Raw genomic sequence first — 52,116 nt, 5'->3', positions numbered from 1 at the left:
CCCACTTCTACTCTTTGACACACACAGACACACATACACACAACACACACACACACACACACACACACACACACACACACACACACACACACACACACACACACACACACACACACACACACACACACACACACACACACACAGACACACACACACACACACACACACACACACACACACACACACACACACACACACACACACACACACACACACACACACACACACACACACACACACACACACACACACACACAGTGGCTGGCTTGCACTGAGGTGGGTTTCAAGTTTACAATGCACTCCTGTTGATGTCTGTCCAGTTACTTTCTCCTTGTGAGGGATAAAAAGGTCACAAAGCAGCCGTCTGACTCAGCTTTATAACATATGCTGCTCTGTCCTCCACAATAACTCCTAGCCTCTCTGGTGTATGCTAAAGACTGGTCTCTACAGCTATGTAGCATATATCAGTGCTCTATGGTCATCTCTGTCTTCACAATAGGACTGTTAAATCACCTGGCAAGAAGAGCTGAAGCAGCTCAGCTGAGAAAATGGCCCCGTTTGCTACAGAAATTCCTTTGATATGTTTATACTTTGAAGGGGATATAATGAACGAAAATGTCCCTTGTGTCACTTGAGCCCAATACACAGATTTTGAGCCATAGTCGAAAATCTGCTAAAATATAATTGGCAACATTCTCCTGAAATACATGTAGGCCTATTTCACAAAACACTTGTGGTTCGGTGCATCAGTGTATTAAATTACTGTAACAATCATATACATTATTGTTATTTCAAAATAGATTATAGATGTAGGCTATATGCAAGTGTAAATAAATGTAGACTGTATTTATAGGCTAACCATTACCATTGTCATTGATGTTTTGGTAATAAATACATGTTTGTATTTTTAATTAAGCAGCAGTCAATCAAATCTAAAATAAATTTTGCTGACAATTATTCCTATGTTGATGTTTTCGTTATTTGATCATCGACATCATGCATTTTTGCATTAGCTTTTACGAGTGAGGAACGAGAGCGCAGCGCATCACCTGTCACACGCAGTGTGACTATTATCGAACCTGTAAACTACAGTATTACGCAACAATACGCACAATCCATAACAGTATGTTCACAATCCATTTCTATGGAGATGGAATGTTTGATTTCTCCAGAATGTCAGAATGTTAGCTAAAAACATTAGTTTGCGCCAACCCAAGCACGAACACATTTGCGAATTAGCTACGATTACTCATCTTTATTTTGAGTTATTGTCAAAAGTCCATCTATCATTTCCTCAAATAATTCATGGATTTTAGCAATAAAATCCCGCGTGCCCTTTCTACATCTGCACAGGTAAATCCTATGACATATCTTATTTGAGTTTTAATAGTTCAATTATGTCCTTGTGGAAAGTCCTGGTATGTTTTTCTGTTCTCAAGATGTTCAGTCTGAGTGCTGAATACCGGCAGACTGTAGAGCGGTGCTGGGACAAGAACTACTACAATGAGCAGGTAAAATTAAATCATCTTTATTTCAGAAAACACACCATATCGAAAGTGTATGTTACAGTGGAGTAAATGTGAATGTTGTAGGGAGTGAACGTTATTTATGATAAGACTTTACATGGAGGAAATCGAACCTTTCTGAAATGAAAATAGATGGCCCTCCCTTCAGCAAAATATATTTAACCTAAAACCCTACTTTAAAAAAAAAGTGGCCCTCCCATATACCCAAAATATTAACTAAGACAAAGTGGATAACAGATAACATGTCTACCTTTTACCCTAACTTCTTGGACAGACAAGAGCCTTAGATATTCAGTTTTATAAATTGTTAATCATCCTGTAAGCATTACATGGCAACATGGGAATGTTGATAGCAAACAGGGCTGTGGGCCAGAAGGTTGTGGGTTTGCAGACCACCGTGGCAACCTGGTCTCAGAGTGTTTATCATGTACCTAAATCCGAGACATTCGATTTACACTTTGTATGGTACGTATTCATTTGTGGATGTCCATCACCCATTTCGTATGATATGATACAAATTACAATTTGTATTATTTGTTACGATTTTGAAAAATGTACAATATGTTACACATTTGCAAAATAACAATTTGTTAGGAATTTGAAAAATGTGTGATATGTTACGAATTCTAGCCAAGTGTCTAACGTTAGCTAAGCTAGGGGTTTGGGTCAAGTTTAATAGTTAGGTAAGGTGTTAGGATTAGGGGAAGGTTTAGATAACATGCTAAGTAGTTGCAAAGGAGCAAAACATTTGTAATTAGTTAAAAAGTTGCTAATTACCTAAAATGTGTGTTGCTAACCTATGGGTTGCTAGATGTTCGCATTATATACTCACTAGGGTTGAATAGCATGAACTCAGTTACAGAGATTTAATGAGATCTAGCACCCAAAATCACTCCCTTTATATCAACAGCATGACGTGAAATGGAACTGTTAAATTACTGTATATGCAATGTCTAAATCTGGCCTATCACTCTAATATAGCTGCTTTAAATCAGAGCACGCACAAGCAGTCTATCTCCATCCATTCCATTCAAATTGCATCCTGTTTCAGATATATACAGTATATACTGTATATATAGCCTGTATATACAGTACCAGTCAAATGTTTGGACACACCTACTCATTCCAGGTTTTTTCTTTATTTTTTACTATTTTCTACATTGTATAATAACAGTGAAGACATCAAAACTATGAAATAACACATATGGAATCATGAAGTAACCAAAATAATTATTAAACAAATCAAAATATATTTTACATTTGAGATTCTTCAAAGTAGTTACTCTTTGCCTTGATGACAGCTGTGCACACTCTTGGCATTCTCTCAACCAGATTTTCCAACAGTCTTGTAAGTGTTCCCACATATGCTGAGCAATTGTTGGCTGCTTTTCCTTCACTCTGCGGTCCAACTCATCCCAAACCATCTCAATTAGGTTGAAGTTGGGTGATTGTGAAGGCCAGGTTATCTGATGCAGCACTCCATCACTCTCCTTGGTCAAATTGCCCTTACACAGCCTGGAGGTGTGTTTTGGGTCATTGTCCTGTTAAAAATGATAGTCTCACTCAGCGCAAACCAGATGGTATTGCTGTAAAATTCTGTGGTAGCCATGCTGGTTAAGTGTGCCTTGAATTCTAAATAAATCGCAGACAATGTCACCTGATTGGCTCAAACACATTAAGAAGGAAAGAAATACCACAAATGCACTTTTAACAAGGCACACCTGTTAATTGAAATGCATTCCAGGTGACTACCTCAGAGAGAATGCCAAGAGTATGCCAAGCTGTCATCAAGGCAAAAAGGGTGGCTACTTTAAATAATATTTTTTGTTTACCACATGATTCCATACAGAGGTGGAAAAAGTATTCAATTGTCATACTTGAGTACAAATAAAGATACCTTAATATAAAATGACCCAAGTAAAAGTGAAAGTAACCCAGTAAAATACTACTTGAATAGAAGTTGAAAAGTATCTAAATTGAAATGTACTTAAGTACAGTGGTGGAAAAATTATTCAATTGTCATACTTGAGTAAGAGTACAAAGTAAAAGTAAATGCTATACATCAAATTCCTTATATTTAGCAAACCAGACTCTTTTATTAATTTGTTTAACAGCCATGGGCACACTCCAACACTCAGACATAATTTAGAAAGGAAGCATTTATGTTCAGTGAGTCCACCAGATCAGAGGCGGTAGGAATGACCAGTGACATTATCTTGATAAGTGTGTGAATTGGACATATTTCCTGTACTGGTAAGCATTCAAAATGTAGCTAGAACTTTTGGGTGTCAGGGAAAATGGATGGACCCAGTTTTACACTGCTGCTACTCTCACTGCTGCTACTCGTTTATTATCCATGCATAGTCACTTTACCTCTACCTACACGTACATATTACCTCAATTACCTCAACTAACACACATTGACTCTGTAGCCCCGCACATAGACTCTGTACCGGTACCCCCTGTATATAGCCTCCACATAGACTCTGTACCGGTACCCCCTGTATATAGCCTCCACATAGACTCTGTACCGGTACCCCCTGTATATAGCCTCCACATAGACTCTGTACCGGTACCCCCTGTATATAGCCTCCACATAGACTCTGTACCGGTACCCCCTGTATATAGCCTCCACATAGACTCTGTACCGGTACATATGCCCCACATAGACTCTGTATATAGCCTCCACATAGACTCTGTACCGGTACCCCTGTATATAGCCTCCACATAGACTCTGTACCGGTACCCCCTGTATATAGCCTCCACATATAGACTCTGTACCGGTACCCCCTGTATATAGCCTCCACATAGACTCTGTACCGGTACCCCCTGTATATAGCCTCCACATAGACTCTGTACCGGTACCCCTGTATATAGCCTCCACATAGACTCTGTACCGGTACCCCTGTATATAGCCTCCACATAGACTCTGTACCGGTACCCCTGTATATAGCCTCCACATAGACTCTGTACCTCTGGTACCCCTGTATATAGCCTCCACATAGACTCTGTACCCCTGTATAGCCTCCACATAGACTCTGTACCGGTACCCCTGTATATAGCCTCCACATAGACTCTGTACCGGTACCCCTGTATATAGCCTCCACATAGACTCTGTACCGGTACCCCTGTATATAGCCTCCACATAGACTCTGTACCGGTACCCCCTGTATATAGCCTCCACATAGACTCTGTACCGGTACCCCTGTATATAGCCTCCACATAGACTCTGTACCGGTACCCCTGTATATAGCCTCCACATAGACTCTGTACCGGTACCCCTGTATATAGCCTCCACATAGACTCTGTACCGGTACCCCCTGTATATAGCCTCCACATAGACTCTGTACCGGTACCCCCTGTATATAGCCTCCACATAGACTCTGTATATAGCCTCCACATAGACTCTGTACCGGTACCCCTGTACCCCCCTGTATATAGCCTCCACATTGACTCTGTACCGGTACCCCTGTATATAGCCTCCACATAGACTCTGTACCGGTACCCCCTGTATATAGTCTCCACATTGACTCTGTACCGGTACCCCTGTATATAGCCTCCACATAGACTCTGTACCGGTACCCCCTGTATATAGTCTCCACATTGACTCTGTACCGGTACCCCTGTATATAGCCTCCACATAGACTCTGTACCGGTACCCCCTGTATATAGTCTCCACATTGACTCTGTACCGGTACCCCTGTATATAGCCTCCACATAGACTCTGTACCGGTACCCCCTGTATATAGCCTCCACATAGACTCTGTACCGGTACCCCTGTATATAGCCTCCACATATATAGCCTCCACATAGACTCTGTACCGGTACCCCCTGTATATAGCCTCCACATAGCCTCCACATAGACTCTGTACCTCCACATAGTCTGTACCCCCCTGTATATAGCCTCCACATAGACTCTGTACCGGTACCCCTGTATATCCACATAGCCTCCACATAGACTCTGTACCGGTACCCCTGTATATAGCCTCCACATAGACTCTGTACCGGTACCCCTGTATATAGCCTCCACATAGACTCTGTACCGGTACCCCCTCCACATAGACTCTGTACCGGTGTATATAGCCATCCATATAGCCTCCACATAGACTCTGTACCGGTACCCCTGTATATAGCCTCCACATAGACTCTGTACCGGTACCCCCTGTATATTTTAGCAAATAGACTCTGTACTACCCCCTGTATATAGCCTCCACATAGACTCTGTACCGGTACCCTCCACATAGACTCTGTACCGGTACCCCTGTATATAGCCTCCACATAGACTCTGTACCGGTACCCCTGTATATAGACATAGACTCTGTACCGGTACCCCTGTATATAGCCTCCACATAGACTCTGTACCGGTACCCCTGTATATAGCCTCCACATAGACTCTGTACCGGTACCCCTGTATATAGCCTCCACATAGACTCTGTACCGGTACCCCCTGTATATAGCCTCCACATAGACTCTGTACCGGTACCCCTGTATATAGCCTCCACATAGACTCTGTACCGGTACCCCCTGTATAGACTCTGTACCGGTACCCCTGTATATAGCCTCCACATAGACTCTGTACCGGAGACCCATCTGTATATAGCCACATAGACTCTGTACCCCCCCTGTATATAGCCTCCACATAGACTCTGTACCGGTACCCCTGTATATAGCCTCCACATAGACTCTGTACCGGTACCCCTGTATATAGCCTCCACATAGACTCTGTACCGGTACCCCTGTATATAGCCTCCCAAACTCTGTACCGTAGCCCTGTATATAGCCTCACATAGACTCTGTATATATAGCCTCCACATAGACTCTGTACCGGTACCCCTGTATATAGCCTCCACATAGACTCTGTACCGGTACCCCCTGTATATAGCCTCCACATAGACTCTGTAAACGGTACCCCTGTATATAGCCTCCACATAGACTCTGTACCGGTACCCCTGTATATAGCCTCCACATAGACTCTGTACCACCCCCTGTATATAGCCTCCACTCTCTGTACCCCTGTATATAGCCTACCCCCCCTGTATATAGCCTCCACATAGACTCTGTACCGGTACCCCTGTATATAGCCTCCACATAGACTCTGTACCGGTACCCCTGTATATAGCCTCCACATAGACTCTGTACCAAATACCCCTGTATATAGCCTCCACATAGACTCTGTACCGGTATATATAGCCTCCACATAGACTCTGTACCGGTACCCCTGTATATAGCCTCCACATAGACTCTGTACCAGGTACCCCTGTATATAGCCTCCACATCTGTACCGGTACCCCTGTATATAGCCTCCACATAGACTCTGTACCCCCTGTATATAGCCTCCACATAGACTACCCCTGTATATAGCCTCCACATAGACTCTGTACCGGTACCCCTGTATATAGCCTCCACATAGACTCTGTACCCCCCCTGTATATAGCCTCCACATAGACTCTGTACCGGTATATATAGCCTCCACATCTCTGTACCGGTACCCCCTGTATATAGCCTCCACCTCTGTACCGGTGTATATAGCCTCCACATATAGCCTCTGACTCTGTACCTCCACATAGACTCTGTACCCCCCTGTATATATATAGCCTCCACATAGACTCTGTACCGGTACCCCCTGTATATAGCCTCCACATAGACTCTGTATAGACTCTGACTCTGTACCGGTACCCCTGTATATAGCCTCCACATAGACTCTGTACCAGTATGTATATAGCCTCCACATAGACTCTGTACCGGTACCCCTGTATATAGCCTCCACATAGACTCTGTACCGGTACCCCCTTATATAGCCTCCACATAGACTCTGTACCGGTACCCCTGTATATAGCCTCCACATATGTAGCCTCCCACATAGACTCTGTACCGGTACCCCTGTATATAGCCTCCACATAGACTCTGTACCGGTACCCCCTGTATATAGCCTCCACATAGACTCTGTACCGGTACCCCCTGTATATAGCCTCCACATAGACTCTGTACCGGTACCCCCTGTATATAGCCTCCACATAGACTCTGTACCGGTACCCCTGTATATAGCCTCCACATAGACTCTGTACCGGTACCCTCCACATAGACTCTGTATATAGCCTCCACATAGACTCTGTACCGGTACCCCCTGTATATAGCCTCCACATAGACTCTGTACCGGTTTATTGTACCCCCATGTATATAGGTACCCCTGTATATAGCTCCACATAGACTCTGTACCACCCCCTGTATATAGCCTCCACATAGACTCTGTACCGGTACCCCCTGTATATAGCCTCCACATAGACTCTGTACCGGTACCCCCTGTATATAGCCTCCACATAGACTCTGTACCCCCCTGTATATAGCCTCCACATAGACTCTGTACCGGTACCCCCTGTATATAGCCTCCACATAGACTCTGTACCGGTACCCCCTGTATATAGCCTCCACATAGACTCTGTACCGGTACCCCCATGTATATAGCCTCCACATAGACTCTGTACCGGTACCCCCTGTATATAGCCTCCACATAGACTCTGTACCGGTACCCCTGTATATAACCTTCAACATGAATCTTTACCGGGTACCCCTGTATTTAAGCCCCCCCATAGCTCTGTACCGGTACCCCTGTATATAGCCTCCACATAGACTCTGTACCGGTACCCCTGTATAAAGCCTGATACTGTTATTTTTTTATTGTTGCTCCTTAGTTATTTGATATTTTTCTATTTATGTTTTACTTTAGATTATCTTAGTAAATACTTTTTTCACACTTTTTTTTCATAAAACTGCATTTTTGGTTAAGGGCTTGAAAGTAAGCATTTCACTGTAAGGTCTACTACACCTGTTGTATTCGGCGCATGTGACAAATAACATTTAATTTGATTTTTGATTTGAAGAGCTTTGCAAGCCTGGACTGTGCAATATTTGCCCATTATTATTTCTGTTTAAATTCTTTAAGGTCTGTCTAGGAGGTGATGGGGATCATGGCTAGACAGCCATTTTCAAGTCTTGCCATTGATTTTCAAACAGATTTAAGTCAAAACTGTAACTTTGCCACTCGGGAACATTCACTGTCTTCTTGGAAAGCAACTCCAGTGTAGATTTGGCCTTGTGTTTTAGGTTATTGTCCTGCTGAAAGGTGAATTCATCTCTCAGTGTCTGGTGCAAAGCAGGTTTTCCTCTAGTATTTTTCCTGTGCTTAAATCCATCACATTTCTTTTTATCCTGATAAACTCCCCAGTCTTTGTCGATGTCAAGCCTACCCATATCATGATGCAGCCACCTCGATGCTGGAAAATAAGGAGGCAGTTACTTTGTGATGTGAAGTGTGGGATTTGCACCAAATATGGGCTGCATTTAGGTCAAATAGGACGACATAATTATTAACTTGACCATGCTTAAAGAGATATTCAATATCTAATTGTTTTTGTTAACCATCTACCAAGCACTGCCCTTCTTTATGAGGCTTTTCAAAACCTCCCTTGTCTTTGTAGTTGAATCTGTGCTTGAAATTCTATACTTGACTGAGGGACCTTACAGATGTTGTATGTACAGGGGACAGAAGAAAGGGTAGTCATTAAAAAATCATGTCATCCCCTTCAGACCTAAGTTTCTATATGTACAAATCATAGATCTGAGATATTGAGCATCAGTGTTCACATCGCAGATCTCAGAACTGTTTTGTAGTTCATTCTTCTTTCATAACCCAGTAAGGTCCTCACCTTAAAGGTACCTAAAAGTGCTGAGTATCAAAATCTTAAGCCATTTGTAAATCTGTTGTTTTAGAGGTGGGAGGGTGGCTACGTTATGGCCATTCTTCTGAAAAAGTAAATGCAAAATGTAAGGTTTTGAGATAATGGGTATTATTCAAGTCCCAGATCTCAGAATTGTTTATTGATGTCTTCCTCTTCATGACTCAATAAATACAGTGCATTTGGAAAGTATTCAGACCCGTTGACTTATTCCACATTTTGTTACGTTCCAGCCTTATTCAAAAATGGATGTAAAAAAAAAAATCCCCTCTTCAATCTACACACAATACCCCAAAATGACAAATTAAAAACAGGTTTTAGACATTTTTGCAAATGTATAAAAATATAAAACAGAAAGATCACATTTACGTATGTATTCAGATGCTTTACTCGGTGCTTTGTTGAAGCACCTTTGGCAGAGATTACAGCCTTGAGACTTCTTGGCTTTTACGCAACAAGCTTGGCACACTTGTATCTGGGGAGTTTCTCCCATTCTTCTCTGCAGATCCTCTCAAGCTCTGACAGGTTGGATGGGGAGTGTCGCTGCACAGCTTTTTTCAGGTCTCTCTAGAGATGTTCGGTCAGGTTCAAGTCCGGGCTTTGGCTGGGCCACTCAAGAACATTCAGAGACTTGTCCCAAAGCCACTCCTGTGTGTTGTCTTGGCTGTGTGCTTCGGGTGATTGTCCTGTTTGAAGGTGAATCTACGCCCCAGTCAGGTCCTGAGCGCTCTGGAGCAGGTTTTCATCAAGGATCTCTCTGTACTTTGCTCCATTCATCTTTCCCTCAATCCTGACTAGTCTCCCAGCCCCTGACACTGAAAAACATCCCCACAGCGTGATGCTGCCACCACCATGCATCAGGAATGGTGACAGGTTTCCTCCACATGTGACGCTTGGCATTCAGGCCGAAGAGTTCTTTCTTGGTTTCATCAGACCAGAGAATCTTGTTTCTCATGATCAGAGAAACCTTTTGGTGCCTTTTGGAAAAATCCAAGCGGGCTGTCATGTGCCTTTTACTGAGGAGTGGCTTCCATCTAGCCACTACCATAAAGGCCTGATTGGTGGAGTGCTGCAGAGATGGTTGTCCTTCTGGAAGGTTCTCTGGAACTCTGGAGTTCCTTCATATTGACCATCGGGTTCTTGGTCACCTCCCTGACCAAGGCCCTTCTCCCCGATTGCTCAGTTTGGTTGGGTGGCCAGCTCTAGAAATAGTCTTGGTAGTTCCACAATTCTTCCATTTAAGAATGATGGAGGCCACTGTCTTCTTGGAGACCTTCAATGCTCAACACAATCCTGTTTCAGAGCTCTATGGACAATTCCTTCCACCTCATGGCTTGGTTTTTGCTCTGACATGAACTGTCAACTGTGGGACCTTTCTAAATCATTTACAATAATTTAAAATTATAACAGATGGACTCATCTCAAGGATGATCAATGGAAACAGGATGCACCTGAGCTCAATTTTGAGTCTCATAGCAAAGGGTCTGAATACTTATGGAAATAAGGTATTAATGTTTTTTACCTTTAATACATTTGCAAACTTGTCTGAAAAACTGTTTTTGCTTTGTCATTATGGGGTATCGTGTGTAGATTTATGAGGAAAATATGTAATTTAATCCATTTTAGAATAAGGCTGTAATGTAACAACATGTGAAAAAAGTCAAGGGGTCTAAATACTTTCCATGCGCTGTATATCACCTTACAGACAATTATTTTCTACTGACAACCCAGTATTGTATAATTGGATTGCAGACAGAACCTAATAGCACCAAGTTAAAAGATGTTTGCTCAGACAGAACTTTCAGATTATACATGTTTCTTTCAATGTAAATGGAGTTCAAGAAAAATCGGACATATCTCACATGAAAAGGACCACCTAAAGGGAATCTCTATGTCAATAACTCATTTTTGACCAAAATGTCAGATAAAACTTTAGTTCCAAGGTCTTGCCCTATTTTTTCACAATTCACAATTTATGTGATTTGTTAAGCCACATTTTACTCCTGAACTAATTTAGTCTTGCCTAAACAAGGGGGTGAATACTTATGTAACGACTATATTTTAGTTATTTCATTTTTATTCATTTGTAAATGTTTCTTCTCACTTTTACATGGAGTATTTTGTGTAGATCATTGACAAAAAAGAACATTTGAAAACATCCACAAGGGGGATGAATACTTATGATTCTCACTGTACATAATTTACACGCACACACACACACACACACACACACACACACACACACACACACACACACACACACACACACACACACACACACACACACACACACACACACACACACACACACACACACACACACACACACACACATAGAAGTCAGCTCAGACAGATCCAGCTCAGTGAGGTCCAGCTCATGAGCTCCATCAACAACAGCACAATTTTATTTTGAAAGGAAAATGTTTTTTTTTCAACAAATGTCAGTGCATCGATTTGTTTTTCTTATCAAATCGCTTATAACTAAAACTTACTGATTCCTGCATCAAGACACACTACATATCAAATCACCATGAAAGGGAAAGATGCACATGTATTTTACTAGGCAAGTTGACTGAGAACACATTCTCATTTACAGCAATGACCTGGGGAATAGTTACAGGGGAGAGGAAGGGGATGAATGTGCCAATTGGAAGCTGGGGATGATTAGGTGGCCATGATGGTATGAGGGCCAGTCATGACACTGGAGTTCATACCCCTACTCTTACAATAAGTGCCATGGGATTTTTAGTGACCAGAAATCCGGCACCCTACACAGGGTAATGTCCCCAATCACTACACTGGGGAATTGGGATATTGTTTTTTAGACCAGAGGAAAACGTCCCTTCTACTGGCCCTCAAACACCACTTCCAGCAGAATCTGGTCTCCCATCCAGGACCAACCCTGCTTAGCTTCAGATGCAAGCCAGCAGTGGGATGCATGGTGGTATGCTGCTGGCAGATCCCTAGTACAAACCCCGCCCACCTGTCAATTCAGACCGGCTAAAGCAAACCCTAGGTTGTCTTTTTGACAACATGATTTGTCTTGCAGAAGAAGCTGATGAAGCAGTTTTTGGTGCTCCAGAGACAAGGCCTCCAGAGTCATGTCCCTCACCACACCACCGTGGAGGACATGAGCAACTGGCTTATTAAGAACAAGTCCCTGGAGCGGTGAGTACAGCTACTTGTACTATGTACCATATAATTAGGAATAAGAATACTAGAATTGACATGAACCTTCATATGACAGTATAAAAGGTCAGCCATTTTGGTAAGGGAGTTGGTAAGCCTGTGGTCAGCCAGTGCTATGATAAAATATTGTGTAAAACAATGAATTTGAACATTATCTGCACAGTATGTTTGTTAGCTACAGTGGCGACCGGTCATTCAAGGCAGGTGGGTTAGAATTGTATCATTCTGAACTTTATCCACAACGTTATATTACATTTTGTTGCTAGTCGAGGGATACCTCTCCGTCCATTCTAGCAGCAGGCTACACAGAGAATGGAACAGCTGTATAGGGGAAACAGATTCGCACAAAATTGAATAAAACGATGTGGATACATTTGGAATGACGCAATTTCATGTGTACAACATCTAAAGACCAGCATCACTATATTGAGAGCATTTGTTCATGTTTTTTCAGAGCCCCAGTACTGCAAAACGATGATGAGGAAGTGAATCGCTGGTTGGGGTAAGTTTTTCAAAAACAAGTAAAATTGCCCAAAAATGTCAGGACCCTTCTGTAACATGCCATTTACATCAAAAATAGAGATGTTTTTTTTTAAAGCAGTCCGTATAATATGTTATGAATTTGCAATAGATATGATATGTTTCCGAAAGAAATATGTATATATCTTTTGAATTGCTTGTGTTCTGAATGGGACATGATTTTCTTTTTACCAAAACACCATCATCATTCATAGCAATCAGTGCACAAATTTGATGAAATATAACAGAACAGACGTTCTGGAATGACATTCACTCTCCCGGGATGGTTTGCCAAAAATAACTAACTGAAAGCCACACTCCCAATAAGCCACAAATATGACTGCATTGAGGCATATTTCACTGTGCTTCTATGGCTATATGCACCATGCCACAGCCTATTTCATTGTTCATTTAGCAAACAATTCAGCTCATAATTCAGTGCCTTTATCAGTCAACATATCTATATTGTAACTTTTGTCAGTTTGCTTTAAAAATGCATGTTCTCTTAGCCTCATGGCAAAATGTGTACAATAGCAGGAAGTTTCTGGCCCACCCAAATGTCTGCAGGCCCACCCATCAACAAATGTCTGGCTTCGCCACTGAATCACTGTCATAGGCTCAATGGGAAATCAATGTGAAAGTAGAGGAAGGATAAAAAAGGCAGGAATGTTCAGTTGCTCTGTATTTGATTTTAAGGTTCAGAAAGGAAGCAGAGGAAGGGAATGACATTAGTCACCTGGTAAGAGATTAGAAAGATGTCTACAGTATAAGTTAAGTGGAGATAATATACATTTAGTGAGTTATCCTATCTAATAAACAATGTCCTTATTTAGCATTGGCTCATGGTATATGGTTTATCTATATTTTACCTTCTATGGGCATTAATGGCACCCCCTGTTTCCTGTGACAGACCTGGGAGGTGAACACTCAACTCAGAATGAGGGACGTTGAACATGAGGCTTTTACTGAGTTGGCCACCGACCTTAGTCAGGCCATTAACTCACTTGACTTTACTGCTGATCTCTCCTACCTGTGAGTCACATTCACTCTTTATGTTACAATTATTTGGTCTATGTATTATTCTATCCATCTACTGATGCTAAATGAAATGACGAGTGCAGGGGCCGATATCAATCAAACTTCATTTACTGTATGTAGCACATTTCTTACAGAGGATGCGTTTCAAAGTGCATAAAAGTGTTTCCTCTTCTCTCTATCTGGCTTGTATATTTTAGAAACCCTGAGGTCTGCGATGAAGTTGTAAGAGCTCGAAAGACCATTTCCCAGAGCCTGGCCTTCCAGCCGTACTCCGAGCTGTGCTGTCCCTCTAAGGTGGTGGTGGACATCGTGTCCAGGCTGCTCCAGGCCCTCTGGTCCTGCCAGATGGAAAGCCCCTGTGACCGGTCCTCCATGGCCCTGAGTGACATGAGTGTCACCATAGTGCTGGCAGTAGTGGAGAACCTCTCTAGAGTTCTGAAGGCTCCTCCTGTCGCTCAAGTCTACTACTCCCGTTCCACTGGTGTCAGGATGGTCCACTCACTCAACCGTAAGATCCAGTGCCTAAACAGCCCTGAGGACCTTAGGAGAGCTCTTTTCACCCAAAGTTCCACCTTGATCAGCACCATCATTGAAGCTGTGAGCACCAAAGTCCAGAGGCTGTTTGAAGCTCCTGCTGACTACATTCCATTAAGCTCTATCCGCAGCTGGCTATCAGAGCCCAAGGCAAGCGAGGTTCGTCCAAAGTGCCCTGACCAGCTGGTAATCTCCTCGGAGCTCCTGAGGAACATCATTGGTATGATAGTTTATGTAGTCTTCGAAGGCCACCTAGAGGAAGACATCAACCTTCATTACTGGCCCCTCATAAACGACATAATCCACCAGCTGTCACTGTGTGGGGTCAAAGTCACAAAGAAAGGGGGCAAGGCCAACTGGCACATTGGCTGGTACCAGATCCTTGAGATGGTGACAAATATCCATACTCATCTTCATTACTATACTGGCACAGAGATGGTACTAAAGTTGGCAACATCTGCCAGGGCCACCATGCTAACGAGGCACATGGTTCACCATGTGGTCGAGGAGCTGGTAAAGCTGAAGGACGTGGATGAAGGGACATTAGCTTCAGGGAGCAGTGAGGTGAGCAATGATTACAAGTGTTTATCTTTATGAAAGTCCACTCATACAAAGCATTTTTGTTGTTGTTGTTGTTGATAGAAAGAAGATTTGCAATGTCGCAAATATTACCTTAAGTATGATGTCCTTGTTGCTTTCAGTCTGTCACAGCACCCCTAATCACTAACCCCGTCAAAGTGGACAACATCACAACAAACATGACCACGACTCCAGTTGACCTCCAGTCAGGTGAGTTAAATTGACACGGATCAATTTGACAGGTGTCCATGTCTTACTGTAATATAACTTATTAGCTAATGTTTTGAAACTAGGCAGTTTCGCAATAAGTTGTGTTTGTATGAGATAGATTTTCTCCTTCTAATTTCAAGGGAATGTTGTGGTAAAACACTCAGCACCCTGTATTCCACCTGCAGGCTTTGCCCCGGCACCATGCATATTACCCCCAGGCTTTGCCACTGCATCCTGCATCCCACCACCGGGCTTTGCCCCAGCATCCTGCACCCTACCACCAGTCTTTGCCCTGGCATCACGCCCACTCCCAGCAGGATTTTCCCCGGCATCATGTCCCCCACCACCAGGCTTTGCCCCTCTATCCTTCCCCCCACCACCAGGCTTTGCCCCTCTACCACCAGGCTTTGCCCACTTCCCCCCCACCACCAGGCTTTGCCCCTCTATCCTGCCCCCCACCACCAGGATTTTCCCAGGCATCATGCCCCCCACCACCAGGCCTTGCCCCCAACACCAGGCCTTGCCCCTCTATCATGCCCCCCACCACCAGGCTTTGCCCATCTATCCTGCCCCCCACCACCAGGCTTTGCCCAGGCATCCTGCCAGCCACCACCAGGCTTTGCCCTTGCATCCTGCACCCTACCACCAGTCTTTGCCCCGGCATCATGCCCACTCCCAGCAGGCTTTTCCCCGGCATCATGTCCCCCACCACCAGGCTTTGCCCCTCTATCATGCCCCCCACCACGAGGCTTTGCCTCTCTATCATGCCCCCCACCACCATTCTTTTCCCCTCTATCATGCCCCCCACCACCAGGCTTTGCCCTTCTATCCTTCCCCCCACCACCAGGCTTTGCCCCTCTTTCATGCCCCCCACCACCAGGCTTTGCCCCGGGAAAGTGCCCCCCACCACCAGGCTTTGCCCAGGCATTGCTCCCCCCACCACCAGGCTTTGCCCAGGCATCCTGCCCCCCACGATCAGGCTTTATCCCGGCGTCATGCCCCCCACCACCAGGCTTTCCCCCGGCATCTTGCCACCCACCACTCACTATCGCAGATCATATCTGCACTCTAATTCAGAGCATCACTGCCAGATCCAACAACATCGTCAACAAGGAGCTGGAGAAGTGTATCGACTCTTATAGTAAGAGCATCTGGGCTGACACTTTCTACTGCGAGTACATGAAGATGTACCCATCACCCCAGGGGATTGAAGCCTTCTCATTTGATGAGGAGAGATTTTTAGTGGTGGCCAACATAATCGGCAGAATATTGCTGAACAATCTCCAGCTGGAGATGCTCCTCTCAGTGGAAGACTTTAATGTGGATGAAGTAGGGAGCAGTGGGGTAAGCAACGATCACAAGTGTTTATCCTTATGAAAGTCCACTCATTCAATTTTCTCTGATAAAAATAAAGAGGTAAAGAGGAGATATGAAATGTAACAAATGTTCTGTTAAATATTGTGTCCTTGTTGCTTTCAGTCTGTGGACTTGAACCTGGCGATCCCAGAGACCCCTAACCCTGTCAAAGTGGTAGACATCACAACACCCCTGACCACTAATCCAGTCAACCTTGAGGTTTTGGATGAAACACTTGTCCTTCAGTCAGGTGAGTTACACTGTCACAATCACTTTGACAGGTGATCATTTTTCACTGTAATGTAACTTACTGGCTCAAGTTTTATAACTAGACAGTTTGGTAATTAAGTTAAAGACGTCCTCCAGAGATTGTTGAACTTTTCCTGTTGAAAAGCGATATCCCAAGTATAAATACAGTAAAGTACACACACTAAAGCAGTGGTCACCATCTGGCCATTCGCAGTCGACTGGTCGATCTCCAAGGCATTTCTAGTCAATCACCAAACATGTATGTAAAAAACCCAACAATAAAGCCTTAAAGTTTTTATGTAAGACTGATCTTCACTTTGTCCGGCACCACCAGGCTTTTCCCCGGCACCCTGCACCCCACCACCTGAATTTGCCCCAACACCCTGCATTCCACCCCCAGGCTTTGCCCTGGCAACCTACACCTCGACGCCAAGCTTTGTCGCAAATGCCATGCAGGGCTTTGGCACCAAAGTCATCCTGAAACAAATGGTCCTGCTATATTCTTGGAGAGGCTCCCTCCTTCGTCAGAGGACCTTGAGTCAGAGTTCCTGACTATCACCGATCGTATCTGCACGCTGTTTCAAAGCATCACTGCCAGATTCCGCAACATCGTTAATGAGGAGCTGGAGAAGTGTACCGACTCTGACAGTAAGAAGTATTGGGCTTACACCTTCTACTGGGAGTATATGAAGAGGTACCCATCATCCCAGTGCCTGGGGATTGAAGCCTTCACATGTGATGAGGAGAGATGTTTAGTGGTGGCCAAAATGTTTGCAAAGAAGATGTGCCCCAAGATGCTCCCCTCAGCAGCAGACTTCGACGAGGCTGAAGATTCAGGCAGCAATGGAGTAAGCGATAATTTCAAGTGTTTATCTTTATGAAAGTCCATTCATTAAATGATCTCTGATAAAAAATACAAATAAATGTCAATGTTGTGAAAAAGGAGATATGAAATGTCGCAAATGTTCTGTTAAATATTGTGTCCTTGTTGCTTTCAGTCTGTGGACTTGAACCTGGCGATCCCGGAGACCCCTAACCCTGACAAAGTGGTAGACATCACAACACCCCTGACCACTAATCCAGTCAACCTTGAGGTTTTGGATGAAACACTTGTCCTTCAGTCAGGTGAGTTACACTGTCACAATCACTTTGACAGGTGATCATTTTTCACTGTCATGTAACTTACTGGCTCAAGGTTTATAACTAGACAGTTTGGTAATTAAGTTAAAAACGTCCTCCATAGATTGTTGAACTTTTCCTGTTGAAAAGAGATATCCCAAGTATAAATCCAGTAAAGTACACACACTAAAGCAGTGGTCACCAACCGGCCAATCGCAATCGACTGGTCGATCTCCAAGGCATTCCTAGTCAATCACTAAACATGTTTGTAAAAAAAAACAACAATAGACTGATCTTCACTTTGTCCGCCACCAACAGGCTTTTCCACGGCACACTGCACCCCACCACCAGGCTTTTCCCCGGCACCCTGCACCCCACCAGAATTTTCCCCAGCACCCTTCATTCCACCCCCAGGCTTTGCCCTGGCAGCCTGCACCTCGTCGCCAAGCTTTGCCGCTAATGCCACGCAGGGCTTTGGCACGAAAGTCATCCTGAAACAAATTGTCCTGCTATTCTTGGAGAGGCTCCCTCCTGCGTCAGAGGACCTTGAGTCAGAGTTCCTGACTATCACCGATCGTATCTGCACTCTGTTTCAAAGCATCACTGCCAGATTCTGCAACATCGTTAATGAGGAGCTGGAGAAGTGTACCGACTCTGACAGTATGCAGTACTGGGCTTACACCTTCTACTGGGAGTATATGAAGAGGTACCCATCATCCCAGTGCCTGGGGATTGAAGCCTTCACATGTGATGAGGAGAGATGTTTAGTGGTGGCCAAATTGTTTGCAATGAAGATGTGCCCCAAGATGCTCCCCTCAGCAGCAGACTTCGACAAGGCTGAAGATTCAGGCAGCAATGGAGTAAGCGATCATTTCAAGTGTTTATCTTTATGAAAGTCCACTCATTAAATGATCTCTGATAAAAATACAAATAAATGTCAATGTTGAGAAAAAGGAGATATGAAATGTAACAAATGTTCTGTTAAATATTGTGTCCTTGTTGCTTTCAGTCTGTGGACTTGAACCTGGCGATCCCAGAGACCCCTAACCCTGTCAAAGTGGTAGACATCACAACACCCCTGACCACTAATCCAGTCAACCTTGAGGTTTTGGATGAAACACTTGTCCTTCAGTCAGGTGAGTTACACTGTCACAATCACTTTGACAGGTGATCATTTTTCACTGTCATGTAACTTACTGGCTCAAGGTTTATAACTAGACAGTTTGGTAATTAAGTTAAAAACGTCCTCCATAGATTGTTGAACTTTTCCTGTTGAAAAGAGATATCCCAAGTATAAATCCAGTAAAGTACACACACTAAAGCAGTGGTCACCAACCAGCCAATCGCAAACGACTAGTCGATCACCAAGGCATTTCTAGTCAATCACCAAAAATGTTTAAAAAAACAACAATAAAGCCTTACGTTCCTATTTTTTGTATTACTTTCATGCTGTTGGTGGTAGGTGCACTTGATTCAGCAGCCCTAGTGTTGTTGGTGGTAGGTGCACTTGATTCAGCAGCCCTAGTGTTGTTGGTGGTAGGTGCACTTGATTCAGCAGCCCTAGTGTTGTTGGTGGTAGGTGCACTTGATTCAGCAGCCCTAGTGCCGGGAAGGCATAGTGTTCACATTTTGAACCATTTCATGTGTCTGAAGGTAGAACGCGTACCCGGCAGGCGCAGAGAGCAAATCAAATGAATTGGTGCATGAGGTGGAAATAATGCAGTGGGCCTTGAGTTTCACCCTCAGCTGGAGTGCAGAGGAGTCAGTTGAGAGGCAGCCTCACTGCTTCTCCCTCCCCCCAGACTGAGCAGTAGATCTTGACTTGCATTTTGACTCAGAAATTGATCTTGACTCAGAAAGTGAATTTGACTCAGAAAAGGTTGGTGACTACTGCTCTCAAGGGGAAAACGTTTTTAGCAAAATACAGTTTCTTAGAGACAACTGCCAACTTCAAGGAGCAGGCTATTCAAGGTGTTGGTCTGATGGTGATCCGTGATGTCATCGGCCGCACCCCTTTCTTGAGGAACAATAAAGAAGCAATATAGAACAAAAGAGAAATGGCCCACCCCCACACTTGTGCTATGTCATGACATACCTAGACCACCTGTTGAGAGGTGACTTTTGTTAAGTACATCAGGTGTTAACTGAGGTGAAAAGGACACTAGAGTGCCACTTCAAGTGTTTATATAAGACTGATCTTAATTTTGTCTGCCACCAACAGGCCTAGCCCCGGCACCCTGCATTCCACCCCGAGGCTTTTCCCCAGCACCCTGCATTCCACCCCCAGGATTTTCCCCAGCACCCTGCATTCCACCCTCAGGCTTTGCCCTGACATCCTGCACCGCATCGCCAAGCTTCACTGCTAATGCCATGCAGGGCTTTGGCACGAAAATCATCCTGAAACAAATGGTCCTGCTATTCTTGGAGAGGCACCCTCCTACATCAGACGACCTTGAGTCAGAGTTCCTCACTATCATGAAGAGGTGCCCATCATCCCAGTGCCTGGAGATTGAATCCTTCACATGTGATGAGGAGAGATGTTTGGTGGTGGTCACCTTGTTTGCAAAGAAATTGTACCCCAAGATGTTCCTCTCAGCAGCACACGACGACGAGGCTGAAGATTCAGGGAGCAATGGAGTAAGCGATGGTTTTAAGTGTTTATCTTATTAAAGTCCACTCATTCAGTTGTCTCTGATCCAAAAATGTATTGTTGTCAATATTGGTAAATTGTTTTTAAAAAAAAAATAGAACATCTGCAATGTTGCAAATGTTATGTTAAATAATATCTATAATTAAATATTTCATATTTTTGCTTTTAGTCTGTGGACATGAACCTGGCAATCGCCAACAAATTTGTCCCTAACCCTGTCAAGGTGTTGGAGTTGCTTCAACCCCTGTCACTTCCAGACATCAAAAAGCACTTGACCACTATCCATGACAAAGTGCTGGACAACATCACAACAACCCTGGTTGATGCCCCAGTTAAGGTGGACAACATCACAACAACCCTGGTTAATGCCCCAGTTAAGGTGGACAACATCACAACACCCCTGGTTGATGCCCCAGTTAAGGTGGACAACATCACAACACCCCTGGTTGATGCCCCAGTTAAGGTGGACAACATCACAACACCCCTGGTTGATGCCCCAGTTAAGGTGGACAACATCACAACAACCCTGGTTGATGCCCCAGTTAAGGTGGACAACATCACAACACCCCTGGTTGATGCCCCAGTTAAGGTGGACAACATCACAACACCCCTGGTTGATGCCCCAGTTAAGGTGGACAACATCACAACACCCCTGGTTGATGCCCCAGTTAAGGTGGACAACATCACAACACCCCTGGTTGATGCCCCAGTTAAGGTGGACAACATCACAACACCCCTGGTTGATGCCCCAGTTAAGGTGGACAACATCACAACACCCCTGGTTGATGCCCCAGTTAAGGTGGACAACATCACAACACCCCTGGTTGATGCCCCAGCTAAGGTGGACAACATCACAACACCCCTGGTTGATGCCCCAGCTAAGGTGGACAACATCACAACACCCCTGGTTGATGCCCCAGCTAAGGTGGACAACATCACAACACCCCTGGTTGATGCCCCAGCTAAGGTGGACAACATCACAACACCCCTGGTTGATGCCCCAGTTAAGGTGGACAACATCACAACACCCCTGGCCACTATTCCAGTCCACCTTAAGGTTACAGATGAACCAGTTGACCTCCAGTCAGGTGAGTTACATTAACACAGATCACATTGACAGGTTTTCATTTCCCTCTGTAATATAAGGTATTGGCTATTGTTTTATTTTAACACGACAGTTTTATAACTAACTATTTTGGAACTAATTTAAGCTATTTTTTGTTGTGATTGATCTTCTCCTTCTCTTTTCCAGAAGATGTTTTGGTCATTAAACCAAAGAAAAGCAGAGTCATGAGATTCTTCCGTCGACTTTTCTGCTGCATAAACGAAGATGATTTGATGGTGTGAACCTGACCAGCTTTTCAGAGGATGACTTCAGCTCACACACAAACACACGGGCGCGCACACACACATATACGCATGCCCACACACACACACACGCACACACCCACCAGATGTTGTTTAACTTGAGTTTCGCATGTTAAATATTTCTCTATAATTTTTCCTAATTAAATATTTTATTATGTCTTCATTCAATGACTATTTTTACTATTTACAGTAGCAATCAATTTGTATTGTTATTTTTTTGTAACTATTTACAGTTTCAATTCACATTTCATCAAACTTACAGTTTTTTTACAATCGCTCAGACCCATTTCTCAATACTTAGGTCACTCTTTCAAAACTCTTCACACAGTGAGCATAACAGCAGTCTATGTGGGCTAAACTATGGATCATGTTTCATTGCTTTGGCACAAAATGCATTCAATGACTACATCTTTCAATTTTCATAAACTCTTTTCTCACTCAGACACAACCACCACCAAAACTCTATGTACCTACAGGCCAATTTGCACATGTTTACATACACTTTTCAAAACTGTTAAACTTAAAATCAAAACCTAAAATTACACAAAATTGAAAAAGACATACATTTGCTACATTTCTACAGTAATAGCGAATTGAAATATTTTCCAAATCTATAAAATGAAATTCTATCAAAACAATTCGACCAACCACAGCTGATTCCCATTGTAGATGAACACCTACCCAGGTGTTAGTCTTTCCATTTCATTACCATCTATACAAAAGGGGACATTTTAGGAATAATGCTGTACTGTAATGTAAACATGGACCCAGCCAGAGATAGAGAAGTGGCTGACAGAGGAAGAAGAGTGGCTGGGAGAGGTGTACATATGCGTGGTGGAAGAAGACCAAGAGAAAGATCAAGAGCTGTAGTCTCAGATGAGATTAGGGGATGACCTCTATGGAAGGGTTGTGCCAGGTGAGAGAGGTTCGCAGTGAGGCGAAAACGTTTGTAATTGTATGGGACAATGTGGTGTTTCACCACTCCTGCAGTCACAGAGTGGTTTGCAGCCCATCCCAGGATGATGTCATTTTTCCTCCTTCCCTACTCTCTGTTTCTCAACCCCATAGAGGAATTATTGGAATCACATGAGTGTGAGCGGAACAAGTAATTGGGCGTCACTCTAAAGCGGGAAGGTGGAATAAACAAGTCAGGAGTAGGTTTTTTTATTTTCGTGGTATCCAATTGTTGTAGTAGCTACTATCTTGTCTCAGGAGGGTACACCGTGCACCTGGCAACCTTGGTTAGCGCGCACTGCGCCCGGCCCACCACAGGAGTCGCTGGTGCGCAATGAGACAAGGACATCCCTACCAACCAAGCACTCCCTAACCCGGACGACGCTAGGCCAATTGTGCGTCGCCCACGGATCTCCCGGTTACGACAGAGCCTGGGCGCGAACCCAGGGACTCTGATGGCACAGCTGGCGCTGTGGCACTGCGCAGTGGTGCAGCCCTTAACCACTGCGCCACCCGGGAGGCCCCCAGGAGTAGGTTTTCTTGATTGAACACAGTTCTCTATTGAGGGCATTTGGTCAACACAAACACTCCAACATAATCAATGAAAATCTTCCAAGGAAAAACATACATCTTCTTCTCGAGATGAAACAGGAACACAATAGGATTATCTTTAAACTACAACAAAAAGTCACGGGATTGTCACCGTCTTAGTGGTTCTTCCTGGATAGCTCCTCTCTCTCTCGGTGGCCATCTTCCAGAGATAGTTTTCCCCTCCTCTCTCTGCTGGTTCCATTCTCTCTCTTATAGGGGAAGGAGAGTATGTCATTAGTACTGTCAGCTGTGCTTAATTGCCTCTGGTTACCTTGTCTCCCATGCCTTGTTGGGCTACTATCCGTGAGTCCAGCCTGCCCTCTGGTGGTCCTTCCACATGAGACATGTATGTAGTGTTTTGGTAGTTTTAGGGCATTTTGAACGTGAAATGAACTGCTGTGCCAAGCTGAAAGTTAGTTTTGCTCACTGTGTGAAGAGTTTTGAAAAAATGACCTAAGTAATTGAGAAATGGGTCCTAGCGATTGTAAAAAATTGTAAATGACATATTATTTATGCATCAACATGTATTGAACATCTGTCATCCTGAGTTTCCTAGTTTAATAACTGTATTTGTTCCGTTTTCCAGCAGAAGGCAGTCTTGTCTAATATCTGGAGTCATGTATGTTACAGTAATTCGGATGACCTTGTGTCTTGATATATATTCTTAGTCATTATCATGTACTATAAAACAAATAATACATTGGATATATATATAAATATATAACAAGCATGACCACAGTACAGTATTGACAAGCAAGACCACAGTACAAAGAACAATGGTCTTTATGTATATGCTATTAAACTAGTCGTCAGAAAGATAGGGCCATATCCAATAATCTCTCTTTCTTTGATTGCAAAATCTCTATGGGTAATAAACAGGGGTCCCTGTTGGACTAGATAGATTAGGGAAACCAAAGAAAGCTTTACAGTTTACTTTGCAGCAGGGATCTGGTTCATTTCACTTCCAGATGATTATGATGGCCTTGCCTCTCCCAACATGATGGGTGGGGGCTGTGGTGAGACTGGGAGCAAGACCATGGGAAGAACTAGTAGGACAACGTTGAGACACAACGACTACAGCACCGTGCAGTACATCTGTTGAGAGTGTTGCTGTGCTGTATTTAAACTCCAGTCAGATTCCCACACCTTTCAACAACACAACACAACACCCCCCCCCGAGACCCATGCAGTCGCGGATCTACAGCTTCCGCCCTCCATCCAGGTTTCCCACTTCTACTCTTTGACACACACAGACACACATACACATACACACACACACACACACACACACACACACACACACACACACACACCACACACACACACACACACACACACACACACACACACACACACACACACACACACACACACACACACACACACACACACACACACACACACACACACACACACACACACACACACACACACACACACACACACACACACACACACACACACACACACACACACACACACACACTGTGCCTGGCTTGCACTGAGGTGGGTTTCAAGTTTACAATGCACTCTGTTGATGTCTGTCCAGTTACTTTCTCCTTGTGAGGGATAAAAAGGTCACAAAGCAGCCGTCTGACTCAGCTTTATAACATATGCTGCTCTGTCCTCCACAATAACTCCTAGCCTCTCTGGTGTATGCTAAAGACTGTTCTCTACAGCTATGTAGCATATATCAGTGCTCTATGGTCATCTCTGTCTTCACAATAGGACTGTTAAATCACCTGGCAAGAAGAGCTGAAGCAGCTCAGCTGAGAAAATGGCCCCAGTTTGCTACAGAAATTCCTTTGATATGTTTATACTTTGAAGGGGATATAATGAACGAAAATGTCCCTTGTGTCACTTGAGCCCAATACACAGATTTTGAGCCATAGTCGAAAATCTGCTAAAATATAATTGGCAACATTCTCCTGAAATACATGTAGGCCTATTTCACAAAACACTTGTGGTTCAGTGCATCAGTGTATTAAATTACTGTAACAATCATATACATTATTGTTATTCTAAAATAGATTATAGATGTAGGCTATTTGCAAGTGTAAATAAATGTAGACTGTATTTATAGGCTAACCATTGCCATTGTCTTTGATGTTTTGGTAATAAATACATGTTTGTATTTTTAATTAAGCAGCAGTCAATCAAATCTAAAATAAATTTTGCTGACAATTATTCCTATGTTGATGTTTTCGTTATTTGATCATCGACATCATGCATTTTTGCATTAGCTTTTACGAGTGAGGAACGAGAGCGCAGCGCATCACCTGTCACACGCAGTGTGACTATTATCGAACCTGTAAACTACAGTATTACGCAACAATACGCACAATCCATAACAGTATGTTCACAATCCATTTCTATGGAGATGGAATGTTTGATTTCTCCAGAATGTCAGAATGTTAGCTAAAAACATTAGTTTGCGCCAACCCAAGCACGAACACATTTGCGAATTAGCTACGATTACTCATCTTTATTTTGAGTTATTGTCAAAAGTCCATCTATCATTTCCTCAAATAATTCATGGATTTTAGCAATAAAATCCCGCGTGCCATTTCTACATCTGCACAGGTAAATCCTATGACATATCTTATTTGAGTTTTAATAGTTCAATTATGTCCTTGTAGAAAGTCCTGGTATGTTTTTCTGTTCTCAAGATGTTCAGTCTGAGTGCTGAATACCGTCAGACTGTAGAGCGGTGCTGGGACAAGAACTACTACAATGAGCAGGTAAAATTAAATCATCTTCATTTCAGAAAACACACCATATAGAAAGTGTATGTTGCAGTGGAGTAAATGTGAATGTTGTAGGGGGTGAACGTTATTTATGATACGACTTACATGGAGGAAATCGAACCTTTCTGAAATGAAAATGGATGGCCCTCCCGTCAGCAAAATATATTTAACCTAAAACCCTACTTTAAAAATACAGTGACCCTCCCATATACCCAAAATATTAACTAAGACAAAGTGGATAACAGATAACATGTCTACCTTTTACCCTAACTTCTTGGACAGACAAGAACCTTAGATATTCAGTTTTATAAATGGTTAATCATCCTGTAAGCATTAAATGGCAACATGGGAATGTTGATAGCACACAGGGCTGTGGGCCAGAAGGTTGTGGGTTTGCAGACCACCGTGGCAACCTGGTCTCAGAGTATTTATCATGTACGTAAATCCGAGACATTCGATTTCGTATGACATGTTACACTTTGTATGGTACGTATTAATTTGTGGATGTCCATCACCCATTTCATATGATATGATACAAATTACAATTTGTATTATTTGTTACGATTTTGAAAAATGTACAATATGTTACAAATTTGCAAAATAACAATTTGTTAGGAATTTGAAAAATGTGTGATATGTTACGAATTCTAGCCAAGTGTCTAACGTTAGCTAAGCTAGGGGTTTTAGGGTCAAGTTTAATAGTTAGGTAAGGTGTTAGGATTAGGGAAGGTTTAGATAACATGCTAAGTAGTTGCAAAGGAGCAAAACATTTGTAATTAGTTAAAAAGTTGCTAATTACCTAAAATGTGTGTTGCTAACCTATGGGTTGCTAGATGTTCGCATTATATACTCACTAGGGTTGAATAGCATGAACTCAGTTACAGAGATTTAATGAGATCTAGCACCCAAAATCACTCCCTTTTCTCAGGATAAATAACTGTGAGAAATGGTCAATTATAATAAATTCATATCAACAGCATGACGTGAAATGGAACTGTTAAATTACTGTATATGCGATGTCTAAATCTGGCCTATCACTCTAATATAGCTGATCAATCAAAATCAGAGCACGATCTCAAGCAGTCTATCTCCATCCATTCCATTCAAATTGCATCCTGTTTCAGATATAAAGTATATACTGTATATATAGCCTGTATATACAGTACCAGTCAAATGTTTGGACACACCTACTCATTCCAGGTTTTTTCTTTATTTTTTACTATTTTCTACATTGTATAATAACAGTGAAGACATCAAAACTATGAAATAACACATATGGAATCATGAAGTAACCAAAATAATTATTAAACAAATCAAAATATATTTTACATTTGAGATTCTTCAAAGTAGTTACTCTTTGCCTTGATGACAGCTGTGCACACTCTTGGCATTCTCTCAACCAGATTTTCCAACAGTCTTGTAAGTGTTCCCACATATGCTGAGCAATTGTTGGCTGCTTTTCCTTCACTCTGCGGTCCAACTCATCCCAAACCATCTCAATTAGGTTGAAGTTGGGTGATTGTGAAGGCCAGGTTATCTGATGCAGCACTCCATCACTCTCCTTGGTCAAATTGCCCTTACACAGCCTGGAGGTGTGTTTTGGGTCATTGTCCTGTTAAAAATGATAGTCTCACTCAGCGCAAACCAGATGGTATTGCTGTAAAATTCTGTGGTAGCCATGCTGGTTAAGTGTGCCTTGAATTCTAAATAAATCGCAGACAATGTCACCTGATTGGCTCAAACACATTAAGAAGGAAAGAAATACCACAAATGCACTTTTAACAAGGCACACCTGTTAATTGAAATGCATTCCAGGTGACTACCTCAGAGAGAATGCCAAGAGTATGCCAAGCTGTCATCAAGGCAAAAAGGGTGGCTACTTTAAATAAAAATATTTTTTTGTTTACCACATGATTCCATACAGAGGTGGAAAAAGTATTCAATTGTCATACTTGAGTACAAATAAAGATACCTTAATATAAAATGACCCAAGTAAAAGTGAAAGTAACCCAGTAAAATACTACTTGAATAGAAGTCTAAAAGTATCTAAATTTGAAATGTACTTAAGTACAGTGGTGGAAAAATTATTCAATTGTCATACTTGAGTAAGAGTACAAAGTAAAAGTAAATGCTATACATCAAATTGCTTATATTTAGCAAACCAGACTCTTTTTTATTAATTTTTTAACAGCCATGGGCACACTCCAACACTCAGACATAATTTAGAAAGGAAGCATTTATGTTCAGTGAGTCCACCAGATCAGAGGCAGTAGGAATGACCAGGGACATTATCTTGATAAGTGTGTGAATTGGACATATTTCCTGTACTGGTAAGCATTCAAAATGTAACTAGAACTTTTGGGTGTCAGGGAAAATGGATGGAGTAAAACGCTACATCATTTTCTTTAGGAATGTAGTCAAGTAAAAGTAGTCAAAAATATAAATAGTAATGTACAGATACCCCCAAAACTACATAAAGTATTTTAACTTAAGTACTTTTCACCACTGATTCCATATGAGTTATTTCAGATTTGATGTCTTCACTATTATTCTGTACAGAAAATAGTAAATAATAAAGAAAACCTGGAATGAGTTGGTGTGTCCAAACTTGTGACTGGCACTGTAGGCTACCCCCTTAACAGCTTCTACCCACAAACCATAAGACTCCTGAACAGCAAAATCAAGATGCTTCCCGGACTATTTGCATTGTCCCCCCACCCTGTACCCACCCATTTTTACACTGCTGCTACTCTCACTGCTGCTACTCTTTATTATCCATGCATAGTCACTTTACCTCTACCTACACGTACATATCACCTCACATAGACTCTCAACCCCTATACCTCACATAGACTCTGTACCGCCCCCTGTATATAGCCTCCACATAGACTCTGTACCGGTACCCCCTGTATATAGCCTCCACATAGACTCTGTACCGGTACCCCCTGTATATAGCCTCCACATAGACTCTGTACCGGTACCCCCTGTATATAGCCTCCACATAGACTCTGTACCATGTATATAGCCTCCACATAGACTCTGTAGCCTCCACATAGACTCTGTACGTACCCCCTGTATATAGCCTCCACATAGACTCTGTACCGGTACCCCCTGTATATAGCCTCCACATAGACTCTGTACCGGTACCCCCTGTATATAGCCTCCACATAGACTCTGTACCGGTACCCCTGTATATAGCCTCCACATAGACTCTGTACCGGTACCCCTGTATATAGCCTCCACATAGACTCTGTACCGGTACCCCTGTATATAGCCTCCACATAGACTCTGTACCGGTACCCCCTGTATATAGCCTCCACATAGACTCTGTACCGGTACCCCTGTATATAGCCTCCACATAGACTCTGTACCGGTACCCCCTGTATATAGCCTCCACATAGACTCTGTACCGGTACCCCTGTATATAGCCTCCACATAGACTCTGTACCACCCCCTGTATATAGACATAGACTCTGTACCGGTACCCCCTGTATATAGCCTCCACATAGACTCTGTACCGGTACCCCCTGTATATAGCCTCCACATAGACTCTGTACCGGTACCCCTGTATATAGCCTCCACATATACTCTGTACCGGTACCCCCTGGATATAGCCTCCACATAGACTCTGTACCGGTACCCCCTGTATATAGTCTCCACATAGACTCTGTACCGGTACCCCTGTATATAGCCTCCACATAGACTCTGTACCGGTACCCCCTGTATATAGCCTCCACATAGACTCTGTACCGGTACCCCTGTATATAGCCTCCACAGAGACTCTGTACCGGTACCCCCTGTATATAGCCTCCACATTGACTCTGTACCGGTACCCCTGTATATAGCCTCCACATTGACTCTGTACCGGTACCCCTGTATATAGCCTCCACATAGACTCTGTACCGGTACCCCCTGTATATAGCCTCCACATAGACTCTGTACCCCTGTATATAGCCTCCACATAGACTCTGTACCCCTCCACATAGACTCTGTACCGGTACCCCTGTATATAGCCTCCACATAGACTCTGTACCTCCACATAGACTCTGTACCCCCCCTGTATATAGCCTCCACATAGACTCTGTACCGGTACCCCCTGTATATAGCCTCCACATAGACTCTGTACCGGTACCCCCTGTATATAGCCTCCACATAGACTCTGTACCGGTACCCCCTGTATATAGCCTCCACATAGACTCTGTACCGGTACCCCCTGTATATAGCCTCCACATAGACTCTGTACCGGTACCCCCTGTATATAGCCTCCACATAGACTCTGTACCGGTACCCCTGTATATAGCCTCCACATAGACTCTGTACCGGTACCCCCTGTATAAAGCCTGATACTGTTATTTTATTGTTGCTCCTTAGTTATTTGATATTTTTCTATTTATGTTTTACTTTAGATTATCTTAGTAAATACTTTTTTCACACTTTTTTTTCATAAAACTGCATTTTTGGTTAAGGGCTTGAAAGTAAGCATTTCACTGTAAGGTCTACTACACCTGTTGTATTCGGCGCATGTGACAAATAACATTTAATTTGATTTTTGATTTGAAGAGCTTTGCAAGCCTGGACTGTGCAATATTTGCCCATTATTATTTATGTTTTAATTCTTTAAGGTCTGTCTAGGAGGTGATGGGGATCATGGCTAGACAGCCATTTTCAAGTCTTGCCATTGATTTTCAAACAGATTTAAGTCAAAACTGTAACTTTGCCACTCGGGAACATTCACTGTCTTCTTGGTAAGCATTTTCAGTGTAGATTTGGCCTTGTGTTTTAGGTTATTGCCCTGCTGAAAGGTGAATTCATCTCCCAGTGTCTGGTGCAAAGCAGGTTTTCCTCTAGGATTTTTCCTGTGCTTAAATCCATCACATTTCTTTTTATCCTGATAAACTCCCCAGTCTTTGTCGATGTCAAGCCTACCCATATCATGATGCAGCCACCATGATGCTGGAAAATAAGGAGGCAGTTACTTTGTGATGTGAAGTGTGGGATTTGCACCAAACATGGGCTGCATTTAGGTCAAATAGGATGACATAATTATTAACTTGACCATGCTTAAAGAGATATTCAATATCTAATTGTTTTTGTTAACCATCTACCAAGCACTGCCCTTCTTTATGAGGCTTTTCAAAACCTCCCTTGTCTTTGTAGTTGAATCTGTGCTTGAAATTCTACACTTGACTGAGGGACCTTACAGATGTTGTATGTACAGGGGACAGAAGAAAGGGTAGTCATTAAAAAATCATGTCATCCCCTTCAGACCTTGGGACTATAAGTTTATATATGTACAAAGCATAGATCTGAGATATTGAGCATCAAAGTGTTCACATCGCAGATCTCAGAACTGTTTTGTAGTTCATTCTTCTTTCATAACCCAGTAAGGTCCTCACCTTAAAGGTACCTAAAAGTGCTGAGTATCAAAATCTTAAGCCATTTGTAAATCTGTTGTTTTAGAGGTGGGAGGGTGGCTACGTTATGGCCATTCTTCTGAAAAAGTAAATGCAAAATGTAAGGTTTTGAGATAATGGGTATTATTCAAGTCCCAGATCTCAGAATTGTTTATTGATGTCTTCCTCTTCATGACTCAATAAATACAGTGCATTTGGAAAGTATTCAGACCCGTTGACTTATTCCACATTTTGTTACGTTCCAGCCTTATTCAAAATGGATGTAAAAAAAAATCCCCTCTTCAATCTACACACAATACCCCAAAATGACAAATTAAAAACAGGTTTTAGACATTTTTGCAAATGTATAAAAATATAAAACAGAAAGATCACATTTACGTATGTATTCAGATGCTTTACTCGGTGCTTTGTTGAAGCACCTTTGGCAGAGATTACAGCCTTGAGACTTCTTGGCTTTTACGCAACAAGCTTGGCACACTTGTATCTGGGGAGTTTCTCCCATTCTTCTCTGCAGATCCTCTCAAGCTCTGACAGGTTGGATGGGGAGTGTCGCTGCACAGCTTTTTTCAGGTCTCTCTAGAGATGTTCGGTCAGGTTCAAGTCCGGGCTTTGGCTGGGCCACTCAAGAACATTCAGAGACTTGTCCCAAAGCCACTCCTGTGTGTTGTCTTGGCTGTGTGCTTCGGGTGATTGTCCTGTTTGAAGGTGAATCTACGCCCCAGTCAGGTCCTGAGCGCTCTGGAGCAGGTTTTCATCAAGGATCTCTCTGTACTTTGCTCCATTCATCTTTCCCTCAATCCTGACTAGTCTCCCAGCCCCTGACACTGAAAAACATCCCCACAGCGTGATGCTGCCACCACCATGCATCAGGAATGGTGACAGGTTTCCTCCACATGTGACGCTTGGCATTCAGGCCGAAGAGTTCTTTCTTGGTTTCATCAGACCAGAGAATCTTGTTTCTCATGATCAGAGAAACCTTTTGGTGCCTTTTGGAAAAATCCAAGCGGGCTGTCATGTGCCTTTTACTGAGGAGTGGCTTCCATCTAGCCACTACCATAAAGGCCTGATTGGTGGAGTGCTGCAGAGATGGTTGTCCTTCTGGAAGGTTCTCTGGAACTCTGGAGTTCCTTCATATTGACCATCGGGTTCTTGGTCACCTCCCTGACCAAGGCCCTTCTCCCCCGATTGCTCAGTTTGGTTGGGTGGCCAGCTCTAGAAATAGTCTTGGTAGTTCCACAATTCTTCCATTTAAGAATGATGGAGGCCACTGTCTTCTTGGAGACCTTCAATGCTCAACACAATCCTGTTTCAGAGCTCTATGGACAATTCCTTCCACCTCATGGCTTGGTTTTTGCTCTGACATGAACTGTCAACTGTGGGACCTTTCTAAATCATTTACAATAATTTAAAATTATAACAGATGGACTCATCTCAAGGATGATCAATGGAAACAGGATGCACCTGAGCTCAATTTTGAGTCTCATAGCAAAGGGTCTGAATACTTATGGAAATAAGGTATTAATGTTTTTTTACCTTTAATACATTTGCAAACTTGTCTGAAAAACTGTTTTTGCTTTGTCATTATGGGGTATCGTGTGTAGATTTATGAGGAAAATATGTAATTTAATCCATTTTAGAATAAGGCTGTAATGTAACAACATGTGAAAAAAGTCAAGGGGTCTAAATACTTTCCATGCGCTGTATATCACCTTACAGACAATTATTTTCTACTGACAACCCAGTATTGTATAATTGGATTGCAGACAGAACCTAATAGCACCAAGTTAAAAGATGTTTGCTCAGACAGAACTTTCAGATTATACATGTTTCTTTCAATGTAAATGGAGTTCAAGAAAAATCGGACATATCTCACATGAAAAGGACCACCTAAAGGGAATCTCTATGTCAATAACTCATTTTTGACCAAAATGTCAGATAGAACTTTAGTTCCAAGGTCTTGCCCTATTTTTTCACACCGTCCATGTAATTTATGTGATTTGTTAAGCCACATTTTACTCCTGAACTAATTTAGTCTTGCCTAAACAAGGGGGTGAATACTTATGCAACGACTATATTTTAGTTATTTCATTTTTATTCATTTGTAAATGTTTCTTCTCACTTTTACATGGAGTATTTTGTGTAGATCATTGACAAAAAAGAACATTTGAAAACATCCACAAGGGGGATGAATACTTATGATTCCCACTGTACATAATTTACACGCACACACACACACACGCACGCACGCACGCACACACACACACACACACACACGCACACACACACACACACACACACACACACACACACACACACACACACACACACACACACACACACACACACACACATAGAAGTCAGCTCAGACAGATCCAGCTCAGTGAGGTCCAGCTCATGAGCTCCATCAACAACAGCACAATTTTATTTTGAAAGGAAAATGTTTTTTCAACAAATGTCAGTGCATCGATTTGTTTTTCTTATCAAATCGCTTATAACTAAAACTTACTGATTCCTGCATCAAGACACACTACATATCAAATCACCATGAAAGGGAAAGATGCACATGTATTTTACTAGGCAAGTTGACTGAGAACACATTCTCATTTACAGCAATGACCTGGGGAATAGTTACAGGGGAGAGGAAGGGGATGAATGTGCCAATTGGAAGCTGGGGATGATTAGGTGGCCATGATGGTATGAGGGCCAGTCATGACACTGGAGTTCATACCCCTACTCTTACAATAAGTGCCATGGGATTTTTAGTGACCAGAAATCCGGCACCCTACACAGGGTAATGTCCCCAATCACTACACTGGGGAATTGGGATATTGTTTTTTAGACCAGAGGAAAACGTCCCTTCTACTGGCCCTCAAACACCACTTCCAGCAGAATCTGGTCTCCCATCCAGGACCAACCCTGCTTAGCTTCAGATGCAAGCCAGCAGTGGGATGCATGGTGGTATGCTGCTGGCAGATCCCTAGTACAAACCCCGCCCACCTGTCAATTCAGACCGGCTAAAGCAAACCCTAGGTTGTCTTTTTGACAACATGATTTGTCTTGCAGAAGAAGCTGATGAAGCAGTTTTTGGTGCTCCAGAGACAAGGCCTCCAGAGTCATGTCCCTCACCACACCACCGTGGAGGACATGAGCAACTGGCTTATTAAGAACAAGTCCCTGGAGCGGTGAGTACAGCTACTTGTACTATGTACCATATAATTAGGAATAAGAATACTAGAATTGACATGAACCTTCATATGACAGTATAAAAGGTCAGCCATTTTGGTAAGGGAGTTGGTAAGCCTGTGGTCAGCCAGTGCTATGATAAAATATTGTGTAAAACAATGAATTTGAACATTATCTGCACAGTATGTTTGTTAGCTACAGTGGCGACCGGTCATTCAAGGCAGGTGGGTTAGAATTGTATCATTCTGAACTTTATCCACAACGTTATATTACATTTTGTTGCTAGTCGAGGATACCTCTCCGTCCATTCTAGCAGCAGGCTACACAGAGAATGGAACAGCTGTATAGGGGAAACAGATTCGCACAAAATTGAATAAAACGATGTGGATACATTTGGAATGACGCAATTTCATGTGTACAACATCTAAAGACCAGCATCACTATATTGAGAGCATTTGTTCATGTTTTTTCAGAGCCCCAGTACTGCAAAACGATGATGAGGAAGTGAATCGCTGGTTGGGGTAAGTTTTTCAAAAACAAGTAAAATTGCCCAAAAATGTCAGGACCCTTCTGTAACATGCCATTTACATCAAAAATAGAGATGTTTTTTTTTAAAGCAGTCCGTATAATATGTTATGAATTTGCAATAGATATGATATGTTTCCGAAAGAAATATGTATATATCTTTTGAATTGCTTGTGTTCTGAATGGGACATGATTTTCTTTTTACCAAAACACCATCATCATTCATAGCAATCAGTGCACAAATTTGATGAAATATAACAGAACAGACGTTCTGGAATGACATTCACTCTCCCGGGATGGTTTGCCAAAAATAACTAACTGAAAGCCACACTCCCAATAAGCCACAAATATGACTGCATTGAGGCATATTTCACTGTGCTTCTATGGCTATATGCACCATGCCACAGCCTATTTCATTGTTCATTTAGCAAACAATTCAGCTCATAATTCAGTGCCTTTATCAGTCAACATATCTATATTGTAACTTTTGTCAGTTTGCTTTAAAAATGCATGTTCTCTTAGCCTCATGGCAAAATGTGTACAATAGCAGGAAGTTTCTGGCCCACCCAAATGTCTGCAGGCCCACCCATCAACAAATGTCTGGCTTCGCCACTGAATCACTGTCATAGGCTCAATGGGAAATCAATGTGAAAGTAGAGGAAGGATAAAAAAGGCAGGAATGTTCAGTTGCTCTGTATTTGATTTTAAGGTTCAGAAAGGAAGCAGAGGAAGGGAATGACATTAGTCACCTGGTAAGAGATTAGAAAGATGTCTACAGTATAAGTTAAGTGGAGATAATATACATTTAGTGAGTTATCCTATCTAATAAACAATGTCCTTATTTAGCATTGGCTCATGGTATATGGTTTATCTATATTTTACCTTCTATGGGCATTAATGGCACCCCCTGTTTCCTGTGACAGACCTGGGAGGTGAACACTCAACTCAGAATGAGGGACGTTGAACATGAGGCTTTTACTGAGTTGGCCACCGACCTTAGTCAGGCCATTAACTCACTTGACTTTACTGCTGATCTCTCCTACCTGTGAGTCACATTCACTTTATGTTACAATTATTTGGTCTATGTATTATTCTATCCATCTACTGATGCTAAATGAAATGACGAGTGCAGGGGCCGATATCAATCAAACTTCATTTACTGTATGTAGCACATTTCTTACAGAGGATGCGTTTCAAAGTGCATAAAAGTGTTTCCTCTTCTCTCTATCTGGCTTGTATATTTTAGAAACCCTGAGGTCTGCGATGAAGTTGTAAGAGCTCGAAAGACCATTTCCCAGAGCCTGGCCTTCCAGCCGTACTCCGAGCTGTGCTGTCCCTCTAAGGTGGTGGTGGACATCGTGTCCAGGCTGCTCCAGGCCCTCTGGTCCTGCCAGATGGAAAGCCCCTGTGACCGGTCCTCCATGGCCCTGAGTGACATGAGTGTCACCATAGTGCTGGCAGTAGTGGAGAACCTCTCTAGAGTTCTGAAGGCTCCTCCTGTCGCTCAAGTCTACTACTCCCGTTCCACTGGTGTCAGGATGGTCCACTCACTCAACCGTAAGATCCAGTGCCTAAACAGCCCTGAGGACCTTAGGAGAGCTCTTTTCACCCAAAGTTCCACCTTGATCAGCACCATCATTGAAGCTGTGAGCACCAAAGTCCAGAGGCTGTTTGAAGCTCCTGCTGACTACATTCCATTAAGCTCTATCCGCAGCTGGCTATCAGAGCCCAAGGCAAGCGAGGTTCGTCCAAAGTGCCCTGACCAGCTGGTAATCTCCTCGGAGCTCCTGAGGAACATCATTGGTATGATAGTTTATGTAGTCTTCAAGGCCACCTAGAGGAAGACATCAACCTTCATTACTGGCCCCTCATAAACGACATAATCCACCAGCTGTCACTGTGTGGGGTCAAAGTCACAAAGAAAGGGGGCAAGGCCAACTGGCACATTGGCTGGTACCAGATCCTTGAGATGGTGACAAATATCCATACTCATCTTCATTACTATACTGGCACAGAGATGGTACTAAAGTTGGCAACATCTGCCAGGGCCACCATGCTAACGAGGCACATGGTTCACCATGTGGTCGAGGAGCTGGTAAAGCTGAAGGACGTGGATGAAGGGACACTAGCTTCAGGGAGCAGTGAGGTGAGCAATGATTACAAGTGTTTATCTTTATGAAAGTCCACTCATACAAAGCATTTTTGTTGTTGTTGTTGTTGATAAAAAGAAGATTTGCAATGTCGCAAATATTACCTTAAGTATGATGTCCTTGTTGCTTTCAGTCTGTCACAGCACCCCTAATCACTAACCCCGTCAAAGTGGACAACATCACAACAAACATGACCACGACTCCAGTTGACCTCCAGTCAGGTGAGTTAAATTGACACGGATCAATTTGACAGGTGTCCATGTCTTACTGTAATATAACTTATTAGCTAATGTTTTGAAACTAGACAGTTTCGCAATAAGTTGTGTTTGTATGAGATAGATTTTCTCCTTCTAATTTCAAGGGAATGTTGTGGTAAAACACTCAGCACCCTGTATTCCACCTGCAGGCTTTGCCCCGGCACCATGCATATTACCCCCAGGCTTTGCCACTGCATCCTGCATCCCACCACCGGGCTTTGCCACTGCATCCTGCACCCCACCACCGGGCTTTGCCCCAGCATCCTGCACCCTACCACCAGTCTTTGCCCTGGCATCACGCCCACTCCCAGCAGGATTTTCCCCGGCATCATGTCCCCCACCACCAGGCTTTGCCCCTCTATCCTTCCCCCCACCACCAGGCTTTGCCCCTCTATCCTTCCCCCACCACCAGGCTTTGCCCCTCTATCCTGCCCCCACCACCAGGATTTTCCCAGGCATCATGCCCCCCAACACCAGGCCTTGCCCCTCTATCATGCCCCCCACCACCAGGCTTTGCCCATCTATCCTGCCCCCCACCACCAGGCTTTGCCCAGGCATCCTGCCAGCCACCACCAGGCTTTGCCCTTGCATCCTGCACCCTACCACCAGTCTTTGCCCCGGCATCATGCCCACTCCCAGCAGGCTTTTCCCCGGCATCATGTCCCCCACCACCAGGCTTTGCCCCTCTATCATGCCCCCCACCACGAGGCTTTGCCTCTCTATCATGCCCCCCACCACCATTCTTTTCCCCTCTATCATGCCCCCCACCACCAGGCTTTGCCCTTCTATCCTTCCCCCCACCACCAGGCTTTGCCCCTCTTTCATGCCCCCCCCACCAGGCCTTGCCCCTCTACCACCAGGCTTTGCCCCGGGAAAGTGCCCCCACCACCAGGCTTTGCCCAGGCATTGCTCCCCCCACCACCAGGCTTTGCCCAGGCATCCTGCCCCCCACGATCAGGCTTTATCCCGGCGTCATGCCCCCCACCACCAGGCTTTCCCCCGGCATCTTGCCACCCACCACTCACTATCGCAGATCATATCTGCACTCTAATTCAGAGCATCACTGCCAGATCCAACAACATCGTCAACAAGGAGCTGGAGAAGTGTATCGACTCTTATAGTAAGAGCATCTGGGCTGACACTTTCTACTGCGAGTACATGAAGATGTACCCATCACCCCAGGGGATTGAAGCCTTCTCATTTGATGAGGAGAGATTTTTAGTGGTGGCCAACATAATCGGCAGAATATTGCTGAACAATCTCCAGCTGGAGATGCTCCTCTCAGTGGAAGACTTTAATGTGGATGAAGTAGGGAGCAGTGGGGTAAGCAACGATCACAAGTGTTTATCCTTATGAAAGTCCACTCATTCAATTTTCTCTGATAAAAATAAAGAGGTAAAGAGGAGATATGAAATGTAACAAATGTTCTGTTAAATATTGTGTCCTTGTTGCTTTCAGTCTGTGGACTTGAACCTGGCGATCCCAGAGACCCCTAACCCTGTCAAAGTGGTAGACATCACAACACCCCTGACCACTAATCCAGTCAACCTTGAGGTTTTGGATGAAACACTTGTCCTTCAGTCAGGTGAGTTACACTGTCACAATCACTTTGACAGGTGATCATTTTTCACTGTAATGTAACTTACTGGCTCACGTTTTATAACTAGACAGTTTGGTAATTAAGTTAAAGACGTCCTCCAGAGATTGTTGAACTTTTCCTGTTGAAAAGAGATATCCCAAGTATAAATATAGTAAAGTACACACACTAAAGCAGTGGTCACCATCTGGCCAATCGCAGTCGACTGGTCGATCTCCAAGGCATTTCTAGTCAATCACCAAACATGTATGTAAAAAACCCAACAATAAAGCCTTAAAGTTTTTATGTAAGACTGATCTTCACTTTGTCCGGCACCACCAGGCACGGCACACTTTTTCCCGGCACCCTGCACCCCACCACCTGAATTTTCCCCAGCACCCTGCATTCCACCCCCAGGCTTTGCCCTGGCAACCTACACCTCATCGCCAAGCTTTGTCGCATAAATGCCACGCAGGGCTTTGGCACGAAAGTCATCCTGAAACAAATTGTCCTGCTATTCTTGGAGAGGCTCCCTCCTGCGTCAGAGGACCTTGAGTCAGAGTTCCTGACTATCACCATCGTATCTGCACTCTGTTTCAAAGCATCACTGCCAGATTCTGCAACATCGTTAATGAGGAGCTGGAGAAGTGTACCGACTCTGACAGTATGCAGTACTGGGCTTACACCTTCTACTGGGAGTATATGAAGAGGTACCCATCATCCCAGTGCCTGGGGATTGAAGCCTTCACATGTGATGAGGAGAGATGTTTAGTGGTGGCCAAATTGTTTGCAATGAAGATGTGCCCCAAGATGCTCCCCTCAGCAGCAGACTTCGACAAGGCTGAAGATTCAGGCAGCAATGGAGTAAGCGATCATTTCAAGTGTTTATCTTTATGAAAGTCCACTCATTAAATGATCTCTGATAAAAATACAAATAAATGTCAATGTTGAGAAAAAGGAGATATGAAATGTAACAAATGTTCTGTTAAATATTGTGTCCTTGTTGCTTTCAGTCTGTGGACTTGAACCTGGCGATCCCAGAGACCCCTAACCCTGTCAAAGTGGTAGACATCACAACACCCCTGACCACTAATCCAGTCAACCTTGAGGTTTTGGATGAAACACTTGTCCTTCAGTCAGGTGAGTTACACTGTCACAATCACTTTGACAGGTGATCATTTTTCACTGTCATGTAACTTACTGGCTCAAGGTTTATAACTAGACAGTTTGGTAATTAAGTTAAAAACGTCCTCCATAGATTGTTGAACTTTTCCTGTTGAAAAGAGATATCCCAAGTATAAATCCAGTAAAGTACACACACTAAAGCAGTGGTCACCAACCAGCCAATCGCAAACGACTAGTCGATCACCAAGGCATTTCTAGTCAATCACCAAAAATGTTTAAAAAACAACAATAAAGCCTTACGTTCCTATTTTTTGTATTACTTTCATGCTGTTGGTGGTAGGTGCACTTGATTCAGCAGCCCTAGTGTTGTTGGTGGTAGGTGCACTTGATTCAGCAGCCCTAGTGTTGTTGGTGGTAGGTGCACTTGATTCAGCAGCCCTAGTGTTGGGTAGGTGCACTTGATTCAGCAGCCCTAGTGCCGGGAAGGCATAGTGTTCACATTTTGAACCATTTCATGTGTCTGAAGGTAGAACGCGTACCCGGCAGGCGCAGAGAGCAAATCAAATGAATTGGTGCATGAGGTGGAAATAATGCAGTGGGCCTTGAGTTTCACCCTCAGCTGGAGTGCAGAGGAGTCAGTTGAGAGGCAGCCTCACTGCTTCTCCCTCCCCCCAGACTGAGCAGTAGATCTTGACTTGCATTTTGACTCAGAAATTGATCTTGACTCAGAAAGTGAATTTGACTCAGAAAAGGTTGGTGACTACTGCTCTCAAGGGGAAAACGTTTTTAGCAAAATACAGTTTCTTAGAGACAACTGCCAACTTCAAGGAGCAGGCTATTCAAGGTGTTGGTCTGATGGTGATCCGTGATGTCATCGGCCGCACCCCTTTCTTGAGGAACAATAAAGAAGCAATATAGAACAAAAGAGAAATGGCCCACCCCCACACTTGTGCTATGTCATGACATACCTAGACCACCTGTTGAGAGGTGACTTTTGTTAAGTACATCAGGTGTTAACTGAGGTGAAAAGGACACTAGAGTGCCACTTCAAGTTTTTATGTAAGACTGATCTTAATTTTGTCTGCCACCAACAGGCCTAGCCCCGGCACCCTGCATTCCACCCCCAGGCTTTTCCCCAGCACCCTGCATTCCACCCCCAGGCTTTTCCCCAGCACCCTGCATTCCACCCCGAGGCTTTTCCCCAGCACCCTGCATTCCACCCTCAGGCTTTGCCCTGACATCCTGCACCGCATCGCCAAGCTTCGCCGCTAATGCCATGCAGGGCTTTGGCACGAAAATCATCCTGAAACAAATGGTCCTGCTATTCTTGGAGAGGCACCCTCCTACATCAGACGACCTTGAGTCAGAGTTCCTCACTATCATGAAGAGGTGCCCATCATCCCAGTGCCTGGAGATTGAATCCTTCACATGTGATGAGGAGAGATGTTTAGTGGTGGCCACCTTGTTTGCAAAGAAATTGTACCCCAAGATGTTCCTCTCAGCAGCAGACGTCGACGAGGCTGAAGATTCAGGGAGCAATGGAGTAAGCGATGGTTTTAAGTGTTTATCTTATTAAAGTCCACTCATTCAGTTGTCTCTGATCCAAAAATGTATTGTTGTCAATATTGGTAAATTGTTTTTAAAAAAAAATAGAACATCTGCAATGTTGCAAATGTTATGTTAAATAATATCTATAATTAAATATTTCATATTTTTGCTTTTAGTCTGTGGACATGAACCTGGCAATCGCCAACAAATTTGTCCCTAACCCTGTCAAGGTGTTGGAGTTGCTTCAACCCCTGTCACTTCCAGACATCAAAAAGCACTTGACCACTATCCATGACAAAGTGCTGGACAACATCACAACAACCCTGGTTGATGCCCCAGTTAAGGTGGACAACATCACAACAACCCTGGTTAATGCCCCAGTTAAGGTGGACAACATCACAACAACCCTGGTTGATGCCCCAGTTAAGGTGGACAACATCACAACACCCCTGGTTGATGCCCCAGTTAAGGTGGACAACATCACAACACCCCTGGTTGATGCCCCAGTTAAGGTGGACAACATCACAACACCCCTGGTTGATGCCCCAGTTAAGGTGGACAACATCACAACACCCCTGGTTGATGCCCCAGTTAAGGTGGACAACATCACAACACCCCTGGTTGATGCCACAACACCCCTGGTTGATGCCCCAGTTAAGGTGGACAACATCACAACACCCCTGGTTGCCCCATAAGGTGGACAACATCACAACACCCCTGGTTTGCCCCATTTTGGACAACATCACAACAGTTGATGCCCCAGTGGACAACATCACAACACCCCTGGTTGATGCCCCAGTTAAGGTGGACAACATCACAACACCCCTGGTTGATGCCCCAGTTAAGGTGGACAACATCACAACACCCCTGGTTGATGCCCCAGCTAAGGTGGACAACATCACAACACCCCTGGTTGATGCCCCAGCTAAGGTGGACAACATCACAACACCCCTGGTTGATGCCCCAGCTGGTCACAACACCCCTGATGCCCCAGCTAAGGTGGACAACATCACAACACCCCTGGTTGATGCCCCAGTTAAGTGGACAACATCACAACACCCCTGGCCACTATTCCAGTCCACCTTAAGGTTACAGATGAACCAGTTGACCTCCAGTCAGGTGAGTTACATTAACACAGATCACATTGACAGGTTTTCATTTCCCTCTGTAATATAAGGTATTGGCTATTGTTTTATTTTAACACGACAGTTTTATAACTAACTATTTTGGAACTAATTTAAGCTATTTTTTGTTGTGATTGATCTTCTCCTTCTCTTTTCCAGAAGATGTTTTGGTCATTAAACCAAAGAAAAGCAGAGTCATGAGATTCTTCCGTCGACTTTTCTGCTGCATAAACGAAGATGATTTGATGGTGTGAACCTGACCAGCTTTTCAGAGGATGACTTCAGCTCACACACAAACACACGGGCGCGCACACACACATATACGCATGCCCACACACACACACACACGCACACACCCACCAGATGTTGTTTAACTTGAGTTTCGCATGTTAAATATTTCTCTATAATTTTTCCTAATTAAATATTTTATTATGTCTTCATTCAATGACTATTTTTACTATTTACAGTAGCAATCAATTTGTATTGTTATTTTTTTGTAACTATTTACAGTTTCAATTCACATTTCATCAAACTTACAGTTTTTTTACAATCGCTCAGACCCATTTCTCAATACTTAGGTCACTCTTTCAAAACTCTTCACACAGTGAGCATAACAGCAGTCTATGTGGGCTAAACTATGGATCATGTTTCATTGCTTTGGCACAAAATGCATTCAATGACTACATCTTTCAATTTTCATAAACTCTTTTCTCACTCAGACACAACCACCACCAAAACTCTATGTACCTACAGGCCAATTTGCACATGTTTACATACACTTTTCAAAACTGTTAAACTTAAAATCAAAACCTAAAATTACACAAAATTGAAAAAGACATACATTTGCTACATTTCTACAGTAATAGCGAATTGAAATATTTTCCAAATCTATAAAATGAAATTCTATCAAAACAATTCGACCAACCACAGCTGATTCCCATTGTAGATGAACACCTACCCAGGTGTTAGTCTTTCCATTTCATTACCATCTATACAAAAGGGGACATTTTAGGAATAATGCTGTACTGTAATGTAAACATGGACCCAGCCAGAGATAGAGAAGTGGCTGACAGAGGAAGAAGAGTGGCTGGGAGAGGTGTACATATGCGTGGTGGAAGAAGACCAAGAGGAAGATCAAGAGCTGTAGTCTCAGATGAGATTAGGGGATGACCTCTATGGAAGGGTTGTGCCAGGTGAGGAGAGGTTCGCAGTGAGGCGAAAACGTTTGTAATTGTATGGGACAATGTGGCGTTTCACCACTCCTGCAGTCACAGAGTGGTTTGCAGCCCATCCCAGGATGATGTCATTTTTCCTCCTTCCCTACTCTCCGTTCCTCAACCCCATAGAGGAATTATTGGAATCACATGAGTGTGAGCGGAACAAGTAATTGGGCGTCACTCTAAAGCGGGAAGGTGGAATAAACAAGTCAGGAGTAGGTTTTTTTATTTTCGTGGTATCCAATTGTTGTAGTAGCTACTATCTTGTCTCAGGAGGGTACACCGTGCACCTGGCAACCTTGGTTAGCGCGCACTGCGCCCGGCCCACCACAGGAGTCGCTGGTGCGCGATGAGACAAGGACATCCCTACCAACCAAGCACTCCCTAACCCGGACGACGCTAGGCCAATTGTGCGTCGCCCCACGGATTTCCCGGTTACGACAGAGCCTGGGCGCGAACCCAGGGACTCTGATGGCACAGCTGGCGCTGTGGCACTGCGCAGTGGTGCAGCCCTTAACCACTGCGCCACCCGGGAGGCCCCCAGGAGTAGGTTTTCTTGATTGAACACAGTTCTCTATTGAGGGCATTTGGTCAACACAAACACTCCAACATAATCAATGAAAATCTTCCAAGGAAAAACATACATCTTCTTCTCGAGATGAAACAGGAACACAATAGGATTATCTTTAAACTACAACAAAAAGTCACGGGATTGTCACCGTCTTAGTGGTTCTTCCTGGATAGCTCCTCTCTCTCGGTGGCCATCTTCCAGAGATAGTTTTCCCCTCCTCTCTCTGCTGGTTCCATTCTCTCTCTTATAGGGGAAGGAGAGTATGTCATTAGTACCGTCAGCTGTGCTTAATTGCCTCTGGTTACCTTGTCTCCCATGCCTTGTTGGGCTACTATCCGTGAGCCCAGCCTGCCCTCTGGTGGTCCTTCCACGTGAGACATGTATGTAGTGTTTTGGTAGTTTTAGGGCATTTTGAACGTGAAATTAACTGCTGTGCCAAGCTGAAAGTTAGTTTTGCTCACTGTGTGAAGAGTTTTGAAAAAATGACCTAAGTATTGAGAAATGGGTCCTAGCGATTGTAAAAAACTGTAAATGACATATTATTTATGCATCAACATGTATTGAACATCTGTCATCCTGAGTTTCCTAGTTTAATAACTGTATTTGTTCCGTTTTCCAGCAGAAGGCAGTCTTGTCTAATATCTGGAGTCATGTATGTTACAGTAATTCGGATGACCTTGTGTCTTGGGATATATATTCTTAGTCATTATCATGTACTATAAAACAAATAATACATTGAATATATATATAAATATATAACAAGCATGACCACAGTACAGTATTGACAAGCAAGACCACAGTACAAAGAACAATGGTCTTTATGTATATGCTATTAAACTAGTAGTCAGAAAGATAGGGCCATATCCAATAATCTCTCTTTCTTTGATTGCAAAATCTCTATGGGTAATAAAAAAAACAGGGGTCCCTGTTGGACTAGATAGATTAGGGAAACCAAAGAAAGCTTTACAGTTTACTTTGCAGAAGGGATCTGGTTCATTTCACTTCCAGATGATTATGATGGCCTTGCCTCTCCCAACATGATGGGTGGGGGCTGTGGTGAGACTGGGAGCAAGACCATGGGAAGAACTAGTAGGAAAAAGTTGAGACACAACGACTACAGCACCGTGCAGTACATCCGTCGAGAGTGTTGCTGTGCTGTATTTAAACTCCAGTCAGATTCCCACACCTTTCAACAACACAACACAACACCCCCCCCCGAGACCCATGCAGTCGCGGATCTACAGCTTCCGCCAATGCCCTCCATCCAGGTTTCCCACTTCTACTCTTTGACACACACACACACACACACACACACACACACACACACACACACACACACACACACACACACACACACACACACACACACACACACACACACACACACACACACACACACACACACACACACACACACACACACACACACACACACACACACACACACACACACACACACACACACACACACACACACACACACACACACACACACACACACACACACACACACACACACACACACACACACACACACACACACACACACACACATACACTGTGGCTGGCTTGCAAATGAGGTGGGTTTCAGGTTTACAATGCACTTCTGTTGATGTCTGTCCAGTTACTTTCTCCTTGTGAGGGATAAAAGGTCACAAAGCAGCCGTCTGACTCAGCTTTATAACATATGCTGCTCTGTCCTCCACAATAACTCCTAGCCTCTCTGGTGTATGCTAAAGACTGGTCTCTACAGCTATGTAGCATATATCAGTGCTCTATGGTCATCTCTGTCTTCACAATAGGACTGTTAAATCACCTGGCAAGAAGAGCTGAAGCAGCTCAGCTGAGAAAATGGCCCCAGTTTGCTACAGAAATTCCTTTGATATGTTTATACTTTGAAGGGGATATAATGAACGAAAATGTCCCTTGTGTCACTTGAGCCCAATACACAGATTTTGAGCCATAGTCGAAAATCTGCTAAAATATAATTGGCAACATTCTCCTGAAATACATGTAGGCCTATTTCACAAAACACTTGTGGTTCGGTGCATCAGTGTATTAAATTACTGTAACAATCATATACATTATTGTTATTTCAAAATAGATTATAGATGTAGGCTATATGCAAGTGTAAATAAATGTAGACTGTATTTATAGGCTAACCATTACCATTGTCATTGATGTTTTGGTAATAAATACATGTTTGTATATTTAATTAAGCAGCAGTCAATAAAATCAAAAAATAATTTTGATGACAATTATTCCTATGTTGATGTTTTCGTTATTTGATCATCGACATCATGCATTTTTGCATTAGCTTTTACGAGTGAGGAACGAGAGCGCAGCGCATAACCTGTCACACGCAGTGTGACTATTATCGAACCTGTAAACTACAGTATTACGCAACAATATGCACAATCCATAACAGTATGTTCACAATCCATTTCTATGGAGATGGAATGTTTGATTTCTCCAGAATGTCAGAATGTTAGCTAAAAACATTAGTTTGCGCCAACCCAAGCACGAACACATTTGCGAATTAGCTACGATTACTCATCTTTATTTTGAGTTATTGTCAAAAGTCCATCTATCATTTCCTCAAATAATTCATGGATTTTAGCAATAAAATCCCGCGTGCCCTTTCTACATCTGCACAGGTAAATCCTATGACATATCTTATTTGAGTTTTAATAGTTCAATTATGTCCTTGTAGAAAGTCCTGGTATGTTTTTCTGTTCTCAAGATGTTCAGTCTGAGTGCTGAATACCGGCAGACTGTAGAGCGGTGCTGGGACAAGAACTACTACAATGAGCAGGTAAAATTAAATCATCTTTATTTCAGAAAACACACCATATCGAAAGTGTATGTTACAGTGGAGTAAATGTGAATGTTGTAGGGAGTGAACGTTATTTATGATAAGACTTACATGGAGGAAATCGAACCTTTCTGAAATGAAAATGGATGGCCCTCCCTTCAGCAAAATATATTTAACCTAAAACCCTACTTTAAAAAACAGTGGCCCTCCCATATACCCAAAATATTAACTAAGACAAAGTGGATAACAGATAACATGTCTACCTTTTACCCTAACTTCTTGGACAGACAAGAGCCTTAGATATTCAGTTTTATAAATGGTTAATCATCCTGTAAGCATTACATGGCAACATGGGAATGTTGATAGCACACAGGGCTGTGGGCCAGAAGGTTGTGGGTTTGCAGACCACCGTGGCAACCTGGTCTCAGAGTATTTATCATGTACGTAAATCCGAGACATTCGATTTCGTATGACATGTTACACTTTGTATGGTACGTATTAATTTGTGGATGTCCATCACCCATTTCATATGATATGATACAAATTACAATTTGTATTATTTGTTACGATTTTGAAAAATGTACAATATGTTACAAATTTGCAAAAGTACAATTTGTTAGGAATTTGAAAAATGTGTGATATGTTACGAATTCTAGCCAAGTGTCTAACGTTAGCTAAGCTAGGGGTTTGGGTCAAGTTTAATAGTTAGGTAAGGTGTTAGGATTAGGGAAGGTTTAGATAACATGCTAAGTAGTTGCAAAGGAGCAAAACATTTGTAATTAGTTAAAAAGTTGCTAATTACCTAAAATGTGTGTTGCTAACCTATGGGTTGCTAGATGTTCGCATTATATACTCACTAGGGTTGAATAGCATGAACTCAGTTACAGAGATTTAATGAGATCTAGCACCCAAAATCACTCCCTTTATATCAAAATGGTCAGCATGACGTGAAATGGAACTGTTAAATTACTGTATATGCGATGTCTAAATCTGGCCTATCACTCTAATATAGCTGATTTAAATCAGAGCACAGATCTCAAGGAGTCTATCTCCATCCATTCCATTCAAATCATGCATCCTTTTTCAGATATATAAAGTATATACTGTATATATATGCCTGTAACATACAGTACCAGTCAAATGTTTGGACACACCTACTCATTCCAGGTTTTTTCTTTATTTTTTACTATTTTCTACATTGTATAATAACAGTGAAGACATCAAAACTATGAAATAACACATATGGAATCATGAAGTAACCAAAATAATTATTAAACAAATCAAAATATATTTTACATTTGAGATTCTTCAAAGTAGTTACTCTTTGCCTTGATGACAGCTGTGCACACTCTTGGCATTCTCTCAACCAGATTTTCCAACAGTCTTATAAGTGTTCCCACATATGCTGAGCAATTGTTGGCTGCTTTTCCTTCACTCTGCGGTCCAACTCATCCCAAACCATCTCAATTAGGTTGAAGTTGGGTGATTGTGAAGGCCAGGTTATCTGATGCAGCACTCCATCACTCTCCTTGGTCAAATTGCCCTTACACAGCCTGGAGGTGTGTTTTGGGTCATTGTCCTGTTAAAAATCAAATGATAGTCTCACTCAGCGCAAACCAGATGGTATTGCTGTAAAATGCTGTGGTAGCCATGCTGGTTAAGTGTGCCTTGTATTCTAAATAAATCGCAGACAATGTCACCTGATTGGCTCAAACACATTAAGAAGGAAAGAAATACCACAAATGCACTTTTAACAAGGCACACCTGTTAATTGAAATGCATTCCAGGTGACTACCTCAGAGAGAATGCCAAGAGTATGCCAAGCTGTCATCAAGGCAAAAAGGGTGGCTACTTTAAATAAAAATATTTTTTTGTTTAACACACATGATTCCATACAGAGGTGGAAAAAGTATTCAATTGTCATACTTGAGTACAAATAAAGATACCTTAATATAAAATGACCCAAGTAAAAGTGAAAGTAACCCAGTAAAATACTACTTGAATAGAAGTCTAAAAGTATCAAATTTGAAATGTACTTAAGTACAGTGGTGGAAAAAGTATTCAATTGTCATACTTGAGTAAGAGTACAAAGTAAAAGTAAATGCTATACATCAAATTGCTTATATTTAGCAAACCAGACTCTTTTTTATTACATTTTTTAACAGCCATGGGCACACTCCAACACTCAGACATAATTTAGAAAGGAAGCATTTATGTTCAGTGAGTCCACCAGATCAGAGGCAGTAAGAATGACCAGGGACATTATCTTGATAAGTGTGTGAATTGGACATATTTCCTGTACTGTTAAGCATTCAAAATGTAACTAGAACTTTTGGGTGTCAGGGAAAATGGATGGAGTAAAACGTACATCATTTTCTTTAGGAATGTAGTGAAGTAAAAGTAGTCAAAAATATAAATAGTAATGTACAGATACCCCCCAAAACTACATAAAGTATTTTAACTTAAGTACTTTTCACCACTGATTCCATATGAGTTATTTCAGATTTGATGTCTTCACTATTATTCTACAGAAAATAGTAAATAATAAAGGAAAACCTGGAATGAGTTGGTGTGTCCAAACTTGTGACTGGCACTGTAGGCTACTTAACAGCTTCTACCCACAAACCATAAGACTCCTGAACAGCAAAATCAAGATGCTTCCCCGACTATTTGCATTGTCCCCCCCCACCCACCCACCCATTTTTACACTGCTGCTACTCCACTGCTGCTACTCGTTTATTATCCATGCATAGTCACTTTACCTCTACCTACACGTACATATCACCTCAATATACCTCAACTAACACACTTGACTCTGTAGCCCCACACATAGACTCTGTACCGGTACCCCTGTATATAGCCTCCACATAGACTCTGTACCCCCCTGTATATAGCCTCCACATAGACTCTGTACCGGTACCCCTGTATATAGCCTCCACATAGACTCTGTACCGGTACCCCTGTGTATATAGCCTCCACATAGACTCTGTACCGGTACCCCTGTATATAGCCTCCACATAGACTCTGTACCGGTACCCCTGTATATAGCCTCCACATAGACTCTGTACCGGTACCCCTGTATATAGCCTCCACATAGACTCTGTACCGGTACCCCTGTATATAGCCTCCACATAGACTCTGTACCGGTACCCCCTGTATATAGCCTCCACATAGACTCTGTACCGGTACCCCTGTATATAGCCTCCACATAGACTCTGTACCGGTACCCCCTGTATATAGCCTCCACATAGACTCTGTACCGGTACCCCTGTATATAGCCTCCACATAGACTCTGTACCGGTACCCCTGTATATAGCCTCCACATAGACTCTGTACCGGTACCCCTGTATATAGCCTCCACATAGACTCTGTACCGGTACCCTGCTGTATATAGCCTCCACATAGACTCTGTACCGGTACCCCTGTATATAGCCTCCACATAGACTCTGTACCGGTACCCCTGTATATAGCCTCCACATAGACTCTGTACCGGTACCCCTGTATATAGCCTCCACATAGACTCTGTACCGGTACCCCTGTATATAGCCTCCACATAGACTCTGTACCGGTACCCCCTGTATATAGCCTCCACATAGACTCTGTACCGGTACCCCTGTATATAGCCTCCACATAGACTCTGTACCGGTACCCCTGTATATAGCCTCCACATAGACTCTGTACCGGTACCCCTGTATATAGCCTCCACATAGACTCTGTACCGGTACCCCTGTATATAGCCTCCACATAGACTCTGTACCGGTACCCCCTCCTGTATATAGCCTCCACATAGACTCTGTACCGGTACCCCTGTATATAGCCTCCACATAGACTCTGTACCGGTACCCCTGTATATAGCCTCCACATAGACTCTGTACCGGTACCCCTGTATATAGCCTCCACATAGACTCTGTACCGGTACCCCTGTATATAAAGCCTGATACTGTTATTTTATTGTTGCTCCTTAGTTATTTGATATTTTTCTATTTATGTTTTACTTTAGATTATCTTAGTAAATACTTTTTTCACACTTTTTTTCATAAAACTGCATTTTTGGTTAAGGGCTTGAAAGTAAGCATTTCACTGTAAGGTCTACTACACCTGTTGTATTCGGCGCATGTGACAAATAACATTTAATTTGATTTTTGATTTGAAGAGCTTTGCAAGCCTGGACTGTGCAATATTTGCCCATTATTATTTATGTTTTAAATTCTTTAAGGTCTGTCTAGGAGGTGATGGGGATCATGGCTAG

General features: G+C 43.0%; 3 protein-coding genes and 1 long non-coding RNA gene across 53 annotated transcripts; all 4 read left to right on the top strand.

The window, feature by feature from the left end:
- The first annotated feature begins 1,036 nt into the window (after window positions 1-1,036).
- On the top strand, window positions 1,037-17,485 carry LOC118402608 (uncharacterized). Its single transcript, XM_052504368.1, has 12 exons — window positions 1,037-1,353; window positions 1,440-1,511; window positions 12,309-12,427; window positions 12,903-12,950; window positions 13,664-13,706; window positions 13,878-13,999; window positions 14,203-15,103; window positions 15,241-15,328; window positions 15,514-16,224; window positions 16,341-16,672; window positions 16,808-16,934; window positions 17,334-17,485. The coding sequence occupies exons 1-12, from the start codon at window positions 1,306-1,308 to the stop codon at window positions 17,483-17,485; spliced, it is 2,763 nt and encodes a 920-aa protein (XP_052360328.1). The 5' UTR covers window positions 1,037-1,305.
- Window positions 16,652-22,233, top strand: LOC118402609 (uncharacterized). 50 transcript variants are annotated; one of them, XM_052504417.1, is made up of 12 exons: window positions 16,652-16,672; window positions 16,808-16,934; window positions 17,268-17,781; window positions 17,932-18,058; window positions 18,371-18,912; window positions 19,062-19,188; window positions 20,274-20,689; window positions 20,872-21,039; window positions 21,082-21,123; window positions 21,586-21,669; window positions 21,712-21,790; window positions 21,955-22,233. In XM_052504417.1, the coding sequence occupies exons 3-12, from the start codon at window positions 17,620-17,622 to the stop codon at window positions 22,047-22,049; spliced, it is 1,842 nt and encodes a 613-aa protein (XP_052360377.1). In that variant the 5' UTR covers window positions 16,652-16,672; window positions 16,808-16,934; window positions 17,268-17,619; the 3' UTR covers window positions 22,050-22,233. The 50 variants fall into 50 exon arrangements, with proteins under 50 accessions (XP_052360377.1, XP_052360378.1, XP_052360373.1 ...); XM_052504418.1 differs by having other exon boundaries at window positions 21,544-21,627; XM_052504413.1 differs by having other exon boundaries at window positions 21,544-21,669.
- Window positions 22,234-26,284: 4,051 nt separating this feature from the next.
- On the top strand, window positions 26,285-38,258 carry LOC127920347 (uncharacterized). The gene is made up of 8 exons (XM_052504367.1): window positions 26,285-26,356; window positions 34,840-34,958; window positions 35,433-35,480; window positions 36,194-36,236; window positions 36,408-36,529; window positions 36,731-37,630; window positions 37,768-37,855; window positions 38,041-38,258. Exons 1-6 carry the CDS (start codon window positions 26,285-26,287, stop codon window positions 37,320-37,322), a joined length of 996 nt encoding a protein of 331 aa, XP_052360327.1. The 3' UTR covers window positions 37,323-37,630; window positions 37,768-37,855; window positions 38,041-38,258.
- A 4,925-nt stretch (window positions 38,259-43,183) lies between these two features.
- On the top strand, window positions 43,184-43,700 carry LOC127920348 (uncharacterized). The gene is made up of 2 exons (XR_008106047.1): window positions 43,184-43,259; window positions 43,424-43,700. It is a non-coding gene; the product is annotated as an uncharacterized LOC127920348 (long non-coding RNA).
- Window positions 43,701-52,116: the final 8,416 nt, after the last annotated feature.

Source organism: Oncorhynchus keta, unplaced genomic scaffold (genome assembly GCF_023373465.1).
Source record: "Oncorhynchus keta strain PuntledgeMale-10-30-2019 unplaced genomic scaffold, Oket_V2 Un_contig_19075_pilon_pilon, whole genome shotgun sequence".
Lineage (NCBI taxonomy): Eukaryota > Metazoa > Chordata > Actinopteri > Salmoniformes > Salmonidae > Oncorhynchus > Oncorhynchus keta.
This window is presented reverse-complemented; position numbering and strand designations above follow the sequence as displayed.

What these genes read in the sequence shown, in the direction of transcription:
- LOC127920347 (XM_052504367.1), top strand. Translation starts at nt 26,285, where the DNA reads ATGTTCAGTCTGAGTGCTGAATACCGTCAGACTGTAGAGCGGTGCTGG. An exon ending in AGAACTACTACAATGAGCAG is followed by an intron (nt 26,357 to 34,839) that starts GTAAAATTAAAT and finishes TTTGTCTTGCAG; the next exon opens with AAGAAGCTGATGAAGCAGTT. An exon ending in GGAATGACATTAGTCACCTG is followed by an intron (nt 36,237 to 36,407) that starts GTAAGAGATTAG and finishes TTCCTGTGACAG; the next exon opens with ACCTGGGAGGTGAACACTCA.
- LOC118402609 (XM_052504369.1), top strand. Translation starts at nt 17,620, where the DNA reads ATGAAGAGGTACCCATCATCCCAGTGCCTGGGGATTGAAGCCTTCACA. An exon ending in AACACTTGTCCTTCAGTCAG is followed by an intron (nt 18,059 to 18,370) that starts GTGAGTTACACT and finishes CGCCACCAACAG; the next exon opens with GCTTTTCCACGGCACACTGC. An exon ending in TGGTTGATGCCCCAGTTAAG is followed by an intron (nt 21,040 to 21,081) that starts GTGGACAACATC and finishes GCCCCAGTTAAG; the next exon opens with GTGGACAACATCACAACACC.
- LOC118402608 (XM_052504368.1), top strand. Translation starts at nt 1,306, where the DNA reads ATGGATTTTAGCAATAAAATCCCGCGTGCCCTTTCTACATCTGCACAG. An exon ending in GAAGTGAATCGCTGGTTGGG is followed by an intron (nt 12,951 to 13,663) that starts GTAAGTTTTTCA and finishes TTTGATTTTAAG; the next exon opens with GTTCAGAAAGGAAGCAGAGG. An exon ending in TCCAGTTGACCTCCAGTCAG is followed by an intron (nt 15,329 to 15,513) that starts GTGAGTTAAATT and finishes TTCCACCTGCAG; the next exon opens with GCTTTGCCCCGGCACCATGC.